Genomic DNA, 72089 nt, shown 5'->3' with positions numbered 1-72089 from the left:
TTAAATTCACCACTCACCTGGAGTCACAATTACCTACTAATGTTGCAAGTGACCTTATCCTTCTTTTGAGCAGCCTGTGCCATAAAGCCTAGACCAGAATATGCCAAGGCAGGCATCATTCACAATCTGTACTAAATCCTAAATAACCCAGGGCACAAAAACCTCTGCTGGAAATGGGTCTTCAAGTAATCGTGGCAGTTTGGCAAAAGAGGGGAGAGCATGTTAAATCTCACATTACACAACCTGCCATTCAGCTTACTGAATCATCTACTGCTTTAGTCACTTCTTGGAAGGGAAGCTGCTCTTTTTCTTCACTGGGTGCTTAGCAGAGGTTCAAATACTACCCATATTATGGAAACATTTTCTTCCTATGTGGCTCCTGGTATTTTGTAAGCAGCACGAGTTTGCTCATGAGACTGCTCTTATTAGGGCTGTTACCTTGGATTATAATGAATGTTTGGGGTTCTTTGGGTTGCAACTGGATGTTAGTTTAGTTATAGGACCAAATTCCTTATTTATTTTTGTGTATAAACAGTTGAACTTGTTAAACTTCATTGGTCCCAAAGTACATGGTTAGTACCTAGGTTAAGTACAATGTCTTGTGAAGAAAATTTGGTTTTATGATGTCATTTGAAACTTGCAAGAGACCAAAAGCCTCTTCAAAACTAATAATTGAAAACCCAAAGGAAATCATAATTCTACAGTGATTTATTATTATATTTATCTCAGGGCTCTGAGATTTTTCATGTCTGACCTGTGCACTCTATTTTTATTTTACAGACAATAGGGTATCAACCACAATTGATACATAAGGCTGGAATAGTGGTAAAAGGCTGATGGATTAGTGCTTTCCTTCCCCTTTGGAAGCCTTAGAGACTGGAATATTGCAGTAAAAGCCTAGAAAATAGTGTCTTGTAAGACAGTGTTTGGAGTTGGAAAGTCTTTCTGGGGATGAAAGGTCAAAAGCTGGTGGTCAGAGGCAGGGCATCAGGGTAAGTGTCATATAGACATTCTTAAGAAGCCTCCACAACTTCAAAGCCCAGACAACTGGGTGCTTGTGCCAGAGGGTCACTTCCTCTATGAATTGCTAAGAGGCACTAAGAAACCCTTTGGAGAAATTCATGGTACAGTGCCAGAAGTTTAATAGTCATAGGGTCATCTTTGTTGTTTGGTTTGGTTTTTTTTTTTTTTTTTTTTTGCTCCTTATAAAAATATTTTGGGAAGAGAAATACTGCTTTTTAGGATCTTGTTTTTACTTGACTTTTTGCAACCCCTGGTAATACCTTGCAAGTCTTTATTCTTTCATGCAGAGTAAGATTTATTTTATAATCACATCTCATTGGAATGTTTTATGCCTGATTTGTAATTAAATCTTGCATTTGTTTCTTAGCTCATTGCTTACCCTGGTGTCTGTGCATAGGTGTGTGCAGTTGGGAACAGCAGAGTGGGAAGAGGGAAGGAAGGGCAGAGAGTGGAGAATTTTCTCTGCCATGGTTCTGGAGGGCAGCTGGGGAAGGAGTCCTGGGGGAGCCTTGCCTTGGATGCACCAATATCACAGATGTCTATGGCAAAGACCAGGTTTTTCTCCACCTTTGCCTTGTGCCTTCCCTGTTGGGGGCAGTCCAACCAGAGTCACTACAGGAGACATTCCCTGTTTCATTATAGTTCGAACAGAAGCAGCTATTTGAATTTGCAGCCCAGCCGTGGAGAGAACAGAACCAGTTCTTATTTCTCACTAAGTGGGAGTTGGGAGTAATAAAACCAGGCCTTTTGTTTAGGGCCTTGGCTTATCCCAAGTGGCATTTATGACTACAAACAACAGGATCGCTTGTTGAGAGGTGCTTATTTTAGACTAACATTTTTGTGGGGATAAATTGTCTTTGTCCCTTCTGCCCCCACTTAGATGCTTGCTGATAATGTGATTTCAAGAGCTGGGATGCCACAGCATTGCTTGTGAGCATGAGCAAGTGCCTGGGCTTATCTTGCACTGCTTTGGGCAGCTCCGTGGAAAGCACCCACACTTGCTCTTCCCATGGTACCTGTAATTCTGGAGTGTGAAAAAGCAACTTGCAAATAAACTGTCACTGAGGAGAAAGGCCAGTGCCTCCCATCGCATTCTAACCTTGAATGTTTGCTGCATTTGCCAGCTACTGGGCTTGTTTTATGAGCAGTACATAGATCTGATGGAATTTTTTTGAGAAATCTCATGTTCGTCTGCACTTGTGCAGCTTTCCAAGAACTGTCATGTTGGCAGATTCTCTGAGAGTTGTTCAGATTTAAGCTAGACCAAGCTTGTAGGAGGATGTTATTCCCTACAAGAGCTTTGCAAGCAGATTTGAAATTAGTTTGAATTAAAAAAAAAAAAAAAAAAAAAAAAAAAAAAAAAAAAAAGTTAAGAAATCCACCTGTCCCTGGAAAAGGGAGGAATATAAACCCCTTTGCCAGTGGCCTCCTTATTTGGTGTTTTGCGCTTCCCTGTGGTCCAGTTTGGACCAGAAAATGCTTTCTTTATAGGGCAAACATTTCCTGATGTGATGTTGGTTAAGTGTCTTGCAGCTCACCAGGGTGCAGCCTCTGAATCACATCAAAGAGCCACAGGGGGTTTCTGGGAGGGGAAGATTGGTTGTGTCCTCCTTTTCCCACTGCAGTGAGTTGGTGTGTCCTGTGTCACAGGGCCCATCAGCAGTGGTCCAATGGGATCAGTTCTCCAGCCTTTTCCTTCAAAGGATGGTGGGATGGCTGTAACCCTGATCACTGAGATGTTTGCTCTCTGTCCTCCAGCTCAGTCTATCTAGATACTTTTTCAGCACTGCTCAGGTCTGTGGAAGAGCAGAAAACCAGTTCCCTGCATGGCCTGAAGCTGGTGGGCAGCCATGCAGGCTGGGAGAGGATCTGCCCTACATTGCTTTCTTTAAACTGGAACTTAATCGAATTATGTGGTTTTCTGAACCTCTTTCTAAATTTAAGAGCTGCTCTAGAGTGCACAATGTTTCAGTAGCTTCATGAGAGAGAAATCAACATTTTGGCATTTAAGTCAAAACCTTTTGTGTGTGGTGTGGATTCTGTTCTATCTTAAATGGGCCATTTAAAGTGTGTTGGTGCAACAGAAATCATTTCAAGATTGATGGTAAGTCTTGCCCCTGCAGGGAGTATCAGAAGCAGTTAGCATTTTACATACAGTGTAAACAAAAGGATGATCATTAGCCATAATTAGATTTTTATGGGTTTGTAAGATGACTCATGCCCCCTGGAACTTTTGCCCAGCGAGCTAAAGACATGCCAAGGTTTAGAAAAGCGTGATTGCTCCTTGGCTCATGAAAACACCAAGCCTGGATGTACAGCTGTTGTGTGTCCCTAATAATAATAAGACAACTATGTTGTAACCTTTACTCATCTCTTCTTCCAGCAAACTTTCCATGGGATTGGGTAAGAGCTGCAGGATACAGTTTGTGGACCCTGGCTGTTAATGTTAGTTTGGAAAGCCAGCAGCAAAAATAGCCAAACTCTGATGTTTCCTCAATTTTCAGGAATGCCAAAGATAGCAGGCTTCTGAGAGGCCACCGAATCTCAGTCCAAGCTTTGAAGTGATGAAAAATATCAACTGTAACAGCAAGGCTTGGCCTCTTGGAAGACCTAAACCATGTGGTATGCTGTGGTTGAGGAGCAAGACATTGTGTAGGGCACTCTCACAGGAAGAGCTGTGGAGAAGTTCCCTCTGAAATTCCACAGGGGGCTGACTCCTGAGTGTGCCTTCTGAGTCTGTGTCATCCACCTGTAAGGCTCTTACAGCTTCTCACACCTGTCTGCTGACACAGAGCATACAGGATTAGATAATTCTAATCTGCAGGTCTGTTGACATGAGTTTCTACCTTAACTATCATTCACAAAAGACACCTTCTTGAAATGCATTTTGCCCCTGAGGTGGCCCCTGAGGCCACTGGCTGTCACTGAGCCCTTCTGGCTCCTTTGGGATCAGAAGTTCAGTCTGCCACCTGAAGTTTTTCAGGCTGAATGTTCTGTGCAGGATTCAGGGGCTGTACCAGTGTCCCTTCTTCCTGTGCAGCCTCCTGTCATCACTGTCCCTCTGCCACCACAGCTGTGCCTGGCCAAGGCACATGCCTGACCCTGGGACTGTGCCTGCTGCGTGGGGCTGATGGCTTTGGGCACTGTTTTCCCTTGTGTTGTATGTACCTTGCTCAGCTTCTCTGTCCAATACATTTAATTGTATCTGTAAGAGACAGGAGAAGTCTCTTAACAGTTGACTAAATTTTTTGCATATTTTTTCTGAAGAAACTCAGAAAAAGTATCAATATGGAACCACCATCCTTCAAAATTACTGCTCACTCTGGTGTTTTATTTAGCATATGGGGACTGTCTCCTCCACATATATGGAACACTGAGATGGTTTAAATGAAGGTGTGCATGTCCTCAAGGGACTGAGCACATGGATGTGTGTGAATAGGGAAACAAGCAGACTGGTTTCACAGTGCTGATTTCCTTATTACAAGGTGCAGAGGCTGCAAAGCACAGAGCTCTGACAAAATGCACGAACTGGACTAAGACACTAAAGTACTGAGTCTGTTCATGCTGAATTCATATAGATGCTTTGGGATAGGTGCTGCTCACTCAAAATAAGGGATCTAGTTTAACCCTCTTTAAAAGCATAACACAGCAGCATAAAACATATTTTATTTAACCCTGTTGGTAATGCTGCCTGTAACTTTAAACTTGGCAAAGCACTTCGTAAGAGAGTACAGGAAGAAAATGATCTTGTGTCATTTGTGGGGAAAAAATTAACAAGAAAATTGACTGGCACTTGTACGTTTCTAAAATGTGTTGTTCTGGAAACCCTGAATCAGAAACAGGAGCTTTGAGGTGCACAGGGTCTGAACTTTGGGTTGTTTTCTTGTTCCTCCTCACCTTCTTGCCCAGGGGCTGCCAGACAATGCTAAAGGTTGGGAGCCAGATGCATGAGAGGGGCTTGTGGCTGTTTGCAAGTTTGCTGCTGACTTCAGGAGTGGCTGCTGTGCTACCTCGATGGAGACTTCTTTTAGTATTTTCTTAACATCTGTTGTGCATTTGTCTATGGCAAGAATTACAATCCCCGAAGGAATTGCTGGCTGATGTATAGATGATGCCAGATGAGGAAAAGCACCGTTTGGCACATTCCAAATTAAGCAGCTCTCCGTGTATGACACTGTCATTTGGAGATGATTTACACGGCCTCGTTTGCCATCAGGATGTCATCTGCCCTCTCTGCACTGTTGAGCTTTAAGGCTTGGATGCAGCCTGACTACTTAAACACACTGCTGTGATTGGAAACACACTGAGGGAATCACATGCATGTGCTTGCCTTTTGTTGCAAACTGTTTTATTTCAATGGAAAGCAGAAAGAGTGGAGTCATTCCCCCCCCCACTCCCCCCAGTGTTGATGTCAGGATTTCAAGCCTGACTGCCTGGATGACGAGAGCCGTGGTATTTCCACAGGACAGAGCCATTGTCAGGTTTCAATGTGTTCCCACTAATGTGGAGGGAGAAAATTTTGGATTCCTTCTCATCTTGTCCAGATGTTTCCATGCATTAGCATGGGTATCATGCATTTTGTCCTTAGGAGATTTTGTTTTCCATCCTTTCCTCTTCGTTTTGCATGATGTAAAAATAAGCATGGACAGGTTGTGATCATTAGTGCAAATCCTGTGCTGGTGTAAATCAGCAGAGCTCTGACTTCTACAGGATGGCCAAGTCCATCTCCTCACCATTTTTTGGCTGTGTGTGTTGTAGAGAGGGGCTGTGGGTGGATGTGGTGGTGGCTGGACCAGCAGCTCCTCTTCCCTCCAGCCCTCAGCTGAGCAGCTCATGAAGGTGTCACTCAGGTTCAGTTAAAATGGCCTTTATCTGTTTTAGAATCAACAAAAATCCCCATTGATGTGGGGATTTAATGTTGTGGAAACAGCAAAAGAATATCCAAAAGTTCTCCCCTGTCCACAGCTTGGGGCAGAATTGAAGTGTGTATAATGATACAGCTGCCCTCTGTAGGAGTTGGCTTTACCACTGAACTCTGTCTGAGGACAATTTCTTTATTTTCAGCTGTGTACTTAGTATGTTTAAAACTGTGTGTGTCCAGAAGACAAATATTTCATTCTGTGCTTAACTCTAATGGTCTTTCCAAGACCATGAGGTTGCTTAATCAGTAATCTTTGCCTACAAATGCTGTCTTTCCACACCAAAGCCTTCCAACTCGAGGTAAATCCAGTTCTGCAATTTTTTCAGTAAAGTCCCATTCCCCCAGTACATGTCTGCCCATGCTGACTTAATGAAATGTTTACTGGAGTGAAGCTTATGGCTCTGAGAGGGTGATGTTGGTGGCTTTTCCCTCCTGTATGACAAGAAAATGCAAGCAGATGTAACCTGAACTTAAAGCCAGAATTTTCTTTGTCTCTTAGGTAGTTTACTGATTTTAAGCTTAAATTAGGACAACTTAGAATTCTGTTGAAAACTCTCTGTTTAGTCTGTGAAAGTTAAAATCACTATTTTGAAATGGATAAAGCAAAAATTACATTCTATTCTGCTCTTGGCACTGTATCAACATTTATGTAGCAACATTAAAGTTTTAAACTGTGAAAGAAATAATCGCCTGCTCTAATCAGCATTTTCAGGGGAAGGCTTATTAAAGGACTGATACATTATCTTAAACTTTTGAGTACTGTTCCTTCCATTTACAAGAACTTGAACTTTCCATGGCTGCTTCGATAAACTTTTCAACAGGGTTCAAAAAACTAACAAACGATCCCATTACACCATACGTTAAAAATCTATTCATCTTATACTAATGAGTTAGTGGACATGCATAAAATAAAAATATCTGTTCCTTTTACTTTGTTTAAATCGCTACTGTCATGTACTTCAGCTCCAAATGATAACACGTGCTTAAAAAAACAAATACATTACTGTTTCATGTTATTTTAAAATGTCTCTGACTTTTTTCAAGTGATTTATATTGTGTTTGTGATTCAAGCATGAAAGTATGCTAAGAGGCCTGGGGAGAGAGAAGTTGCTTTAGAATCAGAGTATTTTGCATACTCTTACCCCAAACCAGTGAACTAATAAATACCATAAAGAAATTGAAACAGATTGCTGGTTTTACCTTTAACAAGCTTATTTAAAACACAATATTTTATAAAATGACGAATTGGTTTAGTGATGAGACCTAGAACATGAGATGCCTGAGTAATCCTTCTGTATTGCACCTCATTTGCTTCCCCCTGTGGTTTGTTTTCGAGACATGCAGTTGTAATCTCTTGGAAAAATCAGCCGTGTGTTGTTGTAAGCACGTCTCTGCAATGCAGGCAAATCCTCTGCTTGACAGGCATCTCTGACATTAAACTGCAGGGCAAAAAGAGCACTGACCTTTAAGAAACTCTTCATGGGCACATGCTCTGAACAGAAGGGGCTTTGGGTACAAAAACCCCTTTTGGCTTGATTTGTAAGGGAGAGAACAAGAAGCTGCTGTGGGGAGCATTCTGCGTAGTGAGAAATACACTTTGGGTGTGTCTGTCCCGTGGAGCTCCTGCTCCACCTGGGCTGTGTGGGTTTGCTGTCAGCATCCTCCTGCTGCAGTAGCTGTGTGCTGATGTATTCTGGTTGCCTTCAATGGTCTGATGGGAGCAGCTTTGGAGCCCACCTGAATAGCTGATGTCAGCTAACACTTCAATAAGATATGCAGCAAAAGCCATGGCTGAGCAGCCAGCCAGTTTCTGTGCTGAAACAGGAGCAGCTGTGAGGGGGAACTACCATGGGACCAGGGCTCTGAATCAGCTCACAGCTGGTGACTGAGCATTGTCAAGTTTGTCCCATGAGATTCCCCGCAGGGAACTTGGTGATTTAGCTCCCTCTGTGTCATTCAGAGATGCTCTTGGAAGGTGGAAACTGCACAGGGTGATTGAACTCCTGAGAACACTTCCCAGTAAGCAATCACATTTGTTTAATCCTTGGTTTAAATCAGTGAAGCTCTGCATTAAAACCACTTTTTTTTTCTTTTCTTTTCTTGTTTGGACTCGTCTGTTCAAAAACTACTTCAGATCTTCTGTTGCTTGCAAAACTCTATTTTTTAACATAATCTCATTCCTGGTCAGTTTAATATTCTCATGCCAACAGTTCTCTATAGTTTAAACAACTTTTTAGAGGCAAAACTGGGCGTACCTCCCTTATGCTGTGTTTGTAGATGGCAATCTGTCCCATCTGTCTTGGTTTGTTGAGGCTGAGCCTCTTCTGGTCCCTTGGCCAAGGCTGAACCTCCAGTGTCCTGCTCCTCCCTGGCTAAGGAATAGAAGTAGGAATACAAGTTTCAGCTGAAAGCCACCTTGAGAAGGCAAAACCAAGCCAGACTTCACTCTGGACCTTAATCAGCTTAGTTTTATTGTGTCCTGATAACAATTTAAAAAGGTACATGTGAGAAATGTGAGAAAGCAGTTGTGGATCCAAAGGGCTCTCCTGGAAACAAAGCTGGTCTGTGTGTGCTGTGTCCAGGCACTGGTGGAGGTGCTGTGGTGTTTCCAGGCTCCTCAGGCAGGGATTGTGCTGATGTTAATTTATAGAGAACAAAAGCAAAGTCAGATGTGAGTTTATTTCTTCAGCTCTTTGTGTTTTCAGTGTTAACTCACATTTGAATCACTCAGTAATTCTGAGGAATGATTTTATTTTAATACCTTCACAGTTACCAAATCATACTGATAATTTTTAAAGGAATATATTTTTTTAGTTTGCATGGTTTCTTGAGGATGATGTGCAAAAACAATTTGAAGCAACCTGTAGACATATCCAGAAAGTAACTGTACCCATTAGGTTGATGATAGTGTCATGTTTTCCTGAGGACACCTGGGTTTGAAACAAAGTCCCATAGGGCCCGTGCAGAGGTTTTATTGAGCTGATTTCTGTCACAGCAGTGGAAATGCTGCTTATGGATTAAGGCTACTTTTTTAGCTACGTGGCTGAAAAACAACCCATCTTAAGAGCACTGTCTTGAAAAAGCAGCTGTGTAAATACTTCAGTACATTTTTCCCTCCTGATTTGTTATCCTTCCCCCACCCCCAGCCCCCTTTGTGATACCAGATTATTCACTTTTCCTTCGGAAAAAGATCTTTGCAGTTTGAAGTTTCCTGGCATCAAACTCCACAGGGGACCTTCACTCTCCTTTGCAGCAGAGTTGAGCCCTTGCCGTCACACTGGTCAGAATTAAAACTAAATTATGATCTCTGGTATTTCCTTACCAGATGACCAGATGTCACATGCAGCAACCAGGCCATAGCAGGCAAGCCCAGCACCTGACCACCCAAATCTCTGGGGTACCATTCCCATTTTTCATAATGAACCTGCAGACCTTGCAGATAGAGTTGTCTGAAGCCGGGTGTTTGTTTTAGTTTCTGTTTTGTTATTAGCTACACTGTAATCTATTTTTCAATCTGCTGGAATAATTTGCAGGAAATCAGTGTGACTTTCTCTAGACCAAGATAAGCAGGAAGACTTTGCTTTCCTGTTTTCCAAGGGCTTTCATTCTGCAGCTTGAGGAATCCAGTGGGTGCTTCTAAGCTTATAATAAACTCTTGTCAATAGAGATTTATTCCACTTCAGTTACCATCTTAATGGGCCCAGAAAAAGTGTCCATCTAAAACTGTTCCCCAAAACTGGAGCTGCTCTTCCAGAATGGACCAAATGGTCTTGGTTGACTGTTCCAGCCGTGGCCTGTGACTGATGCTCCTGAGGAATTGTTCTGGAGACAAGTCTGGCCCCAGCAGGTGATTTACTCCTGTGCTTTGCTGGTTTTTCTTCATTTTCTTTGGTTGGTTGGTTAGTTTTTGGTTTGGTTTTGTTTTTCATGTGGACCAGTCTGGACTTAAAGCCATGTGTAAATTTCAGAGCTGGAAGAAGTGCTGGGAGCAGCCCTCCTCCCTCACTGGCTCTGGGAAATCCTTATAACTCCAGCTCAGATTTTTCCTTATTTGATACCTGATACATGCTAATGAGCTTTGGTTTTGTGGCTTTTGTAGTTTTCCATTGTAATTCTGTATTCCATTTTCTATTCAGGGATGCCATCAGAGTTGTGTTAAGAATAAGCCCTGTGGACTATGTGGTTTGCTCTCAATGCCTATTAAATTTTGAATTACAAAGCCTTATAACAGTGTGGATTCATATAACTATATCCTAAATGGATAATCCCTACCCAAACAGCACCTTCTTATGCAGTGCCCTAAAGAATGTGTAGTCTCCCTGATGTGTAGATTAATGCTCTGAAATTAAACACAGAAATTCTTGTAGAAGGTGGACCAAAGCATTATATTCACAACTCTCTGCAAGCATCAGCCACCCAGTTTACATGCTGGATCTTAAAAGCAGAATTTTTGGTTGGGAAATCCTGATTCCAGGCTGGGCAAATGCCAGCTGTGTGCATCTGGCTCAGAGGGTTTTTGTGCAAACAGGGCAGCTACTACTTAGAAAACAGAGGTGTGAGAGGATAGAATGGGTTTAATGTGAGTTGTAGCTGTTCTAGTTCAACATGTGCTGGTTTTAAATCTCAGTTGATGTAGGAACTGGAGAAAGGGGGTCTGTGGGGTCAGCCACTGATGTGCTCCCTGCAGCACTGCTCTCCACCCTAATGTGCTGTGCAGGCTGTGAGTGAGCAGCGTGGAACTCACTGGGTTGCTACTGAGATGAAACTTGGGACTATTTAAGTCTGTGTTGACTTAGAATAGAAAATAAATGCTTAAATGGTGTCCAGCTGAGGTTCCAGGGGACTCTTTAAATGGGCTGGAGGAAATTCCTCTGGCCAGAATCTAGCACAGCTCTTCCCAACCACACATGTGAGTTTTCCCATTTGCCACTTGCAGAAGATGCATCATTCCGTGTCTTGCTTGCACATTCATTATTCTGCTCAGGATAGCCACTAGAAAACTTTTTAGAAAGTGGGAAAGTCAAATTACTGTGGCAGGAAAATGAAACTGAGCCCTGTATCATGGTTTGCTGGAGACTGGAGAAGAGCAGAGCTGAACAGGGGCGGGTTGTGATCACTTGGAAGGATTCCAGTGAAAGGTTTGGACTCCCCCTGTTTTAACCTTGACTTCTTCCTTCCCTTTCACTAACTTTTCATAACCCTCCTGAAGTCAGGAGGGAGGTGAACCTCCAGGCTTGTGTCCAAAGGCAGGATTTGTGTGAGCACTGCTCTGGAGGAGACTCAGGAGGTTCTGGTGAAGGAGCTGAGTGGCCTGGCCCATGCTGAGCTCCTCATCCCTGCAGCTTTGCAGGGTGTGAGTTCCCCTCTGGGTCTGCATGGCACAGATTGCTGTGGGTGCTCCATCTGCAGACAAACAAAAAGATACTATTTGGGATTTGGCTGAGACTCTTCCATCAACAGTGATCTGGCACACCACTTCTGCATTATTACACTTTGACCTTTTTCTTATTTATTTTAGTGATCATTAGGTGTCTTAGAAGCTTTTCCTCAGTATTTGTATCAAAAGGAGATGTAAGGCAAAAATATTCACATGTTGTTCAGGTTCTACCTAGAAGTAAGTAGTGGACATGTTAACTCTTGCCAAAAAAACCCCAAATTACTCTGTTTTGGAGATAGGTGTCAATCCTGTATTAAAATTGACACTGCATGCTCTGTCGCTCCCAACTGAGGGTCACTCTGCCCTCTGATTTTCTTTTTTCAAATTAGTAGAATTTAATTTAGGGATTTTTTTTTTTTCAGAAAGGCACTGACTTTTACAATCATAAATTATATAATAGCCTGTAACCACTATCATTCCCTAAGCATAATTTGCAAAAAATACTTACATCAACTAAGTAAATGTGATCTGAATCAGAAAATTATTCTGAGAGACTGTTTTAGCTTAGCTTTGACCAAATTAATGTCAGTCTGGTTAGTGGCTTGATAATAAACATGCTTGTGCTTTCTGAAGCCACTACTGTATAATCTGATTACAGCTGATGTGGCTGGCAGGGAGCCAGCCCCAGCTTGCAGCAGCCTCCTTCCCCACTGGAATGTTCCAATAAAAAGGACAGAATCTGCTTTGAAAGCCACTGGCCAAGGCAGCAGTGCAGGATTCCATCCCAACCAGTGGCTTTGCTCCTTGCCCTCACTCCTGTGAGGTGATGTCTCTGCTTTAAAGGTTTTTCTGTCTGCAGGGGAGTGGCAGCAGTGACATGGGGCTGTTCTGAATGTTGCCTGAAGGTGCTCAGGTCAGAGGGTCCTGTCCAGCATCTCCTGCCCCTCTGGGAAGGGGCTGTTCCATCCATCTGCTGTGGGAATAAAAGATGGGCATTGCAGTGAAGAATCCTCCAGCATAAGTGGAATATGATTTTTTCTTGTGAAAAGCTCCTTTTGAAACTTAAAAATAAAAATTTCCAGGGTTGTTTTTGTTTTTTGTTAATGCTTTACTCTTTTTCTCTGCAAGGTTCTGCAAAGTGAATTGGATGCCACAAGAGTGGTTTCCTGGGCAATCCCTTCCAGATAAGAAGTATTTTCCTTCTTGGCAGCTGGATTGTTTTTAGTGCCTGAACATCTTCAAAGACTATAAAAAGGGAGACTTGTTACTGTTATTTCAGTGACTTTGTCCAAGATGCTTCTCCCTGGATCCTATAAATATACACAGGGCCTGTATTTTATATTTTCAAAGCTACTAGCATGAAGGTTAATGTAGGAAATCAGAAATTAAATCTTCTGAAGTGGAAGAAACTAGAAATGCCTTCACCTGAAGGTAGTGATGAATAAAACAGTTCAAAAGGAAAAAAAAACAAAACCACAAAACAAAAAACTCCTTAAAATTATTCCATGCCGCTAATAAATTAGTGAGTTATTTTGGTACTTAACTTACTGTGAACTTTTCTTCCACTCTTGGCTTCCCCAACCCTTCTGGAAAACTTCATGAGAGGTGCAGGGTTGACCAAGCTCACACGATGTGAAAAACTCCTGGGGCATGGACCAAGAGCCAGATCAAGGCTTAAAAATGGCAACTTGTGTGTTGGGTGGTTGTTGGGGACTTTTTTAGGGGTCAGGTTTTGTTTGGGGTTTGTTTGGGATTTTTTTTAGTTAGGGCTGTGGGATAATGTGGACACAGGTACTTGATGTTGGTCCAGGCTCAAAATTCTTTGAAGCTTTTTGTCAAAACCTGAAAAGTGTAGGTAACTATGGGTGACTAAAGAGCCTGTGGCTCTGCTTGTTCACTGTCCTGCACAGTGTAAAAAGTGGCACCTCTTTTAATCCAGACAGTCATTTGTATGTGTGTGGATCCCTCTATTATGTATTATGTTGGCTAATAGAAAACAACTGTGCTCTGTTTGCTCACACTCATTACATTAAAATCGATGAACTTTTCATATTCCATCTGAAAGGAATTATGCATAGATGATTGACATGCAAAATGGGAGAAGATTGGGATGAAAAAGAAAATAAGGTTGACTTTAAAAAGAACTAATTCTAAAATTGCACTTAATTTTGTTTAATGGATTGCTAAGAAAAGCACCTGAAACAATAATTTAGCATAGACTGTGAATCATTACTGGGTTTTTAATAACAGAGAAAGAACAGGAACCTGAAAGAATTTCAGGAAAGACAAATTGACTCGTAAATGGGATATAAAATAAGGTACCTCCTTTTCTAACAGGATTCATCTCAAAATTTTTCAAATGTTTTAAGTATTCTCTCAAGTGCTGCAGATAATGAAATCCAGGGAGTGTGCTGGTGTTCTGATAAGTTGAACCTAAATGAGGAGTCTTTCTGCTGCTTCAGAGAGGTACTTTAAGTTTATTTTGCATGATACAGAATACAGTCTGCACCAAAGAGGTCTGGATTGTGGAGATCTTAACTATTTCTTTGTCAAGATGAGGCAGTCTGCGACAAAATTTAGTGGGAAGTCTGTTCTGCCATTCTGTTCTGTGCTTCACATGAGATACAGGAACTGAAAACAATAGCTGTCCCAGGCTCTTCAATTCACAGTGATTTGTTGAGGTTTCCAGGACACAACTGCTGAATGGAGGAGACACACAAACCCTTGAAAAATATGGACTTTTGGGCAATTGGTATTTTTTTGCCAAGAGGACATCAAATGTTTCAGTAGATTCTTTCAGTAGAAATGTTTGCTTAGCTAAGAGGAAAATGGGTCATTAGAAAACTTTTCAGTTGTCTTCTTTTTTTTTTTTTAATGTTTCTGCAAAGCTTTTACAGATTTTTATAACTGGAACCTTTATGGGACCATAAACCACAGTTTCATTGTGGGTTTGTTCTCTTCTTTTTGTTTTTATAAATACATATCACTTGCAGAGCAGGTGAACAGCTTCAAGGTTAGTAAAGGCAGAGGAGATGCAGGTTGTTCCAGAGCCATGAATGTTTTTAGTTTATTTGTTATTATTGAATTTGAACTTACTTTTCAATGAAGCTGGAAATGCTATTATTTTCCCTCAAAATTGTGCCAGGAAATGAATTTTTTGTGATTCTGTTTTATCTCTGGAGTTTTTCTGGAGCTTGGACTCCTAAATTGTGCCACTGTCCTGAGCATCATTTCTACCTCAGGCCTTGCATCACTCTGTGCTTTCCTATTCTGCTTAAAGGCAATACTGGGGCTCATTTATTTCTCAGGGGGTGTTATGGATGAGAACAGAAAATGGCAGAGACTGGCATATCTGCTTAGTCTAGACATTATTTTTCCAGGTGTGATGTGTAAGGCTCTATAATATGCAGGTGAGCAAGCACCACTTCTGTGTGTAAATGCTTGTGCAACAGATCTGCACTGCCCAAACCTGTGAGGATTTTAGTGTGTGTTGAGTTTCTGCTCATCATCTAGCCAATGCTTTGCCTCCAGAGTAATTTCTGTGTGACTAATAGGTTGAAAATCCTATTTAAAATAGGGATATGGATGTCTTTGTCCTTCAGATTAAACTACTCCAGCCACAAACTCTGCCTGGAGTAAAGCACGACTAACTTCTTGTAACTAAAGATGTGCACTTGTGTGGCTTGTTTGTATATGTAACTTCTGTTTTTTTTCTTTTCTTGTTTCACTTAAATAAAAGCACAGTCTGTTTTTTCTGGTTTTCTTTCATTTCCTCCCCAGCACGCCAGGTCTCTGCAGCACTCCTGCCTGCACCTCAGCTGTGCTGGATCTGGACAGGAGACTCTGGGTGGTATCAGACTTTTATTCCTGTGAAACCAGCTCTGAAGAACGTAATTGTAATGCAACTGGAGACACAGGCTCCCCTTGCTTTTCTAAAGTACATTTGGCAACTGCAAAACCAGAGGGTTTCCAGGTCAAGCAGAGGGTGGGTGTCCTGCTCAGGAGGTACCAGCAGCTCCCCTGCTGCCCCCAGACCCCATACTTTTCTTTTGGGGCATCTGCACTCAGCTGACAAGGAGAATTCTTGAATTGAGGCTGGAAGCAATGAAAACAACTTAATCAGCTCCTGGTCTTGACCCTCTTGCCCATTCTGCTCGTTTTCCCCCTGCTCCCCATCAGGATGAGGTTCCAGGCAGTTTGGCTGCTGGATGGCCCCGAGTCTGGGGAGGGATTTCTCTGCACAAACGAAGTGCTTGGGCTGGTTTCCTTTCTGCTCCACCCCAGGGTGGTTGAGCTCTGATTTTGCAAGTACTTGGCTGTAAGGATTTGAGAAATCACGGCAGCCCAGTTAATGTTATCTGCCCTGCTTGGAAGAGGGACCTCCCTGCTGCAGTTAATCCCGAGGATGAGACCACCCTTTCTCTTTTGTTTAAAATATTCGAGCTGGGAGATGAATGCAGTGGCATCTTCAGCTCCTGACTCCTTGGCCATGCTCCCCTGGGGAGTCACATAAGAAGTCAGGACCTGTGGCAATAACTACATCAGAAATCAGAGTGGGGCTGCTGGAAAAGCTCTTCCCCATGACAGGAGTCCCAAGGCACTGCCAGTTGCCTTCATAATAATCCACTCTCACTCGGGTAATGAGAATGCGGGTTACATGGGTTTTAAAACAAGAGGAAGGGTTGTTTTCCTCTCTTTTTACATGGATCCATGAAACAAGGAGCTGTAGGACTTTGGGGGTGAAGATTGACTTTTGGTTCTGGGTTCCTGCAGCACCAGGTGTCCCGATGCTCAGAGATGTGGCTGTTGCTCTTAGGATACAACTACCAAAAGGAACCCATCCTTCCGAGTGGGGAGCTGAGAGATTTTGTCCTTTTGTGCGTCCTCCTGACGCTGGAGGTGGCTGTGGACACCCCTGTGCACTGGAGCCTGTTTCCACACATCACTTGCACGTCAGCTCAAGGGGGTGTGTGGCTGTGCTGGTGGTACTGACGGGAGGTTTTCCACCACTGTGATTTTCCTTTTTTTCAAAGCCAGCTGTTGCTGGGGGGGGGTTTTGTGTGCGTGTCTGCATGTTGTGGAATTGCAGAGGATTTTGGGTTCTGTTTTTTAGCAGACTCGTAAAATTGTAGCAGGGTCTTTAACGTGGTATGTACTCGTAGCACTGCTGCTCCACAGCTGTACGGTTATTGAAATGTTTTATTATTTCAATAACATTTTGAAAGGGATGTTTCCCTCCCAGCTTGAGGGAAGAAAATTTAATCCCCTTTCTGTTGCCTCATGGCTATGGGACTAAAAACTGATGTGCTCAGACCTCATCTGAAAAGGGTTCATTGCCTGTTCCTGGTGATTAGGCCAAGGGCAGGAAATGTGTGTCTCAGCAGATATCCTTTGCAAAGGTCGGTTTTATTGGTCTATTTTGCTCAATGTGAGAGGATTCTTGTGAATATAAAGGCTTTCTTCCAATAAATCTTAAGAGATTTGTACTGGTTCTGTGCTGATATGTGTTCTAGCAGGAAGAATCAGCTGATAATGTATTTATACTACACAATCTGCTCAAGAATATTTTTTTTCTTAGAAATCCTCTGGCTTATGAAATTATAAGTTAGAGATGAATTTGTACCAGCAGTTAAAAAAAAGGGCTGAGCTTCTCTGCTACCTATTGATCATGAGGATATGCACAAAATCCTCTTTTTGGTTTTCCTTGTCGCCCTGTGGTGCTGCCAGCCTTGTTTCCAGCCTCCCTGCTCCCATCCTGGGCAGCCTCAGAGCACTGGGATAGTGTCACTCGGGATTTTCTGAGTCACCACAATGTTGGTTGGGCTCCGTGAGTGTTGTGCAAGGAGGATTTTACTTTGAAGTCCCTCCTGGCTTATGTTCTGTTGAGCAAACTTGTAGCAGGACCTTGTTTTGTTGCTGTCCTTCTGTGTTGGATTAGTTTATTCCTGGCTTTGTGTGTCAGAGTGGTGGTTGATGCCTGACATTAAGACCAGGTTTTCCTTTGTGCAGCATTCCTTGGTTGATGGGAATAGGCACTGTGGCCAAAGCAAGATCAGTTTTCAGTGGTTTATCCACTATTTTTGTCCTTTCTTCTGAAAGGAGTAGTTCCCATGGATCTGAGGAGAGCTGGTACCCTGGAGGTTAGGTTGAGAACTTTCTCCATCTTGTGCTACAGCTGGATGTTCTGCCTAAATTTGCTTCCAAAGGCAACAGATCCTTCTGGTTTAATACTTACTTGGTGGTGAGGAGAAAGAGAATTGAGCCAGCAGCCACAGCAAAACAGCCTTGGAGCTGCCCAGCCTGCAGCCAGCCCAGCTCTTCTGGTTTGTCCTTGGGGCTTGAGGTACCAAAAGCAACAAGAAATTAAATGCATTTATTGAATTTTGTACCTTTTGTGGCTGGAAATGAATTAATGTCTTAAAGCAATAATAAAGAGGCGACTCCACCATGCAGCTCTCCAGCAAGATGATCAGGGTGGACTGGGCTGGTGAATTTGGCAGAGAGGGATAGCTGTGCTGCTGCTCAGGAGAGAAAGACAAGGACAGGGTGTGTCCCATGGGAATGAATTGTCCACTTTTATTTGATTTACAAGTTTTAAGTTAAGTTAAATAAAACCTCTGGAGCAGCAGAGGGATGCTGTTTACAAAATCCACTTGAGTGGAAAATCCCCAAATGAGAATGTCTGAGGTGGTTTGAGCCTCAGAACCTCCTCAGTGCCCAGCCAGGAGCCAGTGCCCCAGCTCCTGCCCAGGGTGGACATCAGGAGAGGGAGTGCTCCCTTTTGTAAGGCTTGGTTGTGTGGTGAGCACATGTCCACATTAATGTCTCTTACTGCGGGTAAAATGAGCGTATTTATCACTATTTAATACTAAGCAGTTGTCATTTGCATTACTCCCATGCCTCTGAGCTTCAGCCACAGGCTGTGCCCTGCTGTGTCTCAGCAGGAGGAGCTGCCAAGGAACCCATCCATGGTGCCATCGTGGGTGCCCTGGCACTGAGCCCTTCCCAAACTGCACCAAATAAACCACAGCAGAGGCAGGGCTGCTGATAGCATGGAAACGTGCAGCTCTGCAATTATGGAGTGCAGATCTGCAATTATGGAGTGCAGATCATGGAAAAAACTGCTTAAGAGGGCTCCAGAAATGTTCCCTTATCTTTTAGCAACAGATTACAGCTTTGTTTTCTGAAATAGATTCTGAGAGGGATGGTTAAAGGATGGGGTGAATTTAAAAGCATATGTGTTACTCCCTTGCCCCCCTGCCAACCCCTCAAACCCACTCAAAAAACAAGCCAAAAAAACCCCCCATAAAAACTCCAAACCAAATAAACAAAATCCCAGCCCTCATTAGGTTATTAATGAGGCAGAGCACAAAGGAAGGAGAGGCTGAAGACCTGCTTAGGTTGACTTTTTCTTTCACCCCACCATCCCCAGCAACACTTGAGGGAAAAAAATGTCTTAGGTGTGGACTTGATGACAATGTGGGTCCTTTTGTTTGGTGCTGAGCATGGGATTTTGTAAGTGAGCCAAAAGATTAATGAAATAAGGTCTTATAGACACAATGAAAAATGACTTGATTGCCAAGAAACTGTCGTCCTAATGAACTTGGGTAGTCTGTTTGTTGGAGACACCAGAAAATGGAAATGGGCTCGCATAGCTTTATTATATTCAAAAATAGACTTTAACTAGAACATTCTGTATTCTTTCCTGTTTGAGTAAAAACAGGGGCTGATAGAAGTTGAAAGCAGCAGATAAACTGATGTGGAGACACATATGGCTTGAAGCTAGTGTTTGAAAAGCAAGGCAGCCATAATCAGTTGAAGGTAAAAAGAAAAATGTTCTCAGTAAAGAGCCCTGTTCTCAAGGCATCGCTTCATGTTGGTATGAAGACAAGTTTCAATTAAGTCCAGATAAATTCTTCTTTTTTTAATGTGTACCTCATGCAGAATTGATGTTTGTCACTGTCCATCTTTGTTACTAGGGAGGAAAGAATGTGGAAGCATGTTGCTGCTCAAGCTTTTGGGGCCTTAATGCCAGAAATCAATTCAATGTGGTCATCTTCTGAAAATGCTCTAAACAGCCCATGTGCTGCTTGGATTTTTAGTCAAAATGTATACATTTCCTTCAGAATCAGAACTGTATGATGGGAGAGAAAATTCAGTTTTCTCTCTGAAGACTGCTTTTTCTAGGGGTGTTCAGTGGAATCTGGGAAAGAGCTGAGAAAAGCATTTTAGATTTGCAGGAGGAGGAAAGACCCATAGTGATAAGCAAATGTAACATGCATCGTATCTTCCCTGGTCTTTCCTCCTCTAGCAAATCTAAATCAAATCTAAATCATCCAGCACAAAGACTTGGCTGGATCTCTACTGGTAGGATATTGAACCATGGTCACTTGTGGCTCATCTCTCTCCTGGAATATTCTGCCACCTAAAACAGTGTTGGCCTTCTCTGGATGCTTTGAAGGTCAGAAGCAATGTCAAGACACTGACAAATCAGCAGAATGATACAGAGTTATTTCACATACAGGACTGAAAAATAAAAATACCGTGTAGTTTTGGTTTTGCCCTTAGTTTTCAACAATCAGATCAGAGTATAAAAGCAAAGTAGTTGCAGAAGATTGACTGCAAATGAGTAATTTGCTTTCAAGGTTTTTGTGTCTAGAACTTAGTTAGTAGGGAATAGATTAGTTAAATAAGTGATTATTAAAGTTGCCCAGCAATAGAACATTGGTGGGTGAACAGAGCAGTGCAAGCATTCCAGCTGGTCCCAGGATGAAAGTTGTCTTTTGAGGTGAAAATCAAAAAACTTGACATTATTCCTGACCATCACTGCTAACATTGGGTAAACATCTCACATATTTAGGAGTTGCATTCCCTATATGTAAAATATGAATAACAATATTGTATAAAGGTTCTTTGATCTATTCCCATGAAAAGCTCTATGGAAATTTCAAGAATTTGATATTAAATGCTGGATTTAACCTTTGCAAATTGAGCCAAAGTTATTTATAAGTATCTTTGTTTTTTTAAGTAAAATATTCATTTGGCACAGTTAATGCTTTCTACCGTGGTCAAATATGAGTGGCTAAGAATAAAGTAAGTTCTATAAGTAGCAGTGATTAAGCACTAATTTAATCTCTGCATTCCTACAGTGTGTTCAGAGGCAGATTAAACATGCCATGATCCAAGGAATAATGCAGTAATATGTTCTTGGTGAGTGCTCTGGAGTGATTCTGAGGCAGGACTTGTGGCTGTGTCTGTATAACACTGGAAGAGAGAGCTGTCCCAACATGAGAAAGGAATTGAAATGGTAATTCTCCAAGTCAAACAAGGAATTGGTTGGTTATTGCTGGTTTAACCATCATAAAATGTAAGTCAAAAAGGATACTGCAATCCAGGCTTTGGCACCTAATCTTGTCTCATTTGAACTCATGTGCTCCTTGATTCCCTGCCATCAATCTCCTCTTTAGGAACTGCAAGCTGAAGTTAATGGCTTTCATCATAACAGCAATGAAAATACCATTTACCTATTTAAAATGCTCAGCAGGAAAATATTAAAGAATGATGCCTTGTGCTCCAGGCTATTCATCCAGTTTGATGAAATCTCAATTTTTCGTTATGCCTGCGTGTATGCAGACACTCTGCAAGGCTTTGAGCTGTCCATTTTGGGGTGTGATTAATTTGTGTCCTCACCAGACAGCTTGTTGTGCATTAAGCCCTGCCAGCCAACAGATAATTTTTCTAGCATTTAAACCAATTTATGGTCTAGCTGACGTGCTCATTGTTTCCCTAAACCTGGCCAGTCAGCACCGTCTCCACCACAGAGCAGGAAATTAATCTTTGCGGTTATTTGACTCCATCAGCTTTACCTGCTGCATGCAATTGTGGAGCAATCTGGCAAACTTTAAGAGCTACATCCTCAAACTGTGTTTGTGATAGCTGCCAGTATTCCTTCCTTCCCTTTCCTGGACCCTGAGGCATCATCTGTTCTCCCACCCAGCTGGGTGGAACCAGAACACCCAATGCCCATGGGAGAGGGTTTGGCTGTCCTTTGTACAACCCAGGAGGGAGCAGCTGAGGTTCCTGAGACTCATCCCTTGAGGAGACAAAAAAATAGATGTCTGTGTGATCTGGAGACTCATCTTCAATCTTCTACTGTTGACGTTATTAGCTTGGGGCTATAAAACATAAGAAAGACTTGGAAGGTACCAGCTTAGCTCCTTGGTTATGTCCCTGGTTTAAAACATGGGCACGGATGTAATTAGGCTCAAACTTCATCAGAGCAAAGAGAAAATTTGCTAATTATCCAAAATGTGTACTTTTACCTGCCTCTTCATATGAGTCTTTACAAAACAATGGATCCAAAGTTCTTGTGTTGATTGTGGTGTGCTGTTGCAATTGCTGCTCCTAAGAGATGAAAGAAAAAATTGAGAAGAAATTGGGAAGGAAACTCAAGTCAAATTTTCCTTAACAAAGACTGCAGTAAGACTGGCAAAACCCAGCTCTGAATCCAAGGCTCGTGTAAGTTAAACCTCCATTTGCACAGGGAAGGTGGAGCTGAGCCTTGTGTGTAGCCCTACAGGGCTGAGAGGTGCTGCTCTGCCAAAGCATCCCTGGGACTTTCATTTCAATATTCCAAATATCTACCTGTGTCCTTGCCCTGGAAGGAGTCCTGGAACTGATACACGGTTTGAGCTAGTGATCATTTTATGACAACTCTTTGCTTAAAATGAAAGCTTGGAATTCAAGTTATTTGGCTTATACTTTGCATGATTGTGAAAAGGCAGTTTGATTTGTTTTTTTTTTTTAATTTTCAGAGATTGTGGAGACAGAGCTATCATGTGGAGAAATTCCCAGCAAAAAATCAGATGCATCAAAAAGATGTAGGGAGATAAATTTCAAGCAATCTAAAATTAATTCTGAGATCCCAAGGATTTCTCACTAAGTCACCAGCATTGTGCTGAAAGACCAGCGTTGTTTTTCTTTTCAATTTTGTTTTCTTTCTGAGCCATATCTATTGCCTTTGAAGTAATTACAGCTGAGGCCAGAATTTGTCAGTGCTGGGAAACCAGCAGTTCTGAGCAAGGAAGAACCTTTGTAGTCTGTTCACAGGCAAAGCAACAGAGTAGGAAAATATTTTTTTTAATTAATATTTTATTTCCAAGCCTCCAGCATTTGATCCTGAGCTTCAGTCTTGTTGCATTAAAATGCGTGGTGCAATCTCAAAAGTCAGTTTGCCAAGGGGCAAAGACCTTCCTGGTGAAGGAGACCTGGCAGGGACAGTGTCCTCCATGCTCCTCTTCTGCCCAAATGATTTAGGTTAAGTCATGGATTAAGTCTTGACTGTCTTTAAAATGCAATTGGTTAAAATGCAATATTGTCTCTTCCAGGAGTTGTGCTGGTTGATTTGAACTGTGGTTATTGTCCAAGGAAATCAAGCCTTGGTTAAAAAGTGTGCAGCACTTCCATGGACTGACTTAGAGGGCTAAAATTGCGAATTGTGAGCATTAAGACTATATTCAATATAATTTGTGCTTCTTGGGATTGCCATTGATGGGTTGTAGCTTCTCCATGTTCCCAGTTTTTAATTACATCACCACAACTGCTAAACTGAAAAAACCTTTGGCTATGACTGATACAGTTCCTATTACCTGTGGCATAGGAAGAACTAGTGAGTATTGTGAGCCATGTTGAAAAATAAAGATAATTAAATCTCATATAACAGAATTTGGTGTTATGTAACACATATTCTGCCATGCAAGTGCTACTACTGCAAGCAGAAGATGAAAATCCAAGGACTTAAAGATCATTGCATTTTACTGTGATCTTTACATGTTCCTTTCCATGAATTTCAAAAGAAAAGATAAAAAAATTCAAATGCAGAAGAGTTTGGATGTCATCTGGAATTTATTTGACCTCCTACATTGGCTCTCAAAGTAATCATAAACAAATAAACAAATAAAACTTTTTTCTAAGATAAAAAAGACACTTAATTTAATAAGTGGATTAAAAACCGATTTGAAACTTAGTGGGGGAGCTTGCGTGTGGCACAAAAAAGGGAAGGGGAACATTTCATTTTAATGGAGGTGCTGCCAGTTCTTTTGGTATGAACCCTTTGTCCAGGACATGAAGAAATTCCTGCTGTGGTGAACACTCCACAGCTGCAGTGACATGCGCCCCTCAAGTTAGTGAAATTGGGATCTTTATATGGAGGGTTGGGATGTTTGAATTAAAAACCAATCATTTTATTGTGGAGGCAGTGAAATTTTAAAGACAGTATTTGGAAAGGACATCTTTCTTTACTAGGCAGCCCCAGTGCCCCTCCAGTACTTTAAATCTGCATGATAATCATCAGGGTTTGTTTTTTTAAAAATTAATAACTAGTCTTCTCCACCTTTAAAATGGCAAGTTTTGTTTAGAGCCAAAAGCACAAATTGAGACACACAGGAGCTACTGCTTTTCTCAGTAGGACATTGCCCCAGCTCTCTCCCCATCTCCCCCAACATGACTTCTCCCTCCCAGAAGTTGCCACTGTAGATCTCTTGGATAAAATGTGCTGCCAGACATAAAACAAGAAAAATATTTGTTTATTCTATGGCAGACAGCTGTTTAGGATGCTGTGGAGGTCTGAGTCTTATAGCAGTGCTGCAGATGTTCTTTGTACGTGACTTTTTCTTGGAAACCATCTGTGTTAGGAAGCACGGAGGGGTTCTGTGCATCCCTTGGCAAAAAGAGTTGGGCTCTTTTCCTTCAGCATCTTTGTCCAAGGAATTTGAAGGAGGGGAGAGAGACAGAGGAGTGTTACCAATATTTGGTCAAAGTGAGGACCCATTTGGACTTGGGCTGTGAAAAGGTTTTCCTGGACATGTACTGGGGTATTTAGTGTGCCCAAAGTCCAACGGGACAGAGAGAAAAATCTTCCTTCCTTTCTAGAAAAATGCAGAGCAAACTTCATGTGATCTGTATGGAAGTGGTGGATAATGTCTAGAAACAGGTCTTTGTTTTTATGCAGAAAAGCTGTTTTGAATGGTCTGTGCTGCCGAGCTCAAAAGAGTTGGTTTGGTGAGATTAATCTGCAAATCTCCAGAGCACCGTAAGGAAAAGGGGCTCCCTGGGGTGTGATGGCTGCAGGGCAAGGCAGGTTTCTCTCCAGAGGTGGGGATAAACATGCACTCACATTCGAGTACTTACATATTTCTATTAAGATAATTCAGCCAACAGAGCATATAGCCAAGGGTGATAGAAATTGAGGAATGTGGACTTTTTCTTGGCAGTTTGAATCTGACTTGGAAGTATTTCAGAGGAGGATTAAATCTCGCTGCTGGGTGGGTCAGGGTTGGGGTAATGGGCGAAGGCAGAGGTTGGGGATGGCTGAACTGGGGATTAGTGCAGCCCGACTGCAAGTCTGGGGCTGCTGGAAATGAGGATGCAGATGAAAGTGTGTCAAGCATCTTTCATACTGGGCATTTTTGAATGGACTGTGGTATTTGCAGGAATTTTGAGCCGGTGGAGTGCGGAGGGAAGGATGACAGAGCTGCTACCTGTGCTCAGCACGGGGATTAGCTGGGAAGTGATGGTGCTCTAGGCTTGTTTCATCCTGTTTTGTTTGCTTTGTGGGTACTCAAATACCTGAAGTATTATGATGAAAAACTGACTTTTGTGCCCTGACTTTGTTTGCTTTGTGAAATTATCCACCCTGTCATTAGTTCACCCTATTGTGTGCAAGACATGCATTGTATGCAAATTAATATGGTTAAACCAATGTCAAACACGCTTACATTTGAGAAAAGTTAATATTTCTCTTGGCAGCCCTGATATCCTTTGTTCCTTATGTGCTGAATTAATTTCTTCTGCTGGCTCTTGCTCTGTGCACATGGCCACGGTGTCCGAGGGACTTGCTGAAAGGGACTTGCCTTTCACTGGACAAGGTGGAAATTCTTCTGTTTTGCAAAGCACACATCTGAGACACAACAGCTTCTGCAAAACTTCCAGAACAAGACAGCAGACTGAAAACACGGAGGAAAATTAAGCAGTTTGTGGTATAAAGCTCCCACAAGCAAAATAAAGCCAGCCATGGCCTTGTGTTGGGGTATTTCTGGGTTGGTGGCCGGGCTGTGCCCGAGGCTCAGTGGGATGTGGGATGAGCCCAGGGTGGTGGCTCTGTGCTGGTGTCCCCTTTGCCATGCTGCCATGCATTCCACAGGCACGGCAATCAGCCGGGCTCCAAATGCAAACTGCAATTTCTGGATGCACAGCTCCAAATCTGGAGTTCATCCACTGTCAACAAGAGCTAAAACCAGAGACAATGCTGGTCCCTGCCGCACTCAGCAGGAGCATTTATCACCTCCTTAACTCTGGGCAGGAGTAATTCTCTTCAGGAATAAAGTGCCTCTCAGCCATTTCTCAGGTTGTCACAGTGATTCGGATTAAACACCCTTTAAAAGAAGTTCGGGTTTGTTTTTCGGGTGCAAATGAAGCCCTCAGGGTGTGTGTGAGTTGATTCAGAGATCCTATGAGCTGTGGGTCTTTGTGGCCCCGTATATATTTGTATATAAGCATAAATATATGTAAATATCTGAAAGGAGAGTGTCAGGAGGATGGGGCCAGGCTCTTCCTGGTGGTATCAAGTAATAGAATGAGGCAATGGACAGAAACTGATTGTTGTGGTTTGAAAACAAACCAAGTGAGAGGCTCTAAGTCAGAAATAAAATTTAATGAGAAGAAAAGGAAATAAAATAAAATAAAATAAATGCAGCAATACAAAAAGGAAAAAAAAAAACACTGACAGAGTCAGAATACAACCTGATCAGGGTGATGGAAGCAGTCCAGATGAGGTGGTCTTCCTGAAGCAGTGCTCTCATAGAAAGGTCTGGTAGCTTCAGTCCTCTGAGAATCCAGTGGGTGAAGACTGCTTCTACTGTCCCAAATCCCAGCTTATATCCAGGTGAGAATGCTTGGCTCCTCCCCGTGGGTGGAGCATCTCACAGTGGGATGATGAGTCATAGAGGAGGTCCTTGATGGCCCATTAAAGAGAGATAACTCCGGAGGGAGTTATCTATGAGTCATGCACAATTGATGGGCCATTAACTGAAGATGGTGATAGAATACATCCTAAACTACAACCCAGGACACTGATGCACAGAGGGTCCACCCGAACATGAGGAACAACTCCTTCAGTGGGCACTGATGAGCACTGGGACAGATTGTCCACAGAGAGTGTGGAATGTCTCTCAGTGGGGATATTTAAGAACTGTCCAAACATAACCCTGTGCCATGTGCTGTGGGATGAGCCTGCTTGGGCAGGGGTTTGGGTCAGATGACCGCCTGAGGTCCCTTCTGACCTGCCCCATTCTGTGATTCTCCAGCACCACCAGTGCAGCCACGTGGAAACAACAAAGCAGCACTGGGTTTTCAGTGGCTCCAAACTGGAAATTTTGTGGGCTTAAGAATGTTTATCATTTCCATAGTGTTCGGGGCAGCCAAGCTCCTGCAGTGTCCCCGTGAGCTGCTTCTCTCTCCTGGACATCCTCATCACCTCTTCAAATGAGAAAATGATTTAGAATTATGGAATCACAGAATTGTTATGGTTGGGAAAGGCCTCTGAGATTGAGTCCAGCCATTAACCCAGCACTAAACCATGTTCCCAAGTGTCCCATTCACACACCTTTTCAACACTTCTAGGAATGGAAATTCCACTGCTTCCCTGGGCAGCTTTTTCAACACCTGACCACCCGTTCAGTGAAGAAGTTTTTCTTACTATATTATCTAAACTTCCTGCGAGGCAACTTGGAACCAAACTTTGAGGTTTACAATGGCTTAAATGAAGGTACTCACACATCCTAGAGCACATCTGTAGTGGAGTCTGTTGGGTAGGACCAGGGAGATGGGGATGCAGGGGCAGCACTGGAGGAGAAGGGACTGCTCCACATATGTGCATGAAGGTTTTGGGCTGAACCCATCCATTATTCTTGTGTTTATTTCTCATTCCATCAACTTAAGTTGTGTTTCTGGCATTTGTTTGTTTCCTCTGGGCAGTTATAGTTACATTAGTGTAAATATTTTCTAGTGATTGTCAAGTGTCCAGTTTACATTAGTTGCTTGCAATTTCCTGCTGTAGCTTAAAATTTATTTTTTTTTTTTTTGTAAAAGCATAAAATTACCCTTCCCATAAGCATCAAACTCTGCTTTTTCAGGCAAAATCCATACCCTTAAAATTTCAAAGGCACCTTTTCATAATTTGACGACTGAAAAAAGAGGTGGCATCTGTATGATTGAGCAAATTCTCCTTCATGGCTGTAAAATGGTTCAATAAAATCTGAGCGAGTCACTACCACCAGAGTTAAGTGACCATGGGAAATTTATGGTCATACTCGAGCTGCTGTTTATCCTGTTTTTCTTACTGCCCATTTCCTATTGAAACTCATTTTTGTTGTCATGTGGGTATATCCAATAGCAGTGTCTTTAGAACAGGAGCCTTGTATGCCTGCCCTCTGCAAAGCTGATAAAAGTCTCCTGGTTGCTGTAACAGTAATAGCACAATAAATACTCAGAGTGAACTGTGCTGAATATCTGTAATCTGGGACTATGTTTTTCTTTTTTCACTTTTTTTCCCCCCGTTATAAAGGTACTCTTTCCTGACTGCTTTCTACATTTTCCCATTCAGTTCGTGGACAAGTGAGAGCTCCTGTCCTAGGCTGCCCTACTTCTGCAAAATTAATTTTTCTTGCAGCAATATGAGGAAGGGCTGGATCTTATTTATTTTACCAAAGTAATTTTTTCAATATGAGAACAATTAATAAATGATTAAGGAAAAGAAATTCTGAATTTGTTCCCCAACCTCTATAAATAAGATAATTACCTTCTCCAGAGGGAATAGAGTTGACAGGAATTTCACAGGGAATTGTTGAACTGTTTGACATGTTTTAAATGGTTTACCAAGCAAAATCAGTTTTAAAAGGAAAGGGGCTTGTCAATCAGTCAGCTTGTGTTGGGTTGTTGATGTCCCACTGTCAATCAGAGCAATAACAGCTTTCAGAGGTGGCTGAGGAGTTGCTGGAGGGAGGGGAGAAGCAGCTGGGATAATTTGGGGGGTAGGGGCAGTTTAAACATTCCTATTTTACACAAGTGACATGTAGTTTCTTGGAGCATCTGATTTATTATTATATGGATTCAGGCAGAGTGTTTGCAAAATTTACTTTGCTTTATGGTACTGCAGCAAATGTAAACACATATAATTCAACAGTGCCAGAAGAAAATGAAGGTGGGAAATAATCTCTGTCAGCAGCAGGAGGGGTTTAGAGAGAGCTGGGAAAAGGAGAGAAATGGCAGAGTTGTGACTAAGAATAAGTTGGGGGTTTTTTTTTTCATCTCCAAGAGGAAGGCTATGGGTCACTTTTGAGGAAAATAGAGATAAAACAGTGCCAGGGGTTAGGGGAGACTTGTGCCACACTGGATGGTGCCCAGCACTGGCCTGGCCATGGGGAAGGTGTCCTGGTGAGTTCCCTGCCTGGGACCCAGGGTGCAGAGGGGCCGTGGGGACTGACCCCTGCAGCAGTTCCTTCACTCAGCTGGAGCTTGTTTGAGCTCCAAACACAAGCAAGAAGATAAGAAACAGAAACATCAGCAAGAGAGAGGTTTGACAGCCAAACTGTGCAGAAACCAGATGTCATTCTTCAGAGCTTGCTTGCTTTCACCTGGGAAACTTGGGTTATTGCACCTCGGCCTCGGGGTGAGGGAACATCTCCCTCCCAGAAAAAAGCCTGGTTTAGGACAAGTTTTAGCCATGGTTTCAGTGGGATTCCTGCTTATGGGTGTGTGCAATCCCTCACATGTATACAGCAGTGATGTGCATCACAACCCAAGACTCCCACGAGTTTCCTTTGTGGCAGGAGATGCTTCCTGGGGACACAGGGCCCCCAGGAGCTCCCTGCTGGGGACAGGAGTTCTTAGTGGTTGAATTGGTTTTTAATTCAAACAGTTCAGTAGATGTCATTGCTCTGCATCAGATTAATTTAGGGTCATTTTTTCCCAAAGGCTGAGGGCTGTGTGGTGTGAAATACCTGTTCCTGCTGCATGGCAGCACTGCTGCCCTGGCTGCTGGTGAGGGTGGGATTTGCAGGGGATGCACAGCTGTGGATGGAGCTGACTGGGAGTAGCACTAAGATCATGTGGACATGTGGTGGCAAAGCAAAATGTACTTAGGGAATTTACTCTGGCTTTGTGGTCTTTCTAATTATCTGCAGAATCCAAACTCAGAATGGATTCTGAGACTGTTGAACAGTTTGGGAGGGAGGAATGGGAAATGGCATTTTTTTGTTATTCTAAGTTCTACAGAGCTGTGTTTAGTTTCTATAAAACCCTGTTGGATCTATAGGTATTTCTATTCATAGGGTGGGGATTTTTGGAATGTTTTCTGAAGCCTACAATGTGTGGAAATGTTGGGATTTGGTTTCACCTTCAGACTGAGCTTCATTGCCCAGTACTCCCAAAATCCCTCAAAGTCCTGGCCTGCAACGCAAATGAGCTCTGCATTATTCAGCTAAGGATGCAGTAAATGCTGAAAGGCTGATTATGGATATTGATGAATAATCATATTACACCAACACAATTCTTGGAGGAATCTGCCAGATGTCCTAGAAAATTTTCATCTGTTGGGAGAAAAAAAAACCCATCTGAAGTGGTTTGAAAGCATGGTAATTCTGTGACCTCTACCATCACGTTTTTTCCTTTTTTTTTCTGCTTTCAGTGTTAGTTTCCATCTGCTACACTTCAATATGTGGTTAAGTGTCCTTTCAAAGGCTTCATTTAACTCCATTTCAGAATTCAGTGGCAATATATCTATTTTCATACAAGACTCTCAAGGTTTCTTCTTGAAATACTTTTCGATCCTCAGGTGAAATTACATCCAGGATATCAATAGTGTAAAAGAGTATCCTGGAATCCAGAAAGCAAAATTGAAAGCAGGATTTGACTTATTGTATTGCATTTAAGATCCAGGCCTGATTTCAGTTAAAATCTTGGAAAGATCCAGAAATAGGCATCATATATTAATCAATGTAAGATGAAGGCCAACCCTGCTGCTTCACTTTGAGGAGAAATCTGCCATTTTTCATTGTCTCTCAAGAACAAGGTAAATTTGGAGGGTTGGCAAAAGTCTTTGTATAGTACCTAGAGCACACGACTAAGAAAATAGTGGTGTGTGGAAAAAAAATGCTCATAAAATTATAAAATGCTTTAATCAAGTCTCAAACTGACATGTTTGGGAAGTGAAATCTTACTCATTGATTCTCTTTGGTCCCTTACTGTGCCAAAAGGTTGTTCTGTCTCTCCTGGGTCCATATGATCCCACCACTGCCTTTGTCCTTAACACCAAACCAAAAGAAAATCAGATGCTTCTTGTCTTTCCCTTTCATATTTTTCTGGCTTGGTTTCCTTCTTTCACCATGTTTTGTGCTGTTTTTCCCAAACTTGGACTCTTTAAAACACAAGTGGAAACTGATGGTCTTATCCAAACTTAGTAACATATTGGATAGCTTTGCTCAGAATAATTGCTTCTTTCTTTTCATCTCATCTCAGTGTTTAAAGAGCAACAATACCTCATCTCTGCTAAACCTTTGAACCTTTCCTGGATATCGTTTGGTAAGTTAAATTGGTCATCCAGCATTTGTTTAGCCGAGCTCTAAAAAGCACAGATGACACAATTCAAGTATCTACAGGTCTAAATTTGCACCTTGGGATTGTCAGAAATAATTTAAATTTTCCATTTGACCGAAAAGATGCTTTTCACTATTAAAAAAGAAAAATGCTGTACACTTCCCACACTGCTGCCTTTCTGTCCCATTGATCCTGTGTCTTTTACTTTAAAATGGGAAAGAATAGGTTTAGCTGCCATGTAAAATATTTATAGGCCTATTGCTTTATAGACAACTTGAACTCTGGAGCTGAAAATAGTCTAGGTACCTCTGAAAGATGCATTTGGGTAATTGGTAATGAGTTAAGCATCTGGAAGAAGCAGCTGAGCAAAGTCAGTCACTTCATTATGCCTTTTTGAGCTGTTTGCCAGACTGGTGAGCTCAGATAAACCAGACTGGTCATCAAATAAGATACACTGAGTAGGCAAATTACCTGATTAAGCAAATTACAGTGTTCCTTTTGGTAATCTGTGGGTTTAATGTGCACTTGCAGAGCTCCCCACCATACCTGTGTCTCAGAAAGGCATCGGCTCAGGCACGTGCTTGGAAGAAACTTGTGGTGCAACACATTGGCCCAGAAGACTTTGGTCCAGAATGAACTTGTTACTGAAACATTTCCCAGATGTGTGAGCAATAAATCATCTCCTCTTTGCACTTCAATAGAAACAACCATTGCCACTGAATTCTGGGCCAGAGCAGGCTCTGAACATGGCAAAATGGGGCTGTAACAGAGTTTGCCTTTGCAAATTTGTGAGTGTTGGCTCATCCCATTTCACTAATTGCACCTGTTCCCTTGAGCAGGCCTCCTCCAAGGCATGGCATGTGCCAGAGAAGTGTCAGCAGGCTCTCTGGTATCTTAACTCTGCTTTTACATGTGCTAATATACCTCTTTTTTTTATTATTCTACTTTTCCTACAGCTGTTTTGTAGTCTCATTGCTAACCATATCCTTTATCATGCACACTCTTTCACCCTGACACTGGTCTCTGCAGCCTGGTCCTGTAGGGTTGGGCATGGCCAAAGGGTGGTTTCATGTGTCTGTGGCCAGGAATCTTAGGTTGGACCTGTCTTGCATTTTTATATTTCATGGGGCTGCCCAGAGGCTTGTGCAATTATTGCCCATATCCAGCCTGAAAGTGCACTTCGGTTTTATTCTGTTTTTTCCTTTTCTTTTCTAATCAGTTCCTTTGTATTAGCTATCATGCTCCTGCTTGTTAATTGAATTCAGACTTGACATGGATTAGCATTGTGGCTGGAAGCCTAATTCTTTAAAGGGATATACAAATGCTGCTCTTAGGTTAGTCATTAATTACTTTTATTTATTAGAGCCTATAAGTGTGGCCATTTAGGCCTCATCTGGCAATTTTAACTGCAACTGCCTCAGCTTATTCCTGCTGGAAGCTGTGCAATGTAGGTCAGGTACATGGCAGTAAAAGGGATTATGTTGTTTTGATCATTCACACTTGTTACAGGAAACACCATATTCTTTCTGGGGAGTGAATATGGCTGTAGCACATGCTGGTTCTGCCTATAGAATGGAAATTGTATTTTTCATTAGAGTTCATGTATTTCTTTGTTGGAAGGACCTCAGGTGGGTGAGAAAGCTGTTTACACAGTCAATCTGGTGCTTGCCCAAGGTCAGCAGGGAGAGAAGACACTTGTACTTTTAATTATATTCTCAGTTAAAATAAGAAGTTAATTTTAGCAAACGACAAGACCCAAGTACTTCTAATGAAATACTTTTTTTCCTCTGCATCTCTTCTGTAAAAATTTTTCATCACTGATTTCATTGCATTATCAAGACTCAAATGAGAAACACTGCTTATGAGCAAATATAGCATCTGAATGTGGGCCAGGAATTCCTTTTACAGTATAAGCTTTTGTGTGAAATAAAAGCCAAACAGCTGCTCACAACTTAAGTCTGAGTAAGTGATCTAATACTATTGCTCTGGTCTCAAATTTGAGCCTAAATTGTTTCTTTGCCAAAGACCTTGTGCCAACCTACCTGGTCTCAATTTGTGAGAACAAAGTATATTGTTTCTGCTGCTCTGGGAATGGAATCACTTCATTTGCCATTTTTTTCCACTACAGTTTCAGACCTGACATGGGAAGCTTCCACAAGGCTGAGAGTTGACTTCTCACCTCCTGTCCTCCAGGAGATACCTCAAGTAGGAAGGTGCCTCCTTGCAAGGCTGGTCTGACATGATGTGTAGGGATATTTTATTACACTTGAAGGCTCTTTCTGGCTTTTGATTTACTGTACTCTTACTCCTCAGATCTTCTATTCTCAATCTTTTTCTTTTAGTTTTGCTGTGCTCTTCATCAGCTGGTCTCCAGGCTTTCCCTGCCTGGAAATACTGCAAAGAAGAGAACTTTTCTAGTTATAAAAAAGACAATTTCCCACAGCATTAGGCAGAGACTGTATCCCTTAAATATACGGTTATGCATTTGCCCTTTCACAAAAGGTTATAATTCCCAAAGAATTTGAGTTGTGCTCTAAATGTACAGCTAGAGCTTAAGTTCCTGTCCGATTTATTGCAAACATATTAGCAGAAGGGAGAAGAAGAATGCAGAGGCCAAGAAATGTCATGTCCTCTCCCATGATGATGACACCCTTATCTGTACCCAGAGAAATCACAGGGTGACCCCAGCCTTATTCTTCTCAGGGCAAAACTGAGATTTACATGTTTGTTCTAAAAATTGCTTATTTTAATAGAAACTAAAAAGGAGGACATTTGAGTCATGTGTATGTTGTATGTACAAGTTTGCCTTGTTATTGAATTTTTTCCTACTTAAAAAAGAGAAAACTTTTGTTTTCTTTTTCCTTGGGTCAGCAAGTCTGCTTGCAGATGGTCTGCTCTCTTTTTGTGGCATTTAGGGACTTAGCAGTGCTGGATTAATGGTTGGATTTAATGATCTTAATTGTCTTTTCCAACCTAAATTAGTCTGATTCTTAGATTAACTGCTTGTTGGCTAATTCATGGCAGAATGAATTCACACATGAATTTAATTTTGAGTGTCTGAGAGGAGGATCACCTCTGTCTAATTGCTATCACTTAACCCTGTTGAAGACAGCGTGGGAGTTTCACTGGATGTTTTATATTGGGAAAAATTATTTTGAAACAAAGAACCTTGTTAGTATCTGTAACTTACAGCTGCTTATTTGTGTGACACTGCTGTCATTGGGATAAAATGATGCGATTTTTTACATTTTGCTTTGCGCAGCTTTTCCTTATGTTTTACGAGGTTTCATCCACGTTGAGGGGATTTGACTGTTCGCATTTTGCTTGGTTCTGTTTCACTAGGATGTGCTTTTTTCTTGTCTTTTGAAGCATATGGCATCATGTAGCCCTGGTCAAGGTTAATGCAGATAATGGAAGTAGAAACAGCTCCAGAAGCTGACTTCATATTTGCTTGACAAGCTATTCCTGATCTTCTCTCTTTGTAGAGATGATGATGCTTGTAGAATAAGGTGTAGAAAACAAGATAGTTCTTGCAAAGGTGGAGGAAATGCCTTCTGCATGCAGGAGAAATTTCGGGTGGACAGAGGGTTACACAGGAGAAAATGTTTCTTTCGAAGACCACAGGAGAAAGAATTTAATGGGTTTTTTAGAGATGCTGAAATAGTCACATGTAAGTGCAGTGTTGGATGAGCCTGAAAACAGGAAAACTTTGATTTTTATGTTGAATTTGATTTGTAACATAGAAGCAAATTCTCTTGATATTACTGTGATGGTTATGGGCGTGTTCTTAGGATGTGCTTGGCCCCATCCCTTGGATGCTTTATGGTTTGCACATGGCAGCTTGGGCTCCCCTTCATAGGAAACTGGGAAACAATGAGGGTGGAAAATCCTGCCAGAAGGGGCATTATCCACAGACTGTGTCTGCAAGTGTGGGAATAACATTTAAATACAAAAGATGTGATTTTTTGCTAAGTCTCCAATATATACACTTCTCTGTAGTTACTGGGATCTTCCCTAGATAACTGTGTAATTCATCTGCTTTCAAAGTCTTGATTTGCTGGTTTCTCTTTTTTTACATATTGAAAATGGGAAAGAGTATTTTATTTTTTTTTTCTCTGTGGGATCTTGGCTCTGGAATGGCTAATTCTGATTGTAGATAAGACGCATTAGCTTTGAGTACTTCCGTGCTCCGAAGATGCAATTTATCAAAACCCAAGTACTTTGTGTCAGATCTGAATGTTTCACAAGAGATTTTGTAATCCAACATGTCAAGCTTGTTTAAACGTGAGATTGCAACTGAAAGCTGAAGGAAGAAATAAGTGCTTCATTATCTTCGTTACCTTACAGAAGTGTCTTACAGTTCTTATAAAAAAAAAAAGGAAATTGTCTTATTCCTGCTAGAAATACACAACTACCTCATGTTGTAGAGGTGCTCCTGAGGTGTTGGTAAACAGCATCTGCTCCTTGTGTTGGTGAACAGGCTGGTGTTCCATCAGGCAGATTTAGTGATTTGAGTAGAGCAATCATCATCTTCATCTGCTGTGTAAATCTATTGCTGGTGACATCTTGCATCTTCCCAGAGGTGAGTTTGTGTTAGAAATTATTTAAGCAAGAAAAAGGCTTCAAGGGTGTCTGTTTGCCCATCTCTTGTTCTGGGCAGTGCTGATTTCAGTTACCTAGTACCAGAAAATAATCTAAGGACCATGACCTTCAGTCAAATGCAGTGTGAGTTTGGCATAATTTCTGTTCCCAAGCTGTGTCACTACATGGGTTTGTAGCTTGTATCCATAGAAGAAAAATGAGTTTGTGTTCATTTTCCAGATTCACATTGATACAGCTCTGTCTGACTTGCCTCACCAGTAAGTCCCTGAAGAGATTTTGATTTTTTTAAAATCTTTCCAAGTGTTTTAAGTGTGTAAGAGCATATGGGGACAATGAACAGAGCTGGTCACTGTTCTCATAAAGAAACATGAAACCAAATATGTGTGCGTGTTTGTGCATAGACACTTTCTGAAAGATGTTCAGAGCTGCCATCTCTGTCCAGGGCTTGGACTGAAGCAGCTGTCTCAGTGCAGATGTGGAAAACTGAAATCTGCCATGAAAACTTTTTTACCTTGCATATAGCAGCCCCTACAGCTGCCAAAATATGCATCCTCTTGTTTTAAAAAATAGAGGGGGGTATGCTGAAAACATCTGCTCCTGCCCTGCACTGCAGCTGTGCCAGTGTATTATCTGGGAATGGCCTGAGTAAGACCGGCCATAACAAGAGAAGAAAAATCCCATGTTTGATGTAAGTGCAGTTGTGGCTTTATTCCAGTCACTTCTTAATTTATATCTCAAATTCAGTTTATCTTCATGCCCTGATGACTAAACAAAAGAGCTGTATGCACTTGGCTGTTTGAAGAAACTGTCTCTCGGTGTGGGAAGAAAAGAAAAAAAATTATTTAGGGGTGGAGGGTGGGGAATGCAGAGTATGGAGTGAGTGGCATCATCTTGGTTGTTTTAAATGGAGCAAAATCAGAGCTTTGGTTTCAGTGGGTGTGTGTGCATCATTTCACACTTTGAATGAGCTTGAATTTTATTTTTATTTCTTTTGCAACCATCATCCCCCCAGGGTAAGAGGGGACTTCTCTGACTATAGGTAAAACCACACTTAAACCCCCTAAATGTCTCACTGGTCTCCCTGTATCATCTCAAGCTACTTCACCTTGTGTTTTAAAAAATAGGGGGGGGGGGGTGCGGCTATGTCAAAAAATAGAGGCAGGTTTTGTCAGTGCTGCTGAATGTTAGATTTGGGGCTTGGATTTGCTCTGCTGCATCTTGTTGGAACAATTTAAATCTGTGCCCTACCTTCTCCTGGATATCCCTAATTTTGGGGGTACCTCCCATTTTAGCTTAGCTCTATGTAAAGAAGAGTTTTAGGCTGTAAACCTTTAGTGCTGAGGTCCTGAGGTGCTGTAGTCAAAATAAATTTTAAATGCTGTCCTGTGTTATCCCAATAGTAGCAGCAATATTCCAGATTGGCTCCTGGAGTGGATGCTTTGTTCCCTGCTTGAGCACAGCTCCCCCATGCATTGTGAGGAGGATACTTTTGAAGGTATAAGAATGAAAACAATTTTTTGCTGCTTTTATACCTTGAAAGCAACTGGATCAGGTATGGAAGTGCAAGGAGCTCTCCCCAGCTAACAGCTAGAGGTTGCCTCCTGGGTGGTTTTTGCTAACACATAATGTAGGATTTCAGAGAGGTTTTGGAGCACTTGGGCCAAATTTGAAATGAATCTAGATATTACCTTTTTTTTGTTGTTTTATTTGGAACACTTCTGCAGGCCATAGGTGCTGCGTGTTTCCAATCTGCATCTGGTATTTGCTTTGAATCTTGGGGTCTGTTGGAACCCGAAGCCAGAAAGGTTCATGCAAAGTGTTGTGACCCAAAACTGTTTAATCTCAGATCTGTGGTCCCGGGGCCGCAGCCTGACTTGAATACCTGATGAGTATCAGCTGAGCAAGCATCCCAGCATCTGACTTCTGCCCATGAACCATAAACTTTTTCCTCAGGGAACAAGAAAGTAAATTGGCCTTTGTGCAGGAGCAGCCAGCTAGGCCGGGGCCGTGGTTTCCCCGTGCTCCATACCAGACCCCAAGGTGCTCTGCTGCAAAGTTCTCTTTCCTTCTAAGTGAAGCCATATGAAAAAAAAAAAAAAAAAATAAAAATCCACTTTTTGAGAGCGGCTGAACCAACCAATTTGTTCAAGCCATTCTTCTGGTTGATTCATTTTTAACTGGAAAAAAAAAAAAAAAAAGAAAAGCTGATCCATTGAAAGCAACTTGAAAAATGCCAAAAGGGAAGAAGGGGAAACAAGTTAAACCATTTGAAGCTCATAAAAGAAAGAAAAAAAGAATTTAAGTGCAACCACATGAGTGGTGTAAAATTGGTGTAATGCTTAATCCCATGTTAGAGCACAATGTGTTAGATATGAGTTCCTCTAGAAAATAAGGCCCTAAAATAACCTTAATATTTCTGATTGCGAGTTCACAGCATGATGAGCTCACTGTGTCATTCTTGCAAGGGAAAAATCCCTCTGGTTTCAAGATGCACTAAGATAGGTCTTCATTTCACTTGGCCAAGCTTTTTGCTTGAATGCTGTTCCCAACTACTTCTTTGGACCAACATAACAACAACAAAAACAGTCTCTGGGAGCCTCAGCAGCACATGGCTTGAAGGGAGAGATGGACCCAGATTTACGGAACACGTCTGTGTAAGTGTTCTCAGTGGAAAAGGAGATGTGTAAGGGAAGGGCACAAGTTGGTGCCACGAGTTCTTGGCTAAAATGTGCTTCACTGGCATAACATTTAACAAAGCATTGGTATTCAGTGAGGCTTTGCTGGACTCCCTTTCTTGCTACCATTTTAAACTCACTTTATCCTCAACAGACATTGATTTTACCTTATGCCCAACAGTAATTTCCCCAGACAAAAATTTAGCCATCCAGCTGAAGGGATGGGAGGCAGCAATGCAGCCTCCCAGCCATGGGAACATGGGTCAAGGAGTAGATTTGGTTTAATTATAAGGGATAAAAAGATATTAAACACATATAGTGCCTGCTCTCCTGGTGTTGATGGATTACACTGTTCATTGAGCAGCCCAATTTACAATGAGTAAATTAGTTCAAACAAAGGTTATTTACTGTACTGTGGACAAGTACATGGGTTTGGCTTTTGACAATATTTTATGTGAATAATAAAGTGATGTCGATTTTTAATATTTCATTTACTTGCCCACAGTAGATGACATTAGTGGCTGCTACCCAGCAATTGTGAGTGTTTACTGTGAACTTTTTACCTTGTTTCTGAGGATCTATTCTTTCAATGCATCCATCATCTCTTCCTCATAATATTTTCAAATAGCAATATATTTTATGCTCTTTCTTTGTCTTGGGGTTACTAAATCTATCATCTTACTAGGAAACTTATGGTATTGTCAGAAATTGCATATTATGCCCTGGATTAAGGCTGTTTAGCTTGAACGTGACAAGTTGTTTAAAAATAGACTGTTATGCTTTGTATTCATTCTCCACTCCAAAACTCTCTTTCATAACAATGTAAATAAAGGACTCCCAGAACTGATACAGTGGAGCTGGCACAGTTAGAAGAAAAGACTCAGCTCTTGCCCAATTTACTTTAATGCAACATAAATCTTAATTATATTGAACAAGCATCAGACTGCGAGGTCTGGGGAGATGGAGTCATTAGCTAACAGTTTACAGGGAACATTTATCTCCAAGCAAATTCCCAGGGCTCCTTAATTTCTTTTGTAGTTTCTTAAAGGGGTTGAAAACAAGAGGTGTAAAATAGATTCACTTTCCAGCTGCCTGGCTCATTAAGCAGTATCTAAAGCCGAGCTCTCAGAATAAGCTAGAAATTGCTAAAGAAAAATTTCCAATTGTGCCAAGCACAGACATTATCACATCTGCAGAGTCTGAGGTTGCAGAAGGCATTAATGACTCCTGGGCTGCCCCTCTGTGCTGCCCTCTCCTGTGGGAGCTGGGAGGTCTCTGTCCTGCTCAGTCCCATCTGCACCACAGAACTGACACTTGCAACTCTTGCCCCAAGTAAGAACTGGGCTTGATATTTTTCTTTTTGATTCCCACCAAATTTTTTTGTCCTCAGAAACATTTTCTAACCCAGCTGCTGGATGGAAACCTGTGAGCAAGTTACTCAGGCAGTAGTGGTAGATGTTTCTACCAAGTGACTACCCAGGGCTTCTGTCTGCAGGTTGCCTATGCCATAGCAAGGGAACAAGTAGGATTTGGGGCTCCCACTGGAGCCCCTGTGAGGACAGGGGTCTGCTGGAGCTCTGTGGTGGGCTGGGGAGGGGGAGTGCTGGACAGTGTATCCAAACTTCAAAGAGGAGAACTCCAGGCCATGGCTGAAATTCTGGAGATGCAGTTGCACGTTTGAGCACATAAATGTTTATGCAACAGGGGAAATTCTGATAGGAGTGCAGAAATATTTAATGGTCTTTGTTTATCATCCTTTTCCAGCAGAAAGGAGAGGGAGTAGTGTTGTTTCATAGATAAAAAGAGAGTTCTTGCTTTTTGTTGATGTTGCTGTCACTCAGCAAATACTCCACCAGAGCTGGCTGGCCTGCTGCAGAAGGCTGCAAAAAGGGGCTTTTTCTTCCAGCCTGGGAATGCACATATTGTGGGAGAAGTGATGCTTCCAGGTGCCAAGCAAGGAATGCTGGCTGCAGCAGAGAGACTGTAACACACTGGCGTGAAGGAACTGGTGTCACAGCTTTGCCAGGGACCTAGATGCTCTGTGTGTGCTGGAGTAGGATTCTGTATCAGAATTTATTGTTTCAGTGGGGTTTTTTTCTTTAATTAAGGGTATTTTGTCACTTATGGCACTTTATTGATCCCTTAGCCATTGCTGCTCTATAGGGTAAGATTACAAGCAGGATTTATATCTGAAATTATAAATGTATGACCAGATCTAGGCCATGTCAGCAGTCTGCACAGAAGAAGCTCTGACTCAGATAATGATTAGTACCAAGAGGTTCATGTTCATCGCTTTAATACTTTAAATACTGTGATCTGGAAGTCTTTAACAGCCATTTGCAGCACACAGGGACTTCACAGCAATGCTGCTTGCTCAGCAAAGGATTTTTTCCAGGACTCTAGATCCTGTTAGATCTGGGGGTTTCTGCTATGTAAGCAATACTGGTAACTTCAAAACCTGATTCCCAGCTTGCCTTGGTTTTTTCACCAGAATTATGCTGTGGGGGGGCGGAAAAAGCTGTATTTAAGTTGTGCAGAGTACTAATATTTTTGATATTTGGGAAAGGGGGGAAGACATGAGCTGAGTCCAAAGGGCAGGACGTGTGGTAGATACTCTCCTGAACTCACTGTCCATGGGCCATCACTAACCCTGTGCTGTCTGCTTCCCACAGGGCCCCCGGGGAGGCGAGGGAAGCCCGGCCGGCGTGGAGAGCCAGGTAAGCATCACCTGCCCAATGGCACTGAGGGCCCTGGGCTCTCACTGCCTGGTGGGGCAGCCTTTGGGTAATGACACCTGTCACCTCCATTTAACAGGCTGTGGAACAGGGGCTTCCCTCACCCCTGTGTGCTGGGCGTGAAGGGTTTTATTGAAAACTAAAAAAATACCCAAAACCAACTCACAGAACCCTAATGATCAAAACCGAATTTTAAAAAAATTGAAGGAAAAAACCAACCAATCAAAACAAAACAAAACAAAAAAACCCAAGTAAATCCCACTCAAAACACCCACAGCTGTTGCATCTTTTATCCATCCTTCTATTTCATTTTGCAGCATTCAGCCTCATCACTGCCCCACCCAACATTGAAGAGGGATAGTGAATTAGCATGGAAATAGGGAATTCCCAAGCCATGTTAGATGGAAGGTGTGCACTGGCTTGTTCTCTGCATGTGGACAGGTCCACATGTTGCCTGCCAGCCGTAGTGGGTGGTGGTGTCTGCATTTGGGGGTCAGGGGTAACCAAACCTTGGCCACCAGCCTTGGGCATGTCCCCTGAGCATCAGTGTGCCCTCAGCCTGGCTGGAACCACAGAGCAACCTTGCTGGGGGTTTTCATCTGAGCTGACTGTGATACTGTGTCTCTGTCACTTGGTGACTGTAATTCTGTCTGTCACTTCAGTGTATCTGCTGAGGTTTGGGGTTTTGTCCCTGTCTTCAAAAGGGGAAACGACTGACCTTGTTTCAGCAGGGGAGAAATGCTTTTTACGTTCTGCTGCTGGGTCTGAGTGCTGCTGGAAAAGGGAGAGATGCAGCTGGCATTGCTCTTTCTGAGGAAAACAGACAGGGATGTGCCCAGAAAGCCAGGCTGGTTTTGGGATTGCCTCAGTATGCCAGAAAGCATCACATGAAATTACATGTCCCAGCTCTTATGTTCTTGAGCACAGACAGAGTGAACGGGAGCCATTGGACTTTCATTTAGTGAGGAGGATGAATTCTGCTCCCTGCTATAGAAAATTGACAACTGAAATTTTCAAAAAGAGCAGCATAACTTTCTGATCACTAATATTTTAAACAATTTTTTAACTCTGAGGAAAGGAAATTGAGTGGATATGTGCTGCACACCAGCAGCAGCACATGAACTCTGGACTGATGGACAAGGCAGGCAGGCATTTCCCTTCCACTGATGGTATTCCAGAATGCATTAGGGGTTTTCTGAGATATTTTTGTTCCTGAAGCATCAAGGATTCACTCCTGGCCAAGGGATGGGTGGTGGTGGATCCCAGCCAGCTTTGTTAATTTGTTTCATTTTCCCAGCAGCTGGGCTGTAGGAATAGCCATCAGACAGCTTTGATTATTTTTTGTTTTTGGTTGTTTTTTAAGTATCACCTAAGGGCTTTAAGGAGCACAGTGGAGTACAGCATTCAACCAAGGGCAGCTGGAGAGGTCAGCCAATGGATCTGATTTTATATGCAGGCATTTATGTAAACGCTGTGCAAGATGTGTCTCTGCTCCATACAGAAATCTGGGAGGTAGTGCTGAGCTTGCACATGCCCTTAAATCTCTTCTCCATGCTTCATGCAAAACTTTTGAAAAGCAGCATTTTCCCTTGTGCTGTGACACATCTGCAAATGCACTTGAGCATCCCTCTGATGAAGCAGAAAGCTGCCAGGGAATCAATGCAGAACTAGCAAGAAAACAAACATTATAAAAGGGGGAAAAATAAAAAGAAGAAATTAATTATTGATGATAAAAAAATTTTCAAATCTTAGTAAGAACTTTTTTGAAATTTCTGCATCTGTGGAGGAAAATAGAGAAGAGTGAAAGTGCCACCCACAGCTCACAGCCACACACCCAGCCTCAAAGGGGCACCCCAGTGAAATCCAAGGAATGCACTGCAGAGCCTGTGGATTGCCCCACTGCAGATACACAGGGAGCAGACATCCCACTGTGTATTGCTTTTGGCTGAGCTGCCAGATGTTTGTTTCTCCAGATAACTTGAATATATATTTCTATATTTGTTTGAGAACCTGACCACGCATAAACCAGGTCCTTGTTCCTTCACTACAGCTGATAAAAATGTGAATAAAACTTTGTTTGTGTAGCATGCTGGTGTCCATCCCCAGGGACCCAGCCTGCTTAGGACTTCACAGCCTCCAGACAAAGAGAGAGAGAGCTCTGGAGAGCCAGAAGGCTCAGCCCTGCCAAGGGAAGGGTTTTTCTCTGGCATTCGTTGAAATGGTCATGTTGAAAAACTTCTTCAGATTCATATTGAAACTCTCAATGTATATCTCTAAGAAACAAGCAGAGAAACTGTTAAGAGATACTCCTGTCCCTTTTAATCATACCCTCCTGTTGATTTAAACCAAGGCTGAATTTTGCTTTTTTCTCCTGCCACGATGGATTCAGATAAAATAAATTAATCCGACGCTCTGTTTCTCTAAACTAAGAATTCATCATCATGAAAATGCATCAGGACAACTGCTCTCTTCCACAGATATGCACCATACCATAAAAGATTAATTTTTAAACCATTTCTGGCAAAAACTATTAACTATTTAGACTGTTTGGACATGGGAGAAGCCTAGCAGCACATGCTTCAAAAAACACTTCGTTAAACCAATGGGGTGAACCCCAGAACCCACCGAGGACAGGCAGTGGGCCCTGCCTCTGGGCTTGGGAGTTTATTTTGGTAGAGAAGCATAAAGGCAACAAGTTTCCCCCTGGGGAGTCCTGGAGGGCAGAGGGGCTGCACTAAACCCCAGCCTCCCTTTGGGCTTCACATCTCTGGTGGCAGCTGGAGCTCCCCGTGGTGGGGTGATGATCCCCACTGTCATCCCTTCCCTGACCTCAGACACAAGGATCAAGTACCCAGGGGAGTGTTTCTGCCACCATCAGCCCAGCTGAACAAACCAGGGACTAAGTGAGTCAAATGGCTTCATCCAACCCACTTTATTTACTCTCTCCATCATCTGGCCCCAGAGGAACCACTGCTTGCTGCAGCAAAGGAGCAGTCCTGAAGCTGGGCACAACCACTGCAAAAGAGGCCACTTTTAAAAACCTATTTATCCCACTGTTGCTACCACAAGGCCAGAAAATTCAAACCAGCAGAAAATTCACTTGGGGAGAAGTCACTTTGGCTGTTTGGTCTGGTCCAACATGTCCTGAGCTCCATCCCATCCTGCCAGGACAGACACAGGGGTTCCAGCACCCTTATTCCTGCACATGATCATCAGCAGTTTCTTTGCCAGCTTGAAGGCAAGCACAGCCCTGAAGAGTCATGTGCACCCGGCCATGGAAGTTGTGTGTAAAAAGAAAAACACATTTTAATACAGTTTTATGTGGGATTTTCAGCCTTCTCCCACTGTGGGGTGGAAGAAATGTTTTGCAGCACTTGCTGTCGTGGTTGGTCCTGACAGCCAGCCTGCTCATCTCAGATGCAGTTCCTTTTCCTTGCCAAAGGCAAAATCAGGTTTAATGTCATGTTAGCTTATTTTCTCAATGTGATACGTCCCAGTGAGGACACAGTTCAACTGTTGGAGTGAGCGTTTGTGAAATAACACGGATTTTTGCCAGGGACCTGGGAGGTTTTGCTTCCCCTCTTGCTGCCAGCTGGTGCTGTGTGAGTGGGATGGGGACGGATGCACAGCCCTCACTGGGCTTTGTGTTTATTTCTTTTAAAGATTGAGCCACGCAGGGGTGTTCCTGAAGGATGGATGGATAGGATCCAGGATTTGGGAGCTTAGTTTAAGTATTGGTTCAAAGGCTTTGCACAACTACATTGTGGGAGATGATGTTCCTGTCTCTTGGAATATCATTCTGCTTTCTGCCCCTGGCTTCGACAATTGATCCAAAAACTGATGTGAAGCTCAGAATCTCTCAAGATAAACCAGGAGATAATCCATATGAAGTGTACAGCTTGGGAAGTCTCTGAGTAAGGCTCTGCTCTCCTCACATGGAGCAAGAGCTGCCTCAGGACACAAACACCGAAAGCTGATGAATGGGGTGTTGTGTGACACCTTTGTGCATCAGCTGTGAACAGCTACAGCCCAGGGGGATAAACGTTGGCTGGTTTAGACACAAAATTGCCTTTACAGGTGGGCCTGAGAGGGCATTTTTTTGATGATGTTTTATTGCATAGGAAAACCCTGACTTGGCATAATTACTGGTTTTGGCAGAAAAAGTTTTGTTTATAAAATGTTTTCATTTGAAAAGGAGTTTTGGAGAAAATGTGTTGAAATTGATGCTATGGGATAGAAGTCTTCTGCCCACTGCCCATGATTTTTTATTTTTCTTTACATTACGCTCCAGGTGTTGGCTTAATTTGAATTTCTAACAAAGATTTCATTCAAAGGAGGTTTTTGTTTGTTTGGGTGGGCTTTTTTCTTACAGCTGTTCTGTTTGTGTAAATACTCTGATTTGGAATAAGAAAGAATCTAAAGCTTTTTTAAAACGAAAAAAACAATGTGATTTCGATGCAAGGAAGGCTTATTTCTCTCCCAGTCCTATATGTACTTAAAATCCCATATTTTACTTATCAAGATTTACACTTTCATACCCATTAGCCATGGGATTGAATGGACAAGTGTAAATATGCAGCTGTTGTTATTCAGTATGTACACGTGTGGCTGCACGTGGGTAAATCACACAGAAAATTGTATTTATTTGAGGATTTCTATTGCTCCCCCTACTTCTCACTATGAAATGCTTGTGACAACCTCATACCCAAGGATTTCTTTTTCTGCTGAAATTCAGGAAAAATCCAATCTGTCCCACGTGGACTCTCAGTAATGAGCCTCTGCTAGGAGAGCACGTTCCCTGTGTGCCCCAGCACTGAGGCATAGATAGGAGTCAACACACAGTGACAAAAAGTTTTTCCAGATTCTGTGACTTCTTATGGCTGTAGCAGTTGTCCTCTATTGTTATCCATGGCTCAGTTACTCCCCTTACAGCATCCTGAATTAACAGCTCTATGTGTACATATATACATAGTGTGTGTGTTAAAATACACATAGCCATGTATTAGTATATATATATTTTAATTATAATTTCTTTACATCTTCGGGTGACCACAGATGCATGTTTACTAACTTGAGGATGGGTTATTTGCCCTATAGAGTTGTCAGCAAAATCCTCTCTGACTCTTCTTGAGTTGTAGGAAATGTCTGGCTGCTTTTGTTTCCCCTGCCTGGCTTTCTCCTCTCATGGCAGGAGAGCTTGCATGATAAATGATCTGCAGATTTAACAGAAATATCATCTTATCCCAAAATTTCCAAGCTGAAAAAATACTTGGAAATAAATGACTGTGACCTGTCATTTCCCATATGTTTGTGTACTGCTGGGGATGATGCCACTGTGACCCACTCGGGTTTTGGATATACAAAATAACATTCCTGTTGGTCAATCAGGAAATCTGGGTCATTAATTTTTAATGAGTTTTGATTTTTCACCTCCTGCTAGCACAGCTGTGCATGTTCTTAAGGAATCTTTTTGTGTTTCCAAATATCTCCGTGCCCTTGCATGCCTGAGTACAAGGTGTCCCCTCCTGGTTATAGCAGCATCCTCCCTGTTCAGGAAAATCAATCATAGACCAAAATCTGTGCACTTGCAGGTTATTTTTGTCTTTCTCCTCTTCCCTCTGAAGTCAGCCCCCAAGTTAATTTTGTAGTTTTCAATACACAAAGGCTGTTTCCAGCTTTTATTTGTTGTAAGAAGAATTTCCAAGTTGTTTCATTCTTCCTTTCAGCCTCTCAAACTCATTCTTGCCAGTCAAAATGATTAGCAGTAAATTCTGGCGAATTTCTTTGAAAAGAGCATAAATCTCGTGCAATGTGCCCACAATGATGAGATGGCTGGATGAGGGGGAGCCCCTGAGTACAGGATCAGCTTCTTTATTTATTGTTGAATTGCAAAATATTTGACTTTCTTCCATAGGAAACAAGTGTCTTGTGGCTGGGCTGTTGAAAAACACGTTCAGTAAAACAGAAAGTGATGCTGTTCTTAGGAGGAGAAAAGATCAGTTCAATAGGTTTAACTTTATGCCTTAATGAAGATTTATTTAGCCTCAATTGGCCAATAGCACAATGAAAGATTGGTGTAACTCCACTGATGGGGCTGGAAAACATCCAAAGGTGCATATACAGACCCCCCCATTTGCCTGGGATTCCTGGATTTGGGAGGAGGAAGCACTTTAAAAGAACACTTGCTTGCACGTGTTGGGGAGAAAAAAACAGTAGCTGAGAAAAGGAAAGTAGGCAACAAATTCCAAAGAGATTATAATTGGTACATGATTGAAATCCCATATTAAAATAATTTCCTGCCCACTTCTTTGAGACTTACTCTTGACTTTTCCACAAAAGGGCTTTTGTGGGTAGCCTGGTGTAAGTGAGTTAATAAATCAGGTTTATGATTCTCAGTTAATAAATTGGCATAGAGCCATTGGCTTCTGTATTCAGAAGAAATTAAACTGAGAGCAAGTTAAGCCCCTGTGCTCCTGGCCTGGAGTGAGACCTGGAGGTTCTGCCTGCCCCAGGTGTTGGCTGGGGCTGTGACCTCCTCCAGGTGACACAGGTCAGTGGGATGCTTCTTGCTGCACTACCAGTCATTACTTCCTGCCACCCCTCATTCTTGTTTGTTTGTTGGGTTTTTTTAATTCAAATTAGCAATGTTTTAATTTTAAAATTAATTTTTAAATCCTTGAAAAGGCATTGACTTGAAATATGCTTCTTGAATAATATTGTTGAATAACGTAAGATGAACAAAGCTTTTTTTTTTTTTTTTCCCTCCATTTTAAGCTTTCCCACATTTTTTTCTTTTTTCTTCTCTAATTATGCTTAGTTTCTGGTTTTGATCAGGCGAGAATCAGAGCATGAAGAAATCCCAAACAGAGCTATAGGCTGCCTCATGAACAGGAGTGCAACGTGAATTGCTTTGGATTAGGGCTCAGTGCAGCACCAGTTTGGGCAAGCAGTGGGAAAACTGCAAGAATTGCTGTGGCTGGTGGTGACTCCCCTGCACTGCTGGGGGACACTGGGGAATGTTTCTTTTTCTACTGCTGTTAAACCAGCCCCAGACTGTGCCACTGGCCCCTGCAGAGTAACGTGGGTGTGATGGGAATTTCCCTGGAGCCTAGGCACTGTGCAGCCATCCACTGAACACCAGCAGGGCCATACAGGGGTGACACAGGGTGACACAGGGCTGTGGGACATGTTTGGAGGTCAGGGAGAGATGGGCACCATCTGACAGCAACGTTTGGGGTCTGTGGAAGCAGCAGCACTGTCCTTGTCAGGTCCTACTGCACTGCTCCTCTGGCTTTTGTGGGCTGGTATCTTGCCCCTCCTGCATTACCCAAAGGATAAATAAGGTCCATGGTGAAAATACAGATTTTATTCATAAAGACTTGCACATTTTTCTGGCCATGTCTGTCTCCTTTCTGCTGGCCACCGGTGATTCCTGATGCTCTGCACATGGGCCCTGCCCTGTGACGTGCCCAGGGTCTTGTGAGGGGACAAGAAACAGAGTTGTAGTGTGAAAGAGATGGGAAAAGTGTGGTTTTACACTCCTGCCAGTACTGCTGTGCCAGCAGCATGGTTGAGGTGGTTCTGGAACAGGAGGACATGGATGGTGCTGAGTGGATCTGGAAAGTCATCGCATGAGAATTGGACTGAAAAGTCCCAGATCATTCTGGTGTTTGTTCCTGCTTTGTGTTGCTTTATCAGATTACACTATTTCTTTGTAATTGACTCTTTTTTTCTTTGTCTTTCTTTTTGTTTTCCAGGACCTGCAGTAAGTATCGTGGATTTTACTCTTGGATCAACAAAGTTAAGGCTTCCCCTTCCCCTGCCTTTCAGTGTCCTTGCAAAAGCACAGCATTTTTTGGTAGAGGTGTGTCTGGAAACAAAATTGGTACCAGATGCTGCTGCATTTTTTTTTTTTCATGATTGTAGACAAATTGTGGGGGGAATTTTAAAATGTTTAACTTGCTGCCCCAAGGGACTTCCAGTAATTTTAAACTCAGAAAATATTCAGCAAAAAGGAGTTTTCCCTTCAAAGAATTTTTTAGTCTGCCTCTATTTAACAGAAAGAGTGCTATACTAATATTTAACATGTTACTGGGTTTATTGGTTCTAAAGCTCTGTCTTGCTTTTCTTATCTGTTGTGTTTCCAGCATTTAATATGGGTTTGGTTGCCTCACAAGGGGGGCTAGAGGGAAAACCATAGCTTGCTTGCTTCTTTCTTTGAAGTCTTGGGTAGAATAATGAGCATTCCTACCAATGCAACCAGAAAATTTATGGGGAAATAGTTGTTTGAAGGGGTAATAGTTGAAAATGTGTCAACTCCTCCTTTCAAATGTTCAGACATGCCTTTGGCTGTGCCACCACATCCAAATCTGTTGTTCTCCCGCTGGTTTTGGAGTGAGAATTTATGTTTTCTTCGTGCCCTCCAAGTTGCTGGGGGTTTGTTTAAAAAATAAATTATGGTTTAGGTGCTTCTGGATTTCTACCTTTCTTCCTCCAGAGGAGGAGGAGGAGAGGTGCAGGCTGTTTGCAGCCTCATTTCCTTGTCTGTCATTGCACTAACAGAGGCGTTTCTTCATGTTCCTTTCCTATAGAGCCTCACTGGGTTGAAAAGGGCTTATTTTAGGGAGAATAAATTTGGCAACTCTTCCTGGGCTAATAAATTTCCAGTACTGTTTTGGTGACAAGGAGTGGGGGCTGTCCCAGCACCATGGCTTTGGTTCTCCTGGGCTGCACTGCCTGTGGGTTTAGTCAAGGGTTTTCAACCCTTTGAATTTTTACTTCTACTTCAAGTTCATTTTTTAACGTAAATACTTAAGAGGGGGTTGAGCAAAACGATTATTTGGGGTTACAATTGAAGAGAATATTGGAGTACCACCTATTTAAAATGCCATATATACACCTTTGAGGGCCATTCCCCCTTGACTGAAGTGCTTTGGCCAGTTTGGGCTGGGTTTGTGTGGCAGTTTGGTCGTGCTCAGAGGCTCCTGTCAGCCCACACGCAGCCGGGTTTTGCTGCCTCACGTGTGCTGTCTGGTCACGTTTATTATGGCGATCCAACACAGGCAACATATGGTGCACTATTAATTTTTCTTTGTCTCTAGTTGGTTTCATTTCCTGGTTCCCACGGCACTATTGAATTGCAAACGGAGCACAGGGGAGATTTAACACAAACAAGACCTTTTTTTCCTTTCCTCTCCCCTTGCCCTCCTTTGAAAGGCAACTCATGGTTTAGTTAATTTTTGGGTTGGGTGGGGTTGGTTGGTTGGGTTTTTTTTTTAATCCTGCTTTTTAGCATATGCAGCCTTTGCCAGAGACTTCTTTAAGCATAATATAAAATAAGTCCTAGAACCCACAGAACCACAATATTATTTTATTTCAGCAGTACTGCATTTATTGGTTTCTTCTGTTTCTTGATTTAGGCCAGAAGGAATTGATTACTTCTTAGATGTACAGCATTATGCTGCTCTAACTGTATCCCCAATTCTGTTGTTCCCTAGTAGCAGTTGTTCTGGTGTTTTATTCTTTTGGCTGTCATAAGTTAGTTATGCATATAAAATTATTAGAATTTGTGGTACAGGATCCATGGCTGATGGATGATTGATTGTCCTGTCTGTGAGTAAGGGGTATTCTGCTCATATATGCTATAAAACCTCTGTTTTGGAGAGTATTAAAATCACATGCTGGGTAGAAAATTTCTACAATTGAAATATATAGACTTTCCACAGACTGTAATTAAACATTTACAGTCACAGTTATTAGCAAACACATTATGTGTTAGTGTGCTCGCTGGGGAACTCACTGGCAAGCAAGGGCAGGGCGTTCCAAGTGTTTCCTTTTAATCTGTGTGTGCTCCACTGCCATACATCTCCATAAAATCCTCCCTGTACACTTCATCCCGAGCCTGTAATTGGTGAAATGGGCGCTTGTTGAAGTCAGCGTTGTTTCTGGGTGAATCAGGAGGGCTGCAGGAGGCATTAAAGCTGCAGGGGTCCTTAGGAGAAGGGAAAACCCCTGTCACTGGTGTGAAGGGGCTGTCAGAGCTGTTCCATGCCATGAGAAAAGCCTGACTCTGACTCTGTACCCACGGTGACACAACCTGTGTTTATGGCAGCAGATGACACTGCTGCACCAGATACCCACCTCACTGTTTGTGGACCAGCTCATACCCAACAGCTCCCTCCCGGGAATCTGCCGCTGGGCTGGCTTGCAGCAGGCTCTGCTGGAGCTCTCTGCATGGTGAACAGCCCCTCGGGCTGTAAACGCCTCTGGGAACCCCCGAGGAGAGCAGGAAAGGTGAAACATCCTGAATGGGCTGTGTTTGATCCTGCTGATCCTGCAGCTGCTACTAGGAACTTCAGTAGAGTCGTTCTCCGCAGCATCAGCTGTGCTTTCTGCTTCATTGCAAAGTAAAGCAAAGTTTAGATGTGAGCTGGGAGAGCTGCATCCTGCATGGGAGTTAATGGATTTTAGAGGGGTAAACCTTCACTGAAGCAAGAGCTGGAACAGGAGTTTGAAGCTCGGTGATTGCTGTCCTGGCTGCTGGCTCAGCAGCTGCAGCCTCCACAACCTCTCCCCGGCACTGAGGTGTTTTCTTTCCTCTTGGTACCCCCATCCCAGGGCAGGTTTATGGCCAGGACCCAGTGTGTGCCATGCATGTGGATGGCTTCAGGGGCAGCAGGGGCTGGGCACAGGCAGCAGGGATGGGTGCAAGTTGGCAAAACCCGTGGTAAGTAGACAAAGGGGAGCAGGAGATCAACATCCAGGGAAAACACACTGTAGATATGACTTGTCTGATAGGAAAGTCACCCCAAGAGGTTTCTCCAGAGTTTAGTGCCAGGGCTGTCTGGAGAGCTGATGGCCTCGTGTCCTGCCTGCTGCTATGTGATGTCAAGCTGCTACAGGTGCATTGACTGACTTGTCTCCCTTGTTCCCCCCCACAGGGGCAGTCAGGACGCGATGGTTACCCGGTAACTCCACCACTCCTTTTGATTTTTATTCTGTCCTAATCTGCGCTCTGTGGCCCTCTCCAGCTTTTTCCAAGACACTTGATTTTCTTTGCTTGTTTTAAGCTCCTTCTTTTTTTTTTTTTTTTTTTTTTTTCATTTCTTCCCTCCTCTCTTTCTTCATTAGCAATAGCTTTTGAGGGATTCAGCCCTAAAACTTAAAAGCCTTAGCAATAATCTCCCTTAATGTTTATAGGGATGAAATACTTGAGCCTTTTCATGGTTGTATTCATGCTCTTGCTTAAGAGTTCATTGGACTGCAAAGTGAGTGAAGGCTTTGGGGTTTGTCCCACTTAGAACTGTAAGAGGGGATACTGGTGAAAGATCCTCGGGTGTTGAGATAGATCATCATTTGCCCATATCCAAAATTTTTTCTATGGGTGCAGAGCTGTCCTGCTGGATGTTCAGGAGAAGGGAGTCCTTGTTCTGGCCAGATTCCAAACCTCAACCTCCTGGCTGGCTTCCCTCATCCTCATCAATGCCCTTGGATGGGCATTGCTCTTGGAAGGGCAGTGCTCCAGCTCCAACGGGTTCAGCAGCTCATCAGGGAGCCATTCCCAAGCATGCACTTGGTGTAAGGGGTTGGTAAAAAACACTGTTCAAATTCTCCATGTACACAGCATGGAGAGAGACTTTCCATCTCTGCTCCTGCTTTTCTGAATTGATGCAGTGAGTTCTGCACTGCCTGTTGCTCGGGAAGGGGTGTATTGGCTATTCTTAGCCTTCTCCTTCCTGTAGTTGATGCCCTTTTCTCTTTTTTTTTCTTTTCGTTTTTTTCTTTTTCTCCTCAAGGAATGGGTTAGGGTTAGGGATACTCTGTGTTTGTCTCTGCCACCACGTTCCCTGGCCCGGTTTCCCCTGAGTGCACAGAAACCATAGAAACATCCATTGAGTTTTATGTGTTTTAGGGAGCTCAAGAGAGGAGGATTAGAAGGGAATTCCAGAGCTATTTGCAGTTTTCACTTCCCCTGGAGCCCTGTGATCCTCCCTGGGGAGGACAGCAGCGTTTCCCCAGATATGGAGAGGTGGGAGATGGGGTTAATTTTGCTGAACCAGCCTCTGTTGCCCTTGCTTCCCTGAGATGAAAGTACTTGGGAGTCCACCCAATGACTAGGATGGATTAAGTTTGTTGTGAGGGGAGGCTGTGGGCGAGCAGGGCTCTGTGTCTGGGGAAGGGGTTTGTCTCCCTCAGGTGGCACCTGCCTGCAGCAGCCCTGGAGATGCTGGAGCCAGGAGGTTGTACAGATGTCTCAGGGGTCTGTTGGAAATAAGGAGTTTAACTTATTAGAAGTTAAGATGTGAAATTTCACTCTAGTGGGCTGTTTATTATCATTTTTAGGGTGGCTTTTTGCCCTTGTGACATGTGGCAAATGCTGCTGGATTAGCAGTGCCCTTGGTAGGTTTGTCCCTTCTCCTCTCTCAATCATGTTGTTTAGCTGCAGAGCTCTGAAAACCAGAAACTCTGGGAGGAAACAGGGACTGTTCCCTAGGAGAGAGCATCACCATCCTGTCCCCATGGGCAGCCTGGCACCTTGCCTGTCCCAGCTCCTGGAAAGGGATTTTGGTGATGCTCCATCACCCCTGGATGGTGTTGGGGACTGGGAATGACAGTTCTGCTGCCACATCTGCACTGGGAAATTGGTATTTACATCACCACAAGGTCTCTCCTCCTCTCTCTTACCCCCAGAAGCTGCAGTCCAGGTGAGCTGTAGGGCTGGTCTTATCCTGACTTTGAAACCAGCAAACACTGAATTGCTACATCTACATGGCTGTGGCTGCATTAATTTACTTTATCTGATAAGGAGGTGAGGATAGTTGTATTTCCAAAGCAAGATGTAAAAGGAGAAAACTAAATATAAAGCAGGCTGGGGAGTATTATTCAGCAGAAGCATATGGAGATGTTTTATTAAATCCAGTTGCATATTCAAATGAATGTACTTATTTAGTTCCCTTTAGGGTGATCAAATAAACTCTGAGCTGTTTCAAGGGCTGGATGTGGTGAAAAATGCAGAGGTAGAAGATGGATATTAAGTGGTGTGTGTTGACACTTGCATCCCTCAGCCAGCAGTGCTTTGAGCTGCTAGTTAATAACTGAGCTACAAGCAAAGGAAGCTTTAAAAGGATGAAGTGATCCAGAGCTCTGGAAATGGAGCTCAGAGAGAAAACAGCTTCTTTAAGATTATTTCAATGTTTTTTATACTTAACATCTTAAGAGGAGAGGTTTGGGCCTTACAATAAAAGTTTACAGAAGAAACAGTTTTTTTCTATATGAAGTTCAGTGGGTTTATTGTTATTTTTGAAATGCCATAGAGGATTTTGTTTCTGTTTTGAATCCTACAGCCTATCCTACTAATGTTGTCATAGCAGCTATGAAGGATGTTGGGATTTATTGCTCTTCTGCTCGTTTCATTTGGTTTTGACATCCCTGACATGATCATGGATCACAGCACATACCTCAGCCTGAAATTCAGTGTAAGGGCTGTATGGATCTGTCTTCTCTTTCCCCAGTAACATTTGAACTTGGCCCATTTCAGCCGGATTTGACAGAAGGACAAAGACTTTGTAGGGAATGGTGTACCTTTAGATACTGGGGGTGGGTTAAGGAAAAAAGCCTTTCTGCTGCCCATGGTGAGGCAGGAGCCATGATGCCACACAGCTGCCTTGAGCTCAGGTTTTCATGAGGGCAGCAGAGGAAAAGCAGATGTGCAGCCACCACAATGATGGAAATGTGTTTCTTTTTGGGCAGGACCAAGTTTCTTTTGGGACTGGGATCCCCTGGGACGTGTCTGAGGCTGTGCTTCCTGAGGCAGGGAGATCCATGCTGTGGAGTGGTTCCCCTGCACTTGATGTGCTGTCAGCATGTTGGGGTCATTTGTCCTGGGGAGGCTGGGAGGGGAGGGAGGGGTTGGCTCTGCAGAGGGCTGGTGCACTGTGGCTGCTTTTGTGAGCAGAGCAGGCAGCTGCATTTGGGCAGGAGAAAATGAGGAGCAGATGGAAGAGCTGAACTGTGAGTAGGCTTTGAGCTGACCTTTCAGAGCAGGAGAACCTCTGCATTACACAGCTGTTTAATTGGATAGTAGGAAACATTTCTTCACTAAAAAGGTTGTGAAGCATTGGTCCAGACTGCCCAGGGAAGTGGTAGAGTTACTGTCCCTGGAGGGATTTAAAAGATGTGACTCTTGATTTAGTGGTGTGCTTGGCAGTGCTGGGTTAATGATTGGACTTGATGATTTTAGAGGTCATTTCCAACCTGAATGATTCTGTGATTCTAAGCAATGGCTGTGCAGTGCTCTTAGCAGTCTTGTCCACATCTCTTTCTCTGCCTCCTGCAGGGATAGTTCTATAGTTGCCTTCAAACTACTCAGTTCTCCTACATGATATTTCTCCTCTTTCCCAGTGAGACACTGCCTTTGTGGTTCACCAGGACCCATTCCCTCCTCTTCCCCATTTACTGGAGAAGCCTTTTGAAGCCAAAGTCTCTGCTTCTTGAGAATTTCATCTGCCTCTACTACTCATCCCTAAAATCAGTCTCAGCTACACAACTCTGTGACATCCCAAATGCAGGGTTGTCACTTCAAGTGGGAAGAAACCAAAAGAATGAAGTTGATTAATGAGGGGAATTACTTCATGTGCATGTCTTCATTAATAGAAAGCAGAGCAGGGAAGAGGCTTTGCAGAAGAAAAGTATGATATGAAACAGGGTTGTCTCCTATTTTATACATTTCCCTTAGAATACTAGGATTTATTTTTAGTTGAGCAGTGTGTTACTTGTTTTGTCCCTCCGGTGTATGTTTGCCTTCTGAATTTTGTTAATCACTTGTGCATTGCCTGGAAGACTGCAGGCATCATCCTGCCCATCTCTTGCAGCAGTGGGAACCTTTTGGGAAGGCAGGGAGAAAAGGCATCGTGCTCTGCCTGCTTAGAAGTAATGCAGCTTGTTACTGAAAATAATTCAGCATTGAGTATCCAGCTCTGTGGTCCCCAGTACAGGAAGGATATTGATCTGTTGGAATCTAGAAGAGGCCACCAGGATAAACAGAGGAATGGAGAATCTCTGCTACGAGGAAAGACTGAGACAATTGGGATCTTTCAGCCTGGAAAAGAGAAGGCTTTGGGGCATCCATTGCAGCCTGTAGTACCTGAAGGAGCTACAAGAGAGCTGGAGGGGGACTATTTACAAGGGCCTAGAGTGACAGGGCAAAGGGAATGGCTCCACACTGACAGAGGGAGGGGTTAGATGGGATATTGGGAAGAAATTCTCCCTTGTGAGGGTGGGGAGGCCCTGGCACAGGGTGTCCAGAGAAGCTGTGGTTGCCCCATCCCTGGAGGTGTTCAAGGACAGGTTGGATGGAGCTTGGAGCTACCTGGGACAGTGGAAGGTGTCCCTGCCCATGGCAGAGGAGCTGGGCCTAGACAGTCTTTAAAGTTCCTTCCCACCCAAACCACTCCATGATTCTGTGACTAGTAGTGTCCTTTTCTAATGACAGGTAAGTGCACCAGTACAATCAATTAATGGACTTAAGGTAAAAAATAACCATGACACAGACATTGCTCGATGCTGGCTTTTAATTTTGGGGAATAATTGCTCTGTCAGAATTGAAACACTCCTGTACAGGCCATTCTCATGTATTTATTGTGAAACTCACACTAAAGAGCTATTGGAGCTAAGCAGGTCAGCATCTTCAGAAACTTTTCTTTTGGGTGCCTTGGACAGTGAGCTAATATCTTCCTTCGGCTGCAGTGTTGTAAATCCAGATCTATCCACTGAAGTCAGCTGTAATATATAATCCAGAAATCAACTGGTAAGGATGGTAAAACTCTGGTTTTGATTAATTTTCAAGACATAAAGTGAAGCCAAATGTGTTTTTCTAGGCTGATGTCTGAGAGGGGTTGAAGAAGCATGTGTAGAAGGGAAAATGGTTCCCTGACATAAAAACCAGCACAGTGAAGCACTGGAAAAGTGACTTTGGTTACAGCTCTAGACCATAAACAGTGGAGTCTGGGGTTTTCTCCCCTCAGCAATTAAGAATTTCAGTTAGTAGTCAACTTAGGGAAAGTCTGTGCAAGTTTTCGTGTGTGACCCATAAATATAATATGAATGCAGACAGGATGGTGTGTGGGAAATGAGGAACACATGCCTTAGCCTCTTCCTGGTGGCAGCTCCTCTGTGCCATTGTGGTCCCTTTTTTACCAGAAAGCTCCAAGGCATGCACTTAACCAGGCATTTTGGAAATGGCAACACCAGAAAACAAACCACATGTGGCATTAATAACAAACTATTTCTGCAAGAGGAGTAACTTAAAATTGAATTTCCTGATGTCTTGATGAGTTTCCTGCACCTATGCAATTATCTCAAAGTGCTGCTTGGGTGTGCTCAAGGTGCAGCCTGGGAAAGTGGCAGGAGGAGCCCCGTGTAGCTCTGGTGTGCAACCCAGAGCAGCAGGCAGCATTTTAACTCTTGAGGAGAGCTGCCAGATATCCCATGTGAGGTGTGGGAGGCCATACCATGTGGCTGGTCCTCATGGGCTGTGTGGATCCCAAATTTTCCTGGTTTTTTTGCAGTAGGCTGTTGCTTTCTAGACCTTGGGTGGTAGCTTGTGCATGGACACCATTGCCTGTGGTGTCCAAAACACATTGCATGGTAGTTTTGGCTGTTTGTGCATTGCTAAACTTGGATACTTTTAAACCCTATGTGGTGTGATGAATGCTTTTGTTGGTGAGGTATTTAATTGTCTTAGCTAGGCTAATTAAGGTCATAACTGTAATTTAGGTTTCAGTCCTGTGTTTGTTTTCATGTTTTACTCGTAAATATTCAGACTTCAAGGAGTATCTCCTGTGAGTGAAGTCTTTTGCACACATACCTCTCCCAGTAAGAGCCCAAAACACAGAAGTAACAAACATTCATTTTACAAGGCAAACTTTGTAGTTCCAGTCTTTTTCATTTTATTTTAATATCAGTTTTGTGGCCAATTCACAGAATTATTTGCCTAGAGGGAAAACCCTCTTTAAACAGGGAAAGCAGATCCAGCGTGTTTTCCTGCTACATCCATTTGCTGGCTCTCTGATGTGGAAGCAACAATGATTTTGTGAAGACCAGTTCTTCATGGCAGCAGTTTATTTTCCTTTTGATTTTGAGGTAATGCTTCCACAGGGATAATAAAAAGTAGTCTTATATCCCACCCAGTAGAGGAATTGCAGATGCATTTGTTTATCCTCTGTGATTCCAGTGGTTCTGGATAGGGAGAGGAGAGTTGGTGAAGTTGCTGACAGCAATGGCAAGGAGAACTGCGCAGCCCAAATTGCACTGGCAGGGCAGAGGTTTGGTTTCTGGCTTCCAATGCAGCTTTTCTTCTGGTTTCCTGCTTTGAGTGCTGAGTGCAGCTGGTGGATCTGCTTCTCTGTTTCCAGTGCATTTGGGTCGAGCCTTCTGGTAGAGAGGCTTGGTGCCTAGGCAGAGCAAAACTGAGAAAACCAAGAAGTTTTCTCATTAAGCACCAAAGAGAGGTAATCCAAACAGAAGCTGTCAATGACACTGGTGTGAAAAGACTAAAAAGGCAGGAAGCTGCTGAAGTGTTTGCTTGTAATGCCAACATTCTTCCAAAATTACTTACCTACTTAAAAATTGCATTCCCAGCTCAGAGGCCATCACCTCTCTCATAAGTGGATATTAAAAAAAATATATCCAAAGCCCAACTGGACATCAAATGCTTGAAGAAAGCAGTTGCACAGAACACATGGAACTCATTTAAGCCTCAGAAAATTGGGGGAAGTTGGGGGACTCTTTCTTCCATAAGAGTACTTTGCTGTTTTGGAAGAAAACTGATGCAATGTGATGCACAGATGAGTGAGTTCTTGCCTCTGGAATGGTGATCTGGCATGTCTGCCCAGCAACCACAGCAGTCTGTGCTGGGAGAAGTGAACAAACTGGCTCTGTTTTGGTATCTCCAAGTGACCTTCCTCAAACACCCTAGCAGTGCGCTGTGCAGCTCCAGCTGTCCTTGTTTTCCGCCCCTTTGGACCAGTCAGTGTTACATTTGAGTCCAGACGTTCTTCTCGAGCATCTTTGAGAAGACATCCCAAAGAAAGAGGAAGCTCTGTGCACAGACAGAAGGCGGCACATCTTGTGGTTAAAGAGGAGGCAGCTCCTGCAGGGAAAAGGGTCCCTTATCTCATTTGAAACCCCGCAGAAAGCGGTTGCCATGTCTGGAAGACAGCTGGGAGCTGAAGCGCTCAGGCTGGCGATGCAGCCCAGTGCTGCCCCAAAAGCTTTCTGAGGATAGAGCTGGGGTTTGTTTTTTCTGGTTTTGTCGGCTTGTTTCTCTTTCCCAAGGCTGTCAGGAGTGCTGGGCCCGTTGGTGCCCTGCGGCAGGGAGGTGGCTCTCCGTGCGGAGCCCGGCCCGCCCTCAGAGGTGGCGGCTCCCTCGGACAGCCGTCTGCTTTGCATTACGGGCGAAGTTTTTAGCAAATTACTGCTCCTTTCTGCTCCATTTCCATCAAAGAATGGGCAGAGGCCTCCCAGCAGTCAGTGGACAGATTTTTTTTTTGGAACAGAGCACCGATCTGGTGGGGTTTTTGTTTGTTTCCTTGTTAACACGCGCTTGGCTCTTATCAGGCCTCTGTGCATCGTTTACCCGGCCGCTGTGCCGGGGGAGTTCCCGCTGGCGGTGGGACACGGCTGCCCTGAGGGTTATCTCAGAGCCTCGGGAGGGTTTGGGGATGCTGAGCCCTGCCGGACTGTGGGGGCACTGCCGGCGCTGCTCAGGTGCTTTTGTTGGAAAGAAATGTGGGAGACAGAGGGCAGAGAGCTGCTGCGGCTGGGGGTCTCCATGGGCAGGAGCACTCGGCTCATCCCACTGCCCCATCTTTTGGGGTCTCCCCGAAGGCTGGGATGGGATCTTACATGCTGGGAGATTAGTCTTTGTGCAACCCCTAAATGCCCTTCCTCATAAAAGGACATGGGGTTTTCTAGCGGAACAAGGACAGCCTGGCTCCCAGGCCACGCAGGATGCAGCCTGCTTGTGTAAATTGTTTCCAAATGGAAACAATTAGTCTTGCAAGGATTAAAAAATAATCACGTCTCATCAACATCGCTGTTTAGTGCTTGTAAGAAAATTGGAGAAGCTGCTTGGTTTGTTTTTTTGTTTTTGTTTTTGTTTTTTTTTTTAAAGATGCAAAAAACCTATCATCTAGTAATGGAAAAGTGGGTTTCCAGTTTGCACATAGTCATGGAGCAAATGGGGAATTTGTGTTGGACAATACTGAAATAGTTTTTGTCAAACAAAGAAAAAGACATTTGTTAGCAAAGGTTTGTCAATAATCATGTTCATTGCTTAAAAAATAATATTTATTTTTAAGTGCAGCGCTGCTCCCGTGTGCAGCAGCCCCATCCCATTGCAGTGAGGCCCTCCATGCTATATATAAAGTTAAACATGAAACTATTGTGATATAAATGATCTTAATGCTTAAACATGACAGCTCCTGGTAGGAATGTTTCCAATGCTTTGTCATGCTGCAGACTGACAGGATTTTGGGGTCTCACACCAGGGACCCAGAAGCCAGGGCTAATGAATGAGGAACCTCCTGCCCAGGACTCCTCCCAGCTCACAGCAGTGAGTGCTGTGTGCCTGGGGTAATTCCTTCTATGACCCATTTCATACTCCACCAGTTCTTAAATGCAGAAATAAATTTATTTTGCATTATTTAATAATGAGAAAAAATAAACAATAAAACCTAATAAATCGTGTTTAAATGCAATGATTTAAATGCATTTGAAAGGACAAATGATTAGTGCAGCAGCGGTGGTATTGTATGGAGTAGAAATTTGGTATTTTGTGAGGGTTTCTCAACCTTCTGCACTGAGAACTTCAGGGAGAGAGGAGCAGCAGTAATTGGGAATGAGGTGACATCCCAGAGAAGCCTCTTGGAATCAGTTTATTCACATTTAGTACCAATGATTCTCAGCTGCTATTTAGAGGACTCACAGTTCATTTTTTGTTTCTCAGTCCCTTTTCTTTCCCTTCAGCTGGGAAGCTGGGAGCAGCCACAGTGACCTGGCTGCCTTCCTCCACTTTCCTTGTGATGGGCCTGGCAGGGCAAGCTTGGCCACAGCTTTTGCCAGAGCTTTCTTCTCACACAAAAATGTGCTGAGGAACCACATGGCCAGCAGACACTGTCCCTCCTGTGAGGATTTACAGCGTGGCCTATAGGAAGGGATGGTCCCTGTTCCCTGCCTGTGCTGCAGATGACCCAGGGCCCTTTGCAAGAACACTAAAATATTATCATGCTCTTTTGTTCATTCCTTAAAATATAAGATTCTACCCTTTTTTTAAACCACAGAGACAGAGATGGAAAGGCAGCCCTTTGAATCTGTCAAAATTTGACTGCAGGGTTCCTTCCGACCCCTGTGCTAATTTTTATCAGAGCAGGAAACATTAAAAATAACCATGAGAGAAGATTTCCCAACTCAGAAGGATTGTCCTCTTAACAATCTCTGGCTTTGTTTTCACTAGATATTTTCCCCCCTTAAAGTTCCTGTAATGCTTTAAGAGCAAGTCCATCCCTGCCAGCAGCAGTGAGGGCACTGGAGGGGGACAGCAGGTGGCCGGGCTGGCACCTTGGCTTACTCTGAGCCAGAGGTGAGGGATGGACATGGGAAATGCTTGTTATTTATTTCAGAAAAAGCTTTTGCACGTGAACCAGAGCTTACAAGCTCCACATCATCCCTTTTGGGTGAGCTCAAAACTGTTCTCAAGCCTTCAGTTGACTTCAGAAATGAGATGAATCTCAACTTTGCAACGAGAGGTGGCATTTTGCTGCTATATCTCAAGACTTCTGAGCTTCTACTGTGAAACAAAATGAAAAATACATCAGAATTTGTTTTAAAATGCATCTGAATGTGGCCCCTTACTCTGAAATCGAAATGTTGTGTGGCAAAACCAAGGCATGCATCAAGACTACATGATATAGTAACAAGCTCTGCTCAAGCTTCAACATCTTATCTGACCCTTGTCTGCATTCTCAGCATCAAGGTATAATTGTGCATTATTAAATAATAGATCATCAATACCATAAAATATATCACATTTATAGATAGTGTCCTCCCCCAGGTGATGGCAAAGTGAGCTGTACCATTGGATCACCATGGATCATTATTCCTACAGGAACACCTGTCCTGTGATACTCCTTGTGAGGGGTGAAACCAAGGCGTGTAATTGCAATTATCACTCACCTCTGCTCGTGTCACCAGCTCTCCCCACTAACCCAGCTCCTCCTGCTCCAGCAACCTGTGGGGTCCAGACAGATCTTGCAGATGTATTTTCTTTCCAAAACCAACAGCAACAATTTTTCTTTTCAAATGGAGGAGGGTGTCCTACAGGGCTGGTTTGGCCAGGCACTGGATGCAGCTGGTCCTCACTGGTGTGTGGTCAGAAAATGAGATGAGAGTTGGTTACCAGCTAGGAGAGGCCTCTTAGGGTCATCTAGGACCCCAACAGTGTGGTCTTCCTTGAAGCACCCATGATTGACAGATTTTGTCCTACTTAGCCAGTGCAGTGATGGTTTTGGTCAGATCTGTATTTTGGGGGAAATTGATTGAATTTTCCCTCTGCCTTCTTTAAAGCATTGGGTTTGTCCTAGGCAGTTCATCCCCTCTTGATGTAATGAGTAATGAGTTATCTGAATTGTGATCACTGTGTGTGTGATTTAGAGCAAAGGACTGTGATCAAGAGTCAGTGAAGGGACAAGTGAAATTGTTCCCTGGGCAAAAAGCAGAGCCTGAAGCCCACTGAAATTCTTTCTATTTCTTGGGATGTCCAAGGAGAAAAGTCCCCTTTTTCATACACTTTTCCTGGTTGTTTAAGCAGAAGTAATTTTTGTCTCCCCAGAGTGAAAACTTCCATAGAGATTGGTTTTGAGTGGGGGAATAGAGAGTTACATGTTGCCCCACTCCTTGTTTATCAAATAAATTAGAGATTGCTTCATCTTAATTAAAATGACATGGAGGAGAATTCAAATAAAAGACAATAACAATCTCAACATATGGGCACTCCTGATATTTGCAGGCAGTCAAGTCAGGCAGCCCAGATTTCAGATGTTCTCTCTGCTCTACCCATGAGATCTCCTGGCTGCTTTTGGCAACCCTGCCTTGCTCACACAGACATTTGGCTGGGCAGGTAGAGTAGAGTAGATTAAATCTCCAGCCCAGACTAACAAGACATTTAAAAGTCTGGGTTAGTCTTGTCCATTCCGTGCTGTGGCTGGCCAAGAGCCCCTTTGGAACCCCAATGGATATTGTTTCTCTCAAGCATTAAATGCTTTCCCTCAAACATCTTCTGAATAGGCCATTGTTTTTGCTTCTGGATGTCTCTTTGTGGACTGATACAAGAATAGCTAAAAGCTGAAGAACTGGCATTTTATATTTAAAAACAATAATAATTCTGGGACTTCTGCTCCTCTGAGAAGTTGAATGTGCTGCCAGTTCTCTGCTCAGATCCCACAGCTGATCCTCTGGCAGTCAGGGAGTTGCATCAGGAGCTTCAGAGGAATCACCTCAAACAACCATAGTTTTGGGGAAGAAGCTCTATGAACCTGATGCCATTCCCAGCTTTTAGAATCTAAGGAACTGAGGTGAGATAAAGTATAGAGGAGGTGTCAGGTTAGTTTGGTTGTGACCTGCAAGCCTTTGTATTAACAGACACAACTGCTTTATGTGTGTTTATGTGTAGGAGGGAGAGGGAGCTGATCCCAAGGTGCAGCTTTGCAGATGGAACATTTGCATTTGCCACAGGCAGTGGATTTACAGTAACTTGCGTGTGTCACTTTGTCCCCAAAAGTGCCAGCATTCAGCTGATGATGGGGACAGCTTTGGCTTTAGAGCACCTCTGCTTCCTCCCTCCCCACATCCCTTATTAAAAGCAAAGTTTCCTCTGTCCCAACACATTCAGTGGTTTGATGTTAATTAAGGGCTTAAGTGCCAGAAACACTGGGGAATTCACCATTTTCCGTATTGATGCAGCAACCCTAGAAACAGGAGAGCTGAGGAAGAACTGGGATAACTGAGTACTTTAGCAAAAATAGATGGTTCAGATGCAAGGTTGATGTGAGTCACTCACAGACCTGCTCAGTTCACCCAAATCAGGCATGTTTTACTGCTGCTGGTTTTGACTTCCAAAACCTCAGGGAGTCCCAGGCGAAGTGCCAAAGCAGTGTCACCTTACCCTGTCACTAATTCTGTCGCTTCCTTTCATGCTCCTTCACACTCTGCAAATTGTTTGATGCCTCTTACTGTACCTCTGTGAAACCTTCCTGCTGGATTGCATGGATGGAGGATTAGGTAAATCATAGAATCATAGCCAAAGATTGTACTGTACGTAAGTAGAGTCTCCTTCAGAGCATGCCTGATAATGCTATTTTTTTTAATAATGCTCTCTTTCCCTTCCTTTTTCAGGGGCCTCTTGGCTTGGATGGCAAACCAGTAAGTAGCACTGAGTGCCAAATATAACATGTCTTTGTTCATGCTGCTCCACAATAAATAGGCAGTATCTCAACTATTAGTCATTTATTGCTACGTATATAACTGTTTAGAAGGGATGGTTGTACTTTGGAAAATTATTCCATGCAAGTTTGAATTCTGAGCCAGGACTGGCCATCAGAGCTGGAGGTCAACTTCTCTTTACCTGTCAGCTCATCTCAGTTGCCTCTTCGCCTCCTGTGCCAGCTCAGCGAGCACAGACTGCAGATGGGCATCAGGCCAAATTTGGGGAATAAACTCCAGTAGCACATTCGAAGAGCAAAGTCAGTGATCTTGGTTGTGTACTTCTGGCACTACAGAGTGATACCATAAAAATAATTGATCCCAAAGCGGGTTCCATTTTCGTCCAATGGACCTGAGCTGGGAACGGCTTGAGGGTGCCCAGTCTCCATGAAACACTTTTTGGAACAGACTGAATTAATTTATGAGCTGTTTTCTTGACTTCATTTTTGCTTGGAAGCCCTTTGGATATTCAGGTGCTTCATTCTTTTCTAGAAACACAGACTTTTTTATTTTTATGCTAGTTGAACCCTAGCCAGCTCTGATTCCTTTCACTGAATGGTTCCTACAGAAGGTCACAGCTCCGTATTTTACCTCCAAACCCCATTCTCTTCCGCCACCTTCACTAGAGGGCCCCATATGAAATCTTTTTAAATCCTGGTCCTAAACCAAGTGGGATTTCAAAGAGGGTAAAAGTCATTCAGTCTTTGCAATTGAAAAGCTGCTCCAGACACTTATTCCTATCCAGTTAGGGAGTGTGTTGTTACAGCCGTACATTACTGTGGCTGGTTTTTATCCTGACCCTGAGGATAACAAATATGAATAAAATCTAGAAATAAAGCATTAGACAAGAAAAGAAGGAAGGGCCAGCTCCCAGCCTGTGCTCAGGGCTTGGCTTTCATTAACAAAACCTCATGCTGGGAGTGCAGTCAGACCCCAGAGCACAGCCCTGCAGCCCCAGGCTGGGGTGCCACTGCCCAGCAGGAGGGAGACCCCAAGTGAGAGGCAGGGGAAAGAAACCTCAGTGACAAAGCAAACTTATCACACAGCCAGACTCAAAACAGACTGTTCATGATCTCTTCCATGACAGTAAGGGGCCAGCAGCCTTGCTCAGAGGAAAACAGCAGGAGGGAGGCTGCATGGAAATGCAGATGCTGCTGCCACCGGCCTCTCTGCTGACTTTCCCCCACTGCATCCCACTGGGTCCCACTTCAGCACACACTGTGCTTTGGTACCAAGACTTGGAACTTTCCTGTGCTGGAAGGCAAATGCAGAGCAGACACATCAAAGTGTTGCTCTCGGGTTCTCTCTGGGGCTGCAGTGTCTCTGCCTGTCCTACAGCTGCTCAGAGGGAAGATGAACGATGCCTTCAACAAACAGGCCAAAGAAAGCAGCCCATCCTCCTTGTTTATTTCAAACAGATGTATAATTGTTGTAATGATATACCGAGCATGTGTTTTTTTCTAGAAGTGATTTAATACCTCGAGATATCTTTTGCATCTATTTAGAGTCATGTGTTGGTGAGCTACTCTCACACTGCCTGCCCTGCTCTGGTCCTTCTCTGAACTCTGTCCTGGCAGCAGCAGGCAGGACCTCGGGGGTGCTTTTTGGAAAAGTGCTGCTCATGTCAAACACTGCACAACTTAAAACAGTAGCATGTATTCCTTAGAATAATAGAGAATGTGGCTCAGGTTTCTGAATTGATGAACATGATTTACTTGGTTTTAATGTCATGCCCATTGGTGATTCTGCTGTTCCTTAACTTGGATTCTTCTTATGTGTTTACAGGGACCTCCAGGACCAAAAGGGGAAAAGGTAAAGGCTGCATTAACATGTGGATTTTGGGGAAGCAGTTCCTGTATATTCTCCTGTTGCTGTAATTCTTTCAAGTTCAGGCTGCCCCAATAACTCAACTGGGTTTTGTTGAGATGTGGAGCTGTGAGAGTGGGTTCTCACATTGCTCTTGGAAAAGCTCCAGGAAGGGGAGGGCAGGAAGAATTTGCAAAAAAAGTGTGGAGAACAAGTGTGGTCTTAAAGCTCATCCATGCTGTGAGGTTCTGGTAAGCCACTAAAGGTGATGAGAGTGGCATAAAACTCCTTTCCTTCCTCCAAGAGATCTGGGCTCCATCGCTCTGTTTGCACGACACCCGTGCAATCAGAGGAGCCAAAGAAGGTCATTACTGAAAGTGAAGTTAATTTTCACATGTGAAGGACATAAGCAGTTGCTAGGAGAGCCTTAGAGTTGGAAACAAACTGTTATTTCTGATTTATTATTTGCTTCATTGCCTGCCAGGGCAGAATCTTTTCCTATTGTGTTGTCTCAAAACCATCTCCTCCCTCATTTTAAATACATTAAGCAATAGGACTCTTGACACTTCCCTTGTGTGCTGTGCCTGTGTCCAGCTGACCCTGTGCTCAGTTCTTCAGGCTTGAGACTTGAACTCTGACCCTTTGCTGTTTCTCCTGATTTGCAGGGGGAATCAGGAGACATCGGCCCAAGGGTAAGTAGTGACACAGCACATTGATTTATTCGAAAATCTGGTTGGGTTTAGTCACTGCACAAAACAAAGCTTTGTGCAGCCTTTCTGCAAACAGTATGGTAACAGTTGTGGAAATGTTTAATTTTGCCTCTGGAGCTCTTTGTGGTGGTGGTTTTCCTAACTTTGGCCATGAGGAAAAAAAGAGTCAAAGATCTTTGGGTACCTCATTAAGGGTTTTGCTTCTACTGAACTTTCTCATCCCTAATTTACTCTTCCAGTGTCAGAGACAGACTCCATGTTTCTCTTGATGTTTCTTTTGAGGCTGTGCTCCTATTTTGTTGGCATTAGAGCACCAGTATGTGAGGGTAGGACCTGGTGTCCCAAGGAGAGGTCCAGCACAGAGTTGTGCAGGATAGAACATTCCTCCTCCCTTGCTGAGCTCCCCACCCAGGAGCAGGATGACATCCAGGTGATATCCAGGCTACCTTTGAAAACAAAGGATTTAAAGTAACTGTATGATGAGGGGAAACGCTTTTGGCTATAGCATACAGAAATTAATGGAATTTCATGAAATTTCCTCTCATGGAGCTGCATGAAGTTGAGATTTGCTAAAGTAAATCAGGACAGGTCTCCACGAGACACAAAGGGGACGTGGCCTGTGTTGGAGATGAGATGGGAGATTTCACCACAAGATGTGGGCTCTGTTGCAGAGGTATTTCTGAGGTGTGCTTGTCTGTGGGTTATGGGCACCTGCTGGAAATTCCACTGTGGGATGTGTTGCAATCCTGGTGTACTAGTCACTGCAGGAGGCCAGATTTGGAACTGGCACTCAAGAGCTGGCTGACCTGGGTTAGATGTCATTGCTGGGAGCATAACCAGGACTTCAGTGGTTAATGTTGAGTAGAGATGCCTCAGAGACATTATTCTTCTTTCCCTCGGAGGTCGTAAAAATCACTTCATGAAGTCGGTGTCATATTCTGAATCAGCTCCCAACTGCCTTGGGTGTGTTTGGAAATGTCACCCTGGTGCTCAGAGAGCCCCTAAAATTTCTCAGATAGATTTACAGCCTGTGTGGTGAAGGAGGGGCTCAGTGCAAGGTCTCACTTGGTCTAAGTGCCCACCCACGTTCTCAGAACAGGCTTTAAGAGGTGATTCAGCAGCACAGGAACAAGAGTTTTAACTTCTGGGCCAGGGCTGTGGGTGATTTTGGGGCTGGTGACTCAGGAATGCCAGAGGAGGTGCTGCTCAGGCTCCAAAGGCTCTGTGCTGCCAGGTGCTGTGGCACTCACCTCCTGCTGCAGGAGATGCTCTGGGACAGGCTCTATCTGGACTTGCAGGGCAGGTACCAACTCTCAAGGTAACACTTGTCCTTTGTTTTCATCTACCAAGAAAAATGTTCTGGGTTTTGGGGGCATATTTTGTCCTAATCTGCATTTGTCCAGATTTTGCTTCGGTTTTTGATTTATTTATGACTTTTTGCAGAACAGTCAGAAAAAGGCTCAAAAACAATTTGGGAGAAAAGAGAGAGAGAAAAGCCTGGCAGAACTATGTACAAGTAGACGTAAAAACAGGTGCCTGGCTTTGAAAATAGCTCCCTTTATGTCTCCAGACACTTAAGGTTGTGAATAGGAGGCCAAACTTCTTAATACCATCTGGTCTAGATTACTTTTTGTTTCTGAATTTAATCTATCTTATTCCTCAAGTTTCAGTGGTGGCTTTGTTTAGCTGATTTTGAAAGATGTGCCAATGCAACTCACTGCATTAATGGGAAGATAAATAACTAGGACTATATCCAGTGCCCTCTTCCTTGTAAAAGATCATGTCCATGGGTGGTGGAATGAGGACAGAGTGTGTCATTGAACACTGAAACACTATCATTAGGAATAATGGATTAAAAGAATAATCCTTGGGATGGCTTTGGGGGCACTGTCTGTGGTGAGAGTGAGGTGATGGCAATTAGGGATTAGCTACTGCATATGTTCATGTCTGCACTGCTTCTCTTTCTGTAATAAACACCTGCCACCAGGGTGGACAAAAATAGAGATTATTACTCATGGGAGTGTGCCTGGTGGCAGATGCTTGAGGGTGATTTTGGAAAGCTGAGGAAGGAGATGACTTTGGGTCATCTTCATCACTGAATGCTCCTTGCTGTAAGCCGCATGAGGGAGGATGCTGTGCAGCCTGACCTGCTCAGGATGGGGAATAAATGTGCCCAAATGTACTGACAGAATGCATGGAAATGTATTTACAGGGAGAAATCAATAACAGGTCCCCTCTGCTCTTGGGTGGATAGAGGGAGTTGAAGTAGGATGCTGCCAAGGCTGGGACAGCTATGCCCTGATATTTGTGCCTGTGCTTCCCTCTCACATTGCTGCACCCCTGGAAAGGACTGGTTTTATAAGCCTGACTTGCTCCCTGAGCCGGCACTGGGCCAACTGCTCTGGATTTATGAACTTAGCTGGGTGATCTTGTTCGTAGTGACAGATGAGATGTTGAGACAAATGGTGGGGCTGAGGCATCTCTGCACATCTGGGCCAGCGGATGCACAGCGCCTGTGGCAGCAGCACCAGCTCTGCTCTCCAGAGGGAGAAAACAAGCTTCATCTGGTGAGAGAGATGCTCTGTCTGCAGTGGCCCATGTGGCACGTGCCTGCCCATGGCCAGTGCTTATGGAGATGGCTGCAGCATCTCCTGTGTCTGGAGCTGCTGGGAGCCAAACACTGGTGTGGCTGAACCAGCTCTGCAACTCAGTGCAGACAGAAAAGGAGCTTTTTCTCCCTTATTTGCTGCCAAATTGTAACTGCTTGCCGAGCTCACTCTGCAGATAAAAACTCAGCACAGGAAGCATCCTGCAGAGCTCTCTGTGGCAGTCTACAGACACCTATGGATACTTTGATTATTTGCTTACTTTGGAGTGTTATGTTGAAATGACTACATCAAGGACTCTAAAGCTGGAAATTACCAGTGTTCAAGGTTTCTGTGCTCCAATATTCCATTGCTACATGGGGTCAGACCCAACAGCCTGTTAGCCCAGTGCCTTGCAACCAGATGCTTTGGGAATTGTGGAGCAGGAATATGTTACTCCATCACACTTCTCTCCTGAAGCCTGGCTCTCTATAGCCTGGATGGTTCTTGAACCAGGGATGATGTCTCTCTATTTGACACCCCTCAGGGCTGTTCACCTCTCATGGGCCCATCTGTAACAGAGACTGTTTAAAATTAAATGTGTGATGGCTGGATTTGGTGGGATATGGTGTGTTTGGCCTCAGAGCAAATACAAATTGTTATTTGCCATTAAAACAGATAGGGCTGGGCTTGGAACATGCTTGTTTGGATGATGCTCACCAGTCTGAGGGACAAGAAAAAAAAGTCAGTTCCTGTTTTGCTCTGTGGGCTTTTATGAAAATCCCACTTTATGCTCTTGTGTACTTTATGCACATAATGAGCCACAGGACTGTGTCCCTTCTGTCTACCACAAAACCCTTTGCTCTCACTAGAGTCTTTTTGGTGGTTTCTGTAGTATTTGGAGGACCTGGCCATGTGCAACATTTCTGTGTCCTCATTAATTTCAGTTTCTCAGTATTCCAGTGCTGTTCTTCCAAAAAGTAGCTGCGTTTAATTGAGTGTTGAACTTACAGCCCCTCTCTACATCTGGAAAAAAAATCTTGGTATGGGTTTATTTTTTGGGGTTGATTAGTTTTTTCTATCTGACTTTACTTTTTTCCTCTCTTCTTGACATAATGGTGTTAAAACATCTCTGTTGGGAGCCTGGGCAGGAGGTGGCCTTGCCAGTGCACTATTCCCCCCAAAACTGAGGTTTGGCATTACCTGTAATTGGTGTGCAAGGTTTAAAAGCTCTTTGGATATTTGGAAAAGAGGTTTGTTCCCCACAAACCTCCAAAAATCTTCATGAAGGCTTTGCTGTGTGTTCCCACAGGGCTTCTTGTGGTTTCACTCCACCCTCTTGATTCTCCTATGGATGTGTACAGGAATGGGTGGATGGGGGAAAGGGAGATGCACGTGGTGTCCTGAGAAAGGAAATGTCTTACTGCTTCTCCCTAGATAGATGAGTGGAAAGGCTAAAACACAATAGCAATGACTACTGACACAGTCTAAATACATTGTTTTTGCATCATATAAATCTGGAAGATTTATCTGTAATTTGCAGGCTGGGAATACATCAGTATTCATTTGAGCCTCTGAAAACAAATACAATATTTGGTCTCAGGGAAATGCTGGGATATATTATCCCCTCTGGGGTTTACTGGAATAATGCTCTTTATGCTGCAGTAGGGGAATCCTCGCCCCAGATGCTTTGAATGTCCTATTGTGCAGTAAGCTAGTGAAAAAATACTTTTCCCTCAGTCTGTGTCCTGTTACAAAGACCCAGAATACCCAGAACCTTAAACCCAGTGTTGGCTACCTAGGCTATTACCTTCTAATGTATCAACAAGTTATTAAAAAAAATTGTTATATATCGCTACAACCTTGAAAACTTTCTCTTCTGCTGTGCTTCCATCTTAAACTGCTGCTCCTTTTCCTGCCTCCCACTTTCCCTGGATATAGATGGTTTTTCCTCACCTCAATCATGGATTTCTGGCTAATGATCAGCTTGTCTTTAGCCGGCGAGTGCTCAAGGTAGACACCAAATCTGCTGCCACTGGTTTGCTGTGATTGTTTGAGCTGCTTTTGCTTTTCCTTTCTGGCTGACGGTTCACTGTTGCTATTTTAAATTGCCCTGACCATGGCTGTGTTTAGAGATGCTTGTTGGGAGCACATTTGACTGAAATCCCATTGGAATTTAGGGGGCAAGCATTATCAAAGTAGAGGGATGTAAAACTAATGGATTTTAGCATTTGGTTATTTGTGAGATTTAGGAATCAAGTGGCAAAGTCCTATAAATTTGATATAAACAGTGTTGGTATTGTAAAATAAAATGTTTTAAAACTAGAATAATCTAAATTCTTGAACACTAAATGGGACATTGTAATTAGGAAAAATTCAGTGGGAGACTCAACTTGACATAATTGGTTGCAGTGTTCAGCATTTGCAATTGGTTTTTTTTTTAAAAAGGATGCAAGTGATTTAGGAGCTC

This window comes from Sylvia atricapilla, chromosome 14, assembly GCF_009819655.1.
Source record: "Sylvia atricapilla isolate bSylAtr1 chromosome 14, bSylAtr1.pri, whole genome shotgun sequence".
Lineage (NCBI taxonomy): Eukaryota > Metazoa > Chordata > Aves > Passeriformes > Sylviidae > Sylvia > Sylvia atricapilla.
This window is presented reverse-complemented; position numbering follows the sequence as displayed.